Genomic DNA, 72,089 nt, shown 5'->3' with positions numbered 1-72,089 from the left:
GGAAAAGAAATAATTATCTACTACTTTGCAAACCATACTTTAGAGAGAGCGGGTTACAAAGAAAAAAGAGAAAAAGAAAGACCAAACTAATTCAATCAATCATCTAACTTCCGATATAATACAATGGTATCCAAAATGAAGAATCCTACAAAAACAAGTACAACAAACAACATATTTATCTAACAGCACCCCCCCCCCCCCACAACAAAAAAAAAAAGGGGGAAAAAAAACACATCTGGGTCAAACTTGTGTTGAAAAAAGCAATCACTAAAATTTTGTAGATCAGAACGATTTCCTCTAAACTAAACCTAAAAATAAATAAGAAAAATAATAAAGATGATAGTTTTCATCATCATTGTGGATGATGATGAACTATCTGACCCGGTTCCTTTTTCTTTAATTTACATTTTTGGCCCCTAATTTATACAAAATGTGAAATTAACCAAGATTCATTGAGCGTTTTCTGGAGTAAACTGAAAAGCTCAGCTATTTACATATCAAAAACAAGCATTTCAAGTTTCAAACTGGCAAAAAAAAAAAAAAGAAAAAAAAGACGTAGAGAAAGAAAGAGAGACTAACCTTTGAACCACAAATGTGCTGAAAAATCCGTTGTCTCTTCACTGATCAGGAAAATGAAAACAAAGATCAGTCCGTCAAACACATACTCTGCATCAAAACCCAAACTTTAGCCTCAAAAAATGCACCAAAATCTCAAATACTTAAAAACCCACCTAAAAATAAAATTATTCAAACCCCCAAGAAATCAATTTTCATAATCTCACATACTAAAAATGGAACTTTTTCATTTCCTAATAAAACCAAAAAACCGAGGGAAATTTTTCTCCAGAAACAAACGGAGAAACAAGCGAATCTAAAGAAAAAGGAGGAGATCTAAAAGAGAAAAAATCAACAGAAGAGAAGTGTAAGAAGAACAAGAAGCACAGCTCACCATCTTTGTCTCTGACAGATCCTTAGCTTTACCACACGGTTTCTTTCTCTTTCTCTCTCTAGTTTTGGTTTCTCTCTCTAGAAGAGAACTACGCGGACTTGAAACTTGATTAAATCCACTTCACGAACTAGCATAAAAGGAAGTTGCTTTAATTTTTTTAATTAATCAATTAATTAATTAAATTGCTTAGGAGAAGCGTATCATGTCATTTCATCATCTTTAATTTTTTATATTTTTTTCTTTTTTAAGGGTGGACTAAGGCCTAAGGGAGATTTAATGCGTTAGCCAGTTAGCCTGTCCTTTGTAAAATTACTATTTTGGGCATCTAACGGTTGACCTTAATCTTTCCGTTTTGAAATTCCAACTTCCCTTACTTAGCGCTTAACAGCGGCTTCTTGTCATTTTACTTTTCTTTTTCTTTTTTATTAAATAAATTTTGATATAGCGCAGCATGAGGCGCACCTTAGAATGAACGGCGTACTGTATTACCACTTTTTTTTTTTTAATTTAAGAAATATGTTTTTCTTCTTCGATATTTCCATTTGACTTTTGTATATGTCGATCTTACTTCAAAATTTGTCTTAGCATTTCAATTTATTGATAAAACTATATGCAATTTAAGTTGAATTTTCTTTCTTCTAATTCTTGAAAAAAAAATTAATTTAATATAGCATAAGAAAAATATATAAATGTTTAATTAATTTATATTATTCTTATAAAATATTTTCTCTTCACTTATAATTAATTTATTGTTTAACGTATTTTTGTTGATAATAGTTAAAATTACTATCTTTTAAGAGTTTTAACTATTTATTGCTAATTACATTTTTATCCAACCCCACATGGAAATGAAAAACACAAACCTCCATTTTTTCTCATCTTGAAAGCACTTTCTCCTGAATATTGAATTTAATAATACTATATATGTTGTTTGGTGATATCATACTCCACGTATAAAATTAATTATTATTATTAATTTTTAAGGTTAGAATATTTTTTTGAGAGGATTGGTGGCATTGTTGGTGGTTAGCAATGTTATGCTGCAATTGAATTATTTACATATTATTTATTGGAAAAAAAATGTTTATTTAGTTTTTTCTTAAAATAAATATTATTTGTTTATTTATTTATTTTTATTGTTAAGAAAAATATTGAGAGGTAGGTCATGTGACCAAAATTATGACATGAAGCACGCTGCAATGATGGGAGACTTGGGGTCGTTTAACGACGATATCACCCTTCGTTGAATCAACAAATAACAAACATGCCCTTGTGGGTGTACCTTTATGTGCAAGTGGAAATACGTGCGTTTCAGCTTTTGGGACTTGGAGAAGCCGACCTACTATTTTAGACTTTTTCTTTTCTTTTTTTTTTTTTTTTTTTCCCTGTGGTCTTTGTGGTTTTTAAGGTCTATACGTGTTTGCGAAGCTTCCTATTTTTATTATTAAAAAATGAAAAATAAAGAATTAAAAAAAGACGAGAGAATTACTATATATTTCTTAGGATTAGCGGAAATATAATTCGTCCCCTTTTTTTTTTTTTTGGTAAAATCACTAATTCATGTCATTTAGTTTTAAAATTATCTTATTAAAATATGCTAATTAATGTTATATACTCCTTCCATTCCAAAAAAATAATTCATTTTCTATTTTCACACAAATTAAAAAAGTAGTAATTGTTATAGTTAAATTCATAAACTGTTCTAAAAAGTTAGTCCACTTTTTATTTTCACACAGATTAAAAAAGTAGCAATTTTTATAATTAAAGAACATTTTATTCGTATAACTTTCATAGAGAATTATTATATTGAAATAATAAGTAAGTATTGATGAGGGTTATTGAAAATAAAATAAAACTTAATAAGAGTATTATAGATAATTTAAGGACTAACTATATCGCAAAAAATGAAAGTGGACTATATATTAGGCCAAACCAAAAAGGAGAGATAGACTATCCTTTTGGATGGAGGAAATATTATATAATATTTGACTTCGGTCATTCATGTATAATACTCCATCAGTCCTCTATGTATAGATTCACATTTCTTTTTCATTTGTTCCAAAATATAGTCTTATTTCATTTTTTAAAATATCATATTGTCACGACCCGATTCCATGGGCCGGACCGGCACTAGGGCCCAGGTAAGCTTAAGGCCCCCGAGGCCCGTAGTAAGCCTGAAACATTAGAGTCTATGATCTCGGTCTAATTATAAAAAAAAAAAAAAATAAACTTCAATATTTGATTATTTCTCGGCCTAAGTTTATCTTCTACATTTCACAGTTCGAGCCCCATTTACAATATAACACATTTTTAATATGGGCTAACAGAATTACTTCATCTATATTACTACACGACTAGACGTATGTAAATTCTACAACTGCGGAGTCACTATCTGTTTGTTATACATAGCTTTTTATACATATAATTACATAGCAAAACAATTATGGAACTGGGAAAACTTCTTAATAATCCTGCGGCGAAGAAAACATAGCTTAACCCAAATTAAAGAGAAACTACTTCCTGAAAAATTTAAGCAAGACATGTGAGTTTTCTAAGGAGTAATAATTATTACACAACACACGCAGTCACACAAATGTGTACACATATTAATCTAGTCATCCGACTAGTAATATGCTCACGCAGCCAGTCACACAAATGGCATATCATCAGCATTCACAATCATAAACATCTTCATATAATCACATCACGTGGAAATTAGTCAGTGGCGCCACCTGAAACCCCAACGAGCCGTCCTCACACATGGCTCGCCCTCTCATACATGTGCACCAGGGAGCCGATCCCCCATACGGCCAACTGGTCTAATCCTCACTGACCAGTCCTCTCATTATTTTTCCATTCTCTCGTTTCTTTTCCATACCAACAGGAGGCAACCCGGTGGTCTCCATCCAATCTAGATCATCAAGTGCTCACAACAGGAGGCCACCCTGCGGGCTACAATCAAATCTAGATTATCAGGTGCGCAACAACAAGAAGCCATCCTGTGAATTTCCATATAATCTATATCATCAGGTGCACAAGGGGGCGCCGATCTCCCATTTTCCCGGCCGACGGTCAAATATCAAATCATAATCGGATCCATATCACAGACCGTCCTCACAAACCCATGGTGGTCCACTTCATCCCAATTCCACACAAACAAGGCACAACATATTCACAGCACAGGTAATCAAACAATGCAATCAAATGCAGACATTTTGATCAGTTGAGCATCATAATGCAATGCACAATTAGGCATTCATTCTTAAATACAATTAAATAATTAAATAAATAATATTAACAACAACAAAGATAAAATAAATAATAATAATAATAATAATCATAATAATAATAATAATAATAATAATAATAATAATAAACAATGATAATCAAAATGAATAAATAATTGAATAATTAAATAAATAATAATGATAATGATAAAATAATTAGAGCACTATATTTATTATGTACTAAGTTATAGAATTAATCTAAATAAATTTATTAATTATGTTATTACTTAAAATTAGTCTAATTCTTATTGAAATTTCGGCAGCACCTCCCCGAAAAATTGGACTATCCACCTGTTTAGATAACACAGTATTATTATATATTTATCAATCAATGCACACAGCCCATCCGTCGGGCAATCAATCAACTTAATTCCCATCCTCCTTCAATAGCAACGTCATAGCTAACAAACCATTTAAATCGTCTATCCATTATACATTACTTATTTATATATATATATATATATATATATATATATACGCCCTTCTAATACAACACAAAAACTCAAATGATTGATGCCAACTTGCAGAAATAAAAGTTTTCTATGTCCAAATCATGGATTAAACATTAACTAACTATTCCTATCGAAATCAAATTTATAACTTCAATGTACTATACTAGTTTACAATTTTCCAAAAATAAATAAATTGAAATAATTGCTGCCAAATTAAAAGTTTAGGCTTCATGGTTAAATTTTCACATTTTACTCACTAGCTAACTCACTACCCTACAAGAACTTAATTTACAATTTCAAATACCCATCCCAAACATTATAATTCAAAGAACCAACTAATTAATTGCTGCTAGCTCAAGGAATTCAAAATTCTCTATTTAATACCCAAAATATATCCACCATTCCTTAATCATTACTAAAGTTCTAGATTAGGCATTACGAACCAATGTTTCCAGTAAATTGCAATTTAGTAATCTCATCTCTCAAGTAATCCAATACACAGCTTAAACATATATACCAACCCCAACAAGTATAAGAACATCAAGGAAAATATATATCCATTTCATGTTAACCTATCAAAAGAACACAACATATTCAAGATGGTTGCTGCCCGCCAAAAGAATATATGTTCCTTAACTCCTAAACTTATGTGTATATATATATATATATATATATATATATATGCATAAGTTCAACTCATTCCCATCATAAATTAAAATCCCAATCACATAATCCATATAAAAAAAGAGTTCAAGGCAAAGAGACTAGAATGGCTACTGCCATTCCAAATTCCTCAACTTCTTCCACCTAAACCTGCAGTAAATTTATTAGTTGATTTATAGGCATGTTGAATTGCGATTCACAATCAAATTTTTAAGAGTAACGCTTAAAGTTCCTTTCAATGCTAACAGTAGCTAACCAAGGGTTAATTCCTAACATTCCAATAATACTACAAATCATAATCTTAAATGAAAAATTCAAGAAACAAACCCAAAAGGATTGAATTATGGCTCACCTAGTCCAGAAATATGACAGAAAAATTGAATATGCTTATTAAAAGTGATCGAAAACGAACCTTAAAATCAAAACCCACTGCTGTCGGCGATAGCTTGATCGAAAATGTGTGGGAAGGTGGCCGGAGGCATGCTGGAAGCGAGAAGAGAGCGTGGTCCGGCCGGTCCTTGGCTGGGCGCACCAAAAAAAATCGAGGAGGAGCGCAGGTAACGCGACTGTACCTATTGCGAGTTGCGATCACAGCTCTTGGGTTTGCTGTGCCAACCGGAACGGAGGGAGTGAGGGAAAGAGATGTCGCCGTTGAGACAGCCTGGCGTCGCTGGAGAGCTGAAGAGGAGATTGTGACGCAGTCCCGATCGAGGCAAGATCGCAGCTCTTCCTGCGACTGTTGCTCTCACTGGAATGGAACGGAGAGAGGGAAGGAGACGCCGGAATCCGCTGCGGCGTGGAGGCGCGGCGAAGAGGCGCTGGTGGTGGCGACGAGCGCTCTGGCCCTCCCGGAAAAAAAATGGGGAAGGAAAAAAAAACGTGCTGCCGCTGGAAAAAGAGGAGAAGAAAAGAAAAAAAAGGAAAGAAAAATCTGGAGTTTCTAGACCATTCCGGTTCGATTCGAACCGGTTTGGTCTAATTCTATGACTTGGCTCAATTTGCTTGGTTTTCGAAAAATCGAGTTGGTTTACGGGTCCAGTTTAGAAATAGCAAAATCCTAGCTGGTATAATCTCATTGGTTGAAATAAAAAAATTTAGTTTTTAAATGAAAATTCTACGAAATTAAATTTTCGGGTCGTTTCAATCTCCCCCCCCTTATAAAAATTCGTCCTCGAATTTTAGAAATGAGCAAGAAATAGGAATGCAACTAGAAAAGAAAGCATGTAAGGATATTTAACAAACAAATTATCATTTGATTGACATCCAAGAATAATTGAATGAAAGGTTTTATTATAACTCAAACCCCTTAAACTAGCAAACAAGGTTCCATCACACTCAAAATGTATTCGTTCAACCATCTATTACATCTATTGTCACTTGATTAAAACTCACAGGAAACTTAAATCTATTGCTATAACCTCCAATTTCTATTATCAGTCAGCTACTGAAATCTTTAGAAAGTCGTTCAATAAAACTGAGTTTAGCAGTAACATCATAATAATAATAATAATACATATTTTTCTCGAGATTATTTAATTTTATTTGAAAATTTAAATTTTATTACATATTTGTCCATGAAAACCATGTTCCAATAAAGTTGAAAATACACAATGGTAATGTTAAAAGGCTTTTCCATCAATCTAACCAAAACACATATTCTATGAAAGCAAAATATATTGGTAAGGATTAAATACATAACTTACGAAAACTAAAAATATTTGAAATTTGATTGACTTATAAGAAGGATTAACTCATTTAGTTTACATATGTTATTACTACATCTTTTGCTTAATCAAAGTTTGAAAACTATTTCTTTAATTCAAAACTTTAAGAAAAATCGTCTTGTAAATTTCATTGTCTATTAGTATCACAGGGCGACTTGGGCTCACTCTCTTGGTCCTACCTATATATATCTTATTTTCCCCATAATATTCTTATTATAGATGGGTGCAATTATTAGATAGCTCCTGATCTAATGACCTCACTGTACCACCAGTTATCATGCCTCTACAAAGATTTTTAATGCTTTTAACTTAACTATCAATTTCGCTTTAACTTAATCTCTCAAGTTACCCTAAAACTTATCAATAAAAATTGATTTTCATAATAACACCTTTGCTAATTTACATTCCAGCTCTCTTAACTCTTTTCAATAACCTTTCATTCCACCTATGTCGCTTATCAGTCCACTATGAAGATGTTAGAGTACTCTTATTAATTATTTCGTCTACTCATTCCCCTTCATACTACTTATCACTGTAAATCATAAGTTATTTACTATCAGCATTTCAACCTAACATTATTGTTTATCCTAAATTCCTAAATTAGCTTACATCAATATTATACCGACTGATTCTTAATAAAATTATATTTGATTGATTATTCATTCAAATTCAATTTAATTAACTAATAATTATTAAGTTTATAATTTATGCCGAAAATAAGGAAATTGGTCATAATAAAATTTTCTTAAATCCCGACCAAATACTACCTCACCATCCAAATATCACATCAAATCAATCTCATCAACTCCTTAGAGTCTGATTTATATATACTATTAACTACTTTTACTCTTTTGTCCATACCCTCCTGGATTACAATTTCAAACCATAATGCTAACATTTTAATTAGTCTCATTTAACTAAGTATTAGGTACCATATGTGGAACCATTAACTTAAAATTAGCATATATCAATTGCTCACTTATATCAAATTTTGATTCAATTTACTTGTCTCCCCTATCTAAAACTAATCAACCTTTTTCAAGTCTCACAATATTTTTTTTTTTTTTTTTAAAATTTTACTATCCTTGTATTCATTTCATTTTATGATCTAACCCAATTGGCCCCGTGATATAAATAGACAATTTTCAAAAATAATTTTTTTCTATATAAATAATCAATTTCAAATTATTTATCATAACACAATTTGAATTCAAAATTAAAATGAGGTTTTAAATTTAAATATCAAATATCAAGTGAATAAAATAATTAAAAAGATTATCTTTTGAATAAATTCTAAAGAAATTCAGTAGCCGGGCTGAATACTAAAATACCGATTCCTAATCACCCAAAGTTCATCAATCCGCTATACAAATGAAAAACCTATTTATTCTCTACACTATCCTATTCACTGCAGGAATAGAGCTCACTTGAAAAGTAATGCATTGGGTGATCAGGCCAATCCATTACCATCCAAGTCTTATTCTATTCCCCAGCCTAAGGGTTGATACCTGCTTTAGCCCCTACAGGTATTGCGATAGATTGAGCTTATTGTCTACTACTTTCACTTCAAACCTTGAATTACTTCTTCTATAATCTTTGATCTACGCCATAGGTGTGGATTTTCCCACCTCATAGGGTCTAGTGCGTCCACCATCCCTAGGGAGGAAAATCACAAAGGTTCTTTCCTTATGTTGGTTACGGCCGATCCCAACATAAAGAAATCTCCTATACTCCACAGTTGTGTTCTAGAACCCTAACCTAAGCTCTGATACCAACTTTGTCACGACCCGATTCCATGGGCCGGACCGGCACTAGGGCCCAGGTAAGCTTAAGGCCCCCGAGGCCCGTAGTAAGCCTGAAACATTAGAGTCTATGATCTCGGTCTAATTATAAAAAAAAAAAAAAAAATAAACTTCAATATTTGATTATTTCTCGGCCTAAGTTTATCTTCTACATTTCACAGTTCGAGCCCCATTTACAATATAACACATTTTTAATATGGGCTAACAGAATTACTTCATCTATATTACTACACGACTAGACGTATGTAAATTCTACAACTGCGGAGTCACTATCTGTTTGTTATACATAGCTTTTTATACATATAATTACATAGCAAAACAATTATGGAACTGGGAAAACTTCTTAATAATCCTGCGGCGAAGAAAACATAGCTTAACCCAAATTAAAGAGAAACTACTTCCTGAAAAATTTAAGCAAGACATGTGAGTTTTCTAAGGAGTAATAATTATTACACAACACACGCAGTCACACAAATGTGTACACATATTAATCTAGTCATCCGACTAGTAATATGCTCACGCAGCCAGTCACACAAATGGCATATCATCAGCATTCACAATCATAAACATCTTCATATAATCACATCACGTGGAAATTAGTCAGTGGCGCCACCTGAAACCCCAACGAGCCGTCCTCACACATGGCTCGCCCTCTCATACATGTGCACCAGGGAGCCGATCCCCCATACGGCCAACTGGTCTAATCCTCACTGACCAGTCCTCTCATTATTTTTCCATTCTCTCGTTTCTTTTCCATACCAACAGGAGGCAACCCGGTGGTCTCCATCCAATCTAGATCATCAAGTGCTCACAACAGGAGGCCACCCTGCGGGCTACAATCAAATCTAGATTATCAGGTGCGCAACAACAAGAAGCCATCCTGTGAATTTCCATATAATCTATATCATCAGGTGCACAAGGGGGCGCCGATCTCCCATTTTCCCGGCCGACGGTCAAATATCAAATCATAATCGGATCCATATCACAGACCGTCCTCACAAACCCATGGTGGTCCACTTCATCCCAATTCCACACAAACAAGGCACAACATATTCACAGCACAGGTAATCAAACAATGCAATCAAATGCAGACATTTTGATCAGTTGAGCATCATAATGCAATGCACAATTAGGCATTCATTCTTAAATACAATTAAATAATTAAATAAATAATATTAACAACAACAAAGATAAAATAAATAATAATAATAATAATAATCATAATAATAATAATAATAATAATAATAATAATAATAAACAATGATAATCAAAATGAATAAATAATTGAATAATTAAATAAATAATAATGATAATGATAAAATAATTAGAGCACTATATTTATTATGTACTAAGTTATAGAATTAATCTAAATAAATTTATTAATTATGTTATTACTTAAAATTAGTCTAATTCTTATTGAAATTTCGGCAGCACCTCCCCGAAAAATTGGACTATCCACCTGTTTAGATAACACAGTATTATTATATATTTATCAATCAATGCACACAGCCCATCCGTCGGGCAATCAATCAACTTAATTCCCATCCTCCTTCAATAGCAACGTCATAGCTAACAAACCATTTAAATCGTCTATCCATTATACATTACTTATTTATATATATATATATATATATATATATATATATATATACGCCCTTCTAATACAACACAAAAACTCAAATGATTGATGCCAACTTGCAGAAATAAAAGTTTTCTATGTCCAAATCATGGATTAAACATTAACTAACTATTCCTATCGAAATCAAATTTATAACTTCAATGTACTATACTAGTTTACAATTTTCCAAAAATAAATAAATTGAAATAATTGCTGCCAAATTAAAAGTTTAGGCTTCATGGTTAAATTTTCACATTTTACTCACTAGCTAACTCACTACCCTACAAGAACTTAATTTACAATTTCAAATACCCATCCCAAACATTATAATTCAAAGAACCAACTAATTAATTGCTGCTAGCTCAAGGAATTCAAAATTCTCTATTTAATACCCAAAATATATCCACCATTCCTTAATCATTACTAAAGTTCTAGATTAGGCATTACGAACCAATGTTTCCAGTAAATTGCAATTTAGTAATCTCATCTCTCAAGTAATCCAATACACAGCTTAAACATATATACCAACCCCAACAAGTATAAGAACATCAAGGAAAATATATATCCATTTCATGTTAACCTATCAAAAGAACACAACATATTCAAGATGGTTGCTGCCCGCCAAAAGAATATATGTTCCTTAACTCCTAAACTTATGTGTATATATATATATATATATATATATATATATGCATAAGTTCAACTCATTCCCATCATAAATTAAAATCCCAATCACATAATCCATATAAAAAAAGAGTTCAAGGCAAAGAGACTAGAATGGCTACTGCCATTCCAAATTCCTCAACTTCTTCCACCTAAACCTGCAGTAAATTTATTAGTTGATTTATAGGCATGTTGAATTGCGATTCACAATCAAATTTTTAAGAGTAACGCTTAAAGTTCCTTTCAATGCTAACAGTAGCTAACCAAGGGTTAATTCCTAACATTCCAATAATACTACAAATCATAATCTTAAATGAAAAATTCAAGAAACAAACCCAAAAGGATTGAATTATGGCTCACCTAGTCCAGAAATATGACAGAAAAATTGAATATGCTTATTAAAAGTGATCGAAAACGAACCTTAAAATCAAAACCCACTGCTGTCGGCGATAGCTTGATCGAAAATGTGTGGGAAGGTGGCCGGAGGCATGCTGGAAGCGAGAAGAGAGCGTGGTCCGGCCGGTCCTTGGCTGGGCGCACCAAAAAAAATCGAGGAGGAGCGCAGGTAACGCGACTGTACCTATTGCGAGTTGCGATCACAGCTCTTGGGTTTGCTGCGCCAACCGGAACGGAGGGAGTGAGGGAAAGAGATGTCGCCGTTGAGACAGCCTGGCGTCGCTGGAGAGCTGAAGAGGAGATTGTGACGCAGTCCCGATCGAGGCAAGATCGCAGCTCTTCCTGCGACTGTTGCTCTCACTGGAATGGAACGGAGAGAGGGAAGGAGACGCCGGAATCCGCTGCGGCGTGGAGGCGCGGCGAAGAGGCGCTGGTGGTGGCGACGAGCGCTCTGGCCCTCCCGGAAAAAAAATGGGGAAGGAAAAAAAAACGTGCTGCCGCTGGAAAAAGAGGAGAAGAAAAGAAAAAAAAGGAAAGAAAAATCTGGAGTTTCTAGACCATTCCGGTTCGATTCGAACCGGTTTGGTCTAATTCTATGACTTGGCTCAATTTGCTTGGTTTTCGAAAAATCGAGTTGGTTTACGGGTCCAGTTTAGAAATAGCAAAATCCTAGCTGGTATAATCTCATTGGTTGAAATAAAAAAATTTAGTTTTTAAATGAAAATTCTACGAAATTAAATTTTCGGGTCGTTTCACATATACTATCTAATTTCTTAATATATCCTTATTTAATGTACATTTACATTCTCAATTGATGTCCATTATTTAATATTATAACATAATATTTTTGGAAAAAAAAAGATATAATTCAACCTTATTAATTAGTTTTTTTTAATCAATGTGAAAGTCAAACTAGGCCTATGTATATGGGACGGAGGGAGTACAATATTATCATTTATTTTTGAACATTTATTATTGTAATTAGCACTTAGTGGTTAAAATGAGTGTTTATATATATATATATATATATATATATATATATATATATATTAAGAGAGCTCTGATAGCTATTTTTTTACATCAATGGTTATTTGGTTTCTATGTATATTATATTTGAAATTTATTAATATTTTAAAAAAATAATTACTAATGCAATTATATTTTTTAAATTAATATTTTACTCATTTTATTTATAGTTTATTAAAAATAATAATTTTTTATATTTATGGAACACTTAAATAAAAATAATATATTCGTTTTAAAATTTTTCTTAAAAATATACATTATACTTAATATATAAAAATAATTATATTTTTAATAATTGTTTTATATTTTAATAATAATTGCGATTAAAATTTTACTAAATAGTAATATTTAACGGTAGTTGGCATGAACTAATTTTCTTGAAAATACACTAATATATTCATCTGGTCAAGTCGCAACCTGCTGTTATTTCAGCAGAAGTATTTTAATCCTTCATAGGTTGTTGATTACCCGTCGCATGGATTAAATGAATGGTTGGCATCTCAGGAATCAACCCTGGTGACAGGAGTGCAGGCAAGATAAGGTGACAGAACCATTCTATGAACTAAACCAGCTACGGGAAGACTAAAATGTAATGTTGATGCTTCTAGGTTTCAGGATATTAGGCGCATGGGGCACGGAGCTGTCCTTCGGGATGAAAATGGAGTTTTCATAGCAGGTATATTAGGTTTGTTTCAGGGGTATAGTAATCTAGCTATGCAGAGGTATGGCAATTAGAGAGGCTCCTTCTTGGCTTCGCAGGGATGGCTACGCTAGTGTTGAGGTGGAAACAGACTCGCAGCTTGTTTGGCATTGAATTTGATCTTCTGATGAATGCTTTTATGAGTTTGAGTTAATTATTAAAGACTGTAAGTCGTTACTTTTACAGGGTTCTTAGATTAGATACCACGCTAATATAGTTGATCATTTGCTCGTAAGAGTAGTTATTACAATGGCTGGTTCTAAGACTTGGAGGGTTCCTTCAGATATTTTATTACATTATTTATTATTTGATGTTTGCAATCAAGTTTTTTCACCTAGCATAATAGAGCTTAGTTCGGGTGTAAGAGGAAAGTCTGATTGCGGAGTTTAGATGGCTTATTATGCTAAGTTTTTTTTGGTACTTTATTAATAATGTTTGGATTTAAAAAAAAAAAGAATTTAATGGTTAAATGAATTTATAATTTTGGTCACATCATGCAAGGAAAAATAATAATTCCCTCAAAAACTCATAGATAGGAACTCGGTTCAGTGTACATTAATTTTGTCCCAAGACGAGGAAAGCAGAGAGAAGCTTCGAGAAGAAAAATATCAGCCTATGATTATTATTATTTTCTTTTACCAATTGCATTTTTTTTTTTTTTTAGGGATTACCAATTGTAATTTATTTATATTGAATTGAAGAAATAAAATCTCACTTATATAGGAATTTTTTTTATATATTTTGTCCAAATATACGATTTTATTTTTATACTTTAACAATATATAATAGTTGTTCACTTTTAGAAAACTGAAATTATTTTTTTTAAAAATGTTACAAGAAAATTGGAAAATAACATTTTATATTCAAATTTATCATTTTTCTATTTGGAAAATTATAAAACAATTTTCTAGTTTTCCAAAGCTTAACTAACATCTAGAAAACATGTACTTAGTTTTTTTTATAACAAAGGTCATATTTTCCATTTAAAAAAAATATTTTTCATTATCAAAATTAACATATATATATATATATATATATATATTAAAAAAATTATTTCAAAACATAAAAAAGATATTTAAGTAACTAAATTAAATTTTTTAATTTTTAATTTTAAATTATACCTTTTTTTATAACCATGAGGTGTAATCTTTTTAGTTCGTAGAGTGTAACAGTTTTACCTTCCAGTTAAGAGCATTTTACGGAGATCGAACTTGTGTTCTCATTTATGGAGAATAAAGTCGTTTATCACAACAACTTACATTGTATTGATAAAAGAAAAATTTTATGTTATACTTTAAAATGTAATAATTTACTATTTCACAAAAATATATTTGTAATGGTAACATCTATTTTTTAAAAGCTATACAAAATGATGAAAATTGATATTATTACTATTAATAAATTATTAATACATATTTAACAAATTTTAACTAAAAACTTCTAATGGAAATTATGAATAATTTTTAATAATTTTTTAATGAAAATAAATTTTTACTGATAGTTGGTATTTTTATAGTATTTTTAATATAGTTTTATTAGGATTTTTAGTATTTTTTAATTACTTTAATTAGTTTTTATTTATGTTTTTGTGTAAAGCATCCTTAAATCATATTTCACTGGATCTTGAGGAATTTTGTAGGATTTTTATAGGAAACCAACTTATTTCCTATCTCGGCACTGGGAGAGTCCTAATTGGGAAGAAATAAAAAGTCTAAACAGTTTCCGATCTGTAAAAGATTTCTTACTCAATAAAGATTCACTTTCCTAAACGAACACGAAGATATCTCAGAAAGTATAAATAAATAGAGAGACTAGTCATAGTTAAGGGAACCATTCATTGTATATTCCATCTTTTGTTCTATTGTTTTCTCTCTCTCTCCAAGACTTCAAGTATTCAAGATTTGTGTCAAAGTTCAAGGAAGCCGCCCAAGCCAATCATTAACTAGTTTTTATTTCTAAACTTTTTTCTTTTTTTATTTTCAATATTCATGTTGATTATGAGAATATTTACAAGTTTAATTGAGTTTTATTTAATTACCATGTTGAACTAAAACTCTCATACTAGGGATTTGATGTAGTTTAATTTTGATTTCAATTTATAATATTAGATTTGCTTTTCCTTGTTCATGATATAATTTATTATTGAACTAATGCTTCCAGGCAGAGTTTCTCCCCTGGATTAATTTATTTCATTTATCACTATCGGGAGAAGGGTTTTTGATATGAATAGGGTAATAAATTACATGAGAATAATAACTTGATGCGGAAGTTATATGGTTTAACTCATGGGGGTTTGCATAAGTTAATGACCTTAGGTTATGAATTCATAAACAAACCATAAAACTTAATAATTTAATTCATGTTTGATTGTGCTATTGGAAGATAGGTAATTAGACCGGGTTAAAATATCTAACAATACATCGGGAGAGCTTGTTACTGATTTTAGGATTGTTTTCCCTACTTGAATAATTAAAATTGATTATCAAACTAATAAAATAAATTGGATAGAGTTAAGTGAAGTCAAAATCTCTAGTAGCTTTAAATCCTTGATTTCTTTTCGTCAAATATTGTTACTTGATTTCTTTTTGCTTTTTTTTATTTGTTTAATTTAATTTTTTAAAATAATTCCCCTTATTGCCATTTAAATAATAATAGGTTAACATAATTTTGGTACTTGGTATACAATCCTGTGGAAACAATACTTTACTCATTCTATATTACTTGTTGCGATTTTCGTACACTTGCAAAAAAATCACTATCATTTACCCTTGACAAGTGAATATATTTTTCATTGTTTATGAAAATTATTTCTTTAAAAAACTGAAAATAGAAAATAAAAAATGAAAAATTATTTTCTATAAATGAATACACATATTTTTGTCCATATTTGTTGCCTTCGTCACAATGTATATTTTTCTATTAATTTATTATACTTTTTTCGTTAAATACAGAAACATATGAGTTAATTTTAGCAAAATATATAGATAAAATAATGCTAAATATAATGACAGATTAGTTAATTCTAACAAAATATAAAAATAAAATAATAAATTATTAACGGAAAATTATAAAAATTAACAGAAAATTATAATAGTGTAATGGGAATAAAGATAGAGATAAAACTGTGTAATTCTGAAAATATATGGAGAATTTATATATTACTAAACTTTGATGTTAAATATAAGGACAATATTATAAGTAATTATTTAGTCGCAGTCACTAAGGTTTTAATTATAACTTTCTTCTTCACGTTTGATGTTATGGTCTCGGCTAACGGATTTAGTTATGGGTCGATGGGTAGTAGGAGGGGTTGGTGTTTGGGTGTTTGGGTTAGGGTGTTTCCTTGAGCGACCTATGGTGGAAGACAAGAAAAGTCAGACTCGTTAAAGGGAGCCTGAAACCTCAGTCAAGAAGACTTAAATTGGGTTTTAACAGTCTGCCTTATTCCATCAGATTTGCTGAATATATACAAGTGCAGAAATAACTACTCCCTACATACAAGGAGCACTACTTCTATATGGAGGAATAACCTCCCACTAACAACAAGAAAATAGGGAAATGGAGGAATACCCTCCTACAATGCAGGAATGTTGAAACAGAATCAAAACAGAAAGAGAACAACTACTGCTGACTAATTCAGCAACTCAATTACTGGTGACTTGGACTTAGGACAATGGGTATAACGGGAATATACTTGCAGGGGTTTGGTAACATTACTTCCCGCCCCCAATGGAAGCTTGTCTGCAAGCATGAAGTCTGGAAACTTGTCTGTTATATGCTGGACCCTTTCCCATGAAGCATCTGTTGGTGAAGAATGACTCCAATGAATTAAAACCTCTGGAATTCCTCCTTTGATACGATGATCCAGAACAGCTAAAGGATGGATAGGATCCTCCAAAAGAATGGTAGGTGGTAATGTTGGAGTGACAGGCTGACCGGCATGATAGGGTTTGAGATAGGAAACATGGAAAACAAGGTGGCTCTTGGACTCTGCTGGAAGGTCTAGTTTATAGGCCATGGTGCCAAGGCATTCCAGAACCCGAAAGGGTCCGTAAAACCTGGCGGACAACTTGTGATTAGTTCTTTTTGCAACTAACTGTTGTCTATACACCTTTAAACGCAGCAGAACCATGTCACCAACTTTAAATTCCAGTGAACGGTGGGACTGATCATAAGTGGCTTTCATCTTATTTTGGGCTTGTAACAAATTTTGGCGAAGTAGGTGCAGCATGTCATCCCGTTGGTGCAGAACAGTATCAACCGCTTCAATTGAAGAACTACCATACAAGTAAGATAATAGTCGAGGAGGTGGTCGACCATAAACAGTCTCAAAAGGTGTGGATTTAAGTGAGGTATGGTAGCTGGTATTGTAGCAGTATTCGGCCCAAGACAACCAATCAATCCACTTTGATGGCGATGAACTAGTGAAACAGCGGAGATACATTTCAACAGTACGGTTCACAACCTCTGTCTGTCCGTTAGATTATGGATGGTAAGAGGAACTGAAACACAGCTTGGTCCCACATAAATGGAATAGTTCTTTCCAAAAAGAACTTATGAAAGTCACATCTGTAACGTCCCATTTTTCTATTGAATCGGGTCGTTGCTTAGAGTCGAGTCGGGCTGATCCAAAACCCGGTTCGATCCATTAGATTCTAGAGTGGGCTAGAATGGGATGTAATTGAAATAAGGAAAAGAAGTGGACCTACTTGAAGGAAACAAAAAGATCAAAGTATAAGGATTAGGACTTGATTTTACTAAAGTGTAAAGTTGAGGTATTGAGTTGTATCATTTTGACACTTGAGGTACCATTTGGTAATTTTCATATAAAAATCAATGACATTCTAGAGACTACCCGTGGATTCCATTTCATTTTCATTTCTTCATCCTTATCTTCATCTTCTTCCTCTACTTTCCTCTTATACTTTCTTTTCTCCATCACGTTTAATGGTGGGGGAGATTTTAATGGGAGCTAAGCATTAATTCAACTTCTATTCTATCCAAGTAAGTAAACCTTCTTGAATTTCATACTTGACTCATTTGGTGATCCTGTTAGATAATTTATAAGAACTTTATTGTATAGGAGAGGTGAGCCAAAGGTAGAAGGAAGCTAAAAGAAGAGCTTAAGCTTATTGGCGTAAAGGTGTGCTATCTCTTTTAGTTTAATCAATATCTTTGCATGAGAAATTGTGTGGTGTGTTGTTAATGAGATAATATTGCTTCATGTTGAGTGGGAGGACTGGTAATGGTGAGAAAACAGGGGATGGAATGAGTTTATGCTGAACCAGAGTTTGCTGGAAATTTTACCAGCAACTTCATCTTGATTTTGACCCCATTTAATGATGGAACTAGGAATTGTCATAGAAGAGTTATTTGTTCCTCTATGTGTTATCTTTACGTGGGCTTTTGAATCACTCAATTTGAAGTTGTATATTGAGAGTTATGGCCAAAAGAACACAGACTGCACAATCTGGAAACACGTCGCGCGCCCGCGCGGTCTGGAAAGCAAGTTGCGCTCGCGACTTTCACATGCGCAGTCGCGACTTCGGCCAGAAGCTCTCTGACTCTCAGTTTGCGCATTTCACGCTCGCGAACTCCACAAGCGCGCTCGCGACTTCATCTCGCGCTCGCGACTTGTGCTGCGCGGTCGCGACTTGAGCCAGAAACCTCTCTGACTCTCGATTGCACTTCTCGCGCTCGCGAGGTTTGAAGACGCGCTCGCGACTTCTCCCTGGGAAGCATCTCGCGCTCGCGACTTTTCCCTGCGCGCTCGCGACTTGTGTTTTCATGCATTTTGGACTTCATTTTCTATACAATTACATTCCTTTGCTCAACATGCATGCATCCAATCATTGTAAAGCAAAAATACAACATAAGAACATGGATTAAAACATCATGTAAGCATTTATATGGTGTGAAATCAAATCAATATGATGAACTATGACGTTGTGAAACCATTTATGTGCTATTGTGTTACATTGTTGACATGCTAATCTTAAGCTCCATTGAGGTTAGGTAGAAACCATGTAGATAAGGCTATGTCGCGACATAGAATAGCAGATCTGCGCCCCATACAGTTTGGAACCGTGCGGTGCAAATCCGGTTAGGGGCACCAAAACGGACAATATTGGCATAGGCGAATCCGGTTCGGGGCCTATAGCATACAATTTCATCCAGTTTCATACAGTTTATCTTATCACTTAGGTTTCACTATAACCTTATGGAGCTATACAGTTATATCGACTACAAATTGCATAATCATACAGTATACTAAACAGCAAGAAAGATCATTAAGGGAAAATGCAAGTATCATGATATGTGTGCTTACATTCCATATGTGAGTAAATGTTTAGTTCTACATATGTATGTGGTTATATGTTTCTTCATTCATTGTGATATTCACTGAGTTTAATCAAAGTTGCAGAGTTCATACAACATAAAGAACATCAGGTAAGATTATGAAAGTATCATGTTATATATGCTTACAAGTTTATTTATTTAATTCTTAATGAGCCATACAGTTATGAAATGTTGTTAATCATACCTTATATGCTGTGACTAAAGTGCATCAGTCATACAACATAATGAACAGCAAGTAAGACAATGGAAATATAATGTTATGTATTCATACATGTTTATTGGTTTCATTCACACAGCATAATGAATAGCAGGTAACAGCAGGTAAGATCATGATAGCATCATAATGCGTGATTTAAGTTCATGTAAATGCTTTATGAGAAATTAGAACTCAATTATTGATGTTTATGAATTAGAAATTTATTTGTTGCTATAAAGAGACATTTATGTTGAAATTTACTGATTCTATGAGTATCAATGCTTTATGAAATTGGTATATTAAGTTAGTTGCCATCGCACTTTGTTTAGTATGTGAATTATGAGCACCACTGAGTTTTATACTCAGCGCGTCGATTTTCATCACGCGCAGGTTGAAGATCGTGGTTGCTACTTGAAGACTTGAGGAGTCCTATCAAAGCAGAAGTGCTTAATTTGGTCATAATAGATTGAGAGATGTATAATTAAGAATTATGGCATGTATTAAGATTTATGGCATGTATAATTCTTTTATTGTTAGAGCTTATGTGATTGTAAATATAAGTGAACCATGTAATTATTTTGGTGTAAGTTATTAGAGATAAGAATAATATTTATGAAATGATTGAAGATGAAATAGTTTACTATAGTTGGTATGATTAGGTCATGAAAACTTGATATAGATTCTGAATGAAATTAATTGCTAGATATTAAATACTTTTGAGGATTTATACAATTATGTAAAGATATATATATAAAGGGTTATTGTGTTATGATGATTCTTGGAGATGTTGGAAGTTTAGAGTGTAACTGGGAGTGTTTATATTCTTATTTTGCATACAGTATAATATCAGCATGACAGGATATAAGTTCAACCAGATTCTAGCGTCTCGGCTCGGTTCATTCGGGTTAACGGGTGGACCGGGAAGGGGTGTTACAATTTTTGGTATCAGAGCCTAGGTTTAGGCGGTTCTCGGACTATATGTGCATATATGTAGGAAGTTATTTGTTTTACATGAGAGTATGAGTAATTTAAGTTAAAGACATGCCATATTGGTTTGATTGGAAACAACCAGCCATTGGAGAATAGTGTCGTGGTAAGCGGAGTATAAATTGAGGTTCCTATTGATGATTACTGGTTATATCCTTTAGATCATTGTTCATGGAGGATATGCTTAGAGAATAGTGGATAGGGAAGTCGATGTAATGGTTATTGGAGATGAAAGATTATTGAGGTATTAAGGATTTGTGTACTTTCGTGAGTTGATATGAGTTCTACATGTTATCAGTATTATGAGATGTATTTTGAAACGGATTTTTATCCATGATTGTGATGGCGTGAATGACTTGTAAAAATGTTTGTTCATGTTGCCTCCAGAAGAAGCATAGTTTATGCTGCTTATGAACAAATGATTTTGCTATAAAAATTCTTCTTCTCAGAACACTTTGAAAAAAATATATATATATATATATATATATATATATATATATATATATATATATATATATATATATATATATATATATATTTTTTCAAGTGTGGTTTTCTAACGTTTTGATAAATGAAGGATTGTTTTATACATGACAATGAAGTCACTTGTATAAATTCATGAGCTATGAACGTATAATGGTTTATGACTTGAACATGGAAGTAACATATATGTATATATTTAAGTATGTCAGATGAAGTGTACACTTGTATGGTGGTGTATGCATAAAGATATGTTACGTTATGCATGATTAAGATTATACAGGTTAAGTTGAAGATAAAAGATGTGAGTGTGAAATGCTTGCATAAAATGCATGAATGTGTGTACATGTGCCTATGGAAGGAGTATGTTGAGGATGAGTTGCTAGTATTAAATTGATTCGGATTTAAGGACATGAAAATCTATTTACGAAGAGTATTGATGTTTACATGATTGTGGTTAATGGAACTTATTATGATTATTGAGATAAGTATTTTGCTGGATAGAATACATATAGACATATAGTCATTGGTGTATTTACATAAATGATCTTAATGATGACTGATTTGATGTGAATCATTCTAAGAATGGGTGATGAGTATTTTTCATAGGAACTACTGTCATTATTTCAAGTCATTTATGAGAAGTGATTTATATTTATGAGAACTACTTATGATTTGGTGGAATTAAGTATATTGTGGTGTTCATCAGCTATTTTGCAAATGTATGACTATCAGGAATCATATAACGTACTATGGTGATAAGAAAAGTATGGTGATTTCTAGGATGAAATTAATTATTTAACTCTTGATGAGCCTAGTAGTGAAATTATATGAATTGTAGCACCTTGAGGGTTAATATGGTATAAGTGTGAATTATATTGAACAAGATTTAAATTTTGAGGTTTAAAATATTTGTTGAATGCTAGATGTTATGTAAGTTATACATAAGGATTTGTGTTTATTGAGAGAGTCTATGATCCGAGGAAAAAGGTAAACGACTCCTAAACACCAAATGAAGATAATGATGTTATATAAATATTGGACCATGATGATTAAGTGAAATGATGAATGACATTGGCCATGGAGAGATAGTTGGCCAACCATTGAATTGATGTTATACCAAGAAATTAGGTAAGTAAGAATGGATCTAGTCATGTGAGTGACTTAAGATTAAGAAAAGTCTCAATTAAAGAGGTGAAGGAATATAAATTAGGATGATTTAAATGAGATGATAATCATTCAGAGTTTTTGTGACAAGTTAGGAATCATGGTTATTAAGATTTGATGGAAATAGAAGTAAAGATGCATCAGAGTATATACAATATCGGACTTACTATCCTTTGAGAGTTCATGAATATGTACAAATTGTGGTTCGTGTTGATCTCACTATGTGCACATAAGAATAAATTCTGAGCCAAATGCTCAAGATTTTATAAGTGATCATTCTTCAGACAGAAATGATTGGTTAATCATTAATAGAAGTATTTGTAAGTCACAGATGATTTATGGATTTATGTGAGCTATCTATGAGTCAAAAAAAAAAGAAAAAAAAGAGAGAAAGGTGGAATTGCTAATTGGATGCAACTACCAAATCATTATGGATAAACGGTCAAGTTGAGATAATCTATATGGCACATTGCATGATTTGCATAACTTTGTGATTGTGTACAATTACTCTCATGTATTGACATTTGGAACTTTGGTTTCATTTTGTTTTGTTCTTGAGTGGGAATTAGCAAGGATGCATGTATGACTATATGTATATATGCATGACAGTGGATGAGAAGAAGTACCATGATGAAATTAAGTACCATGACGACATGAAGTTATTCATACAGTTATGAACATAAATTATCTGATATCAGGATATGTTTCTATAATCTCATCATGCTTCTGAGAATGTACTTCATGCAAATCTTTGAATAGGCTATTGCAATGAAATGCCTTGATATGTATATGAGATGATGATATGATATGTCTATGCTATGCTGATATGTTTAGACTGGGCAGTATATCGGTCTTTGGATTGAGTGTTGATGTAGACTGGATATATTAGCTAGTATGGATGTTCATTTGAGAGAATCATGTGGAGAACATAAGGCTAGTGAGTGCTAGCCGATGAATGAAGAATCAAATTGAGTTGGAAACTATTAGGAGAGTTGTAAGTGTTTAATGTAAGTGAACTTCGAGGACGAAATTCTTTAAGGGGGGTAGAACTGTAATGTCCCATTTTTCTATTGAATCGGGTCGTTGCTTAGAGTCGAGTCGGGCTGATCCAAAACCCGGTTCGATCCATTAGATTCTAGAGTGGGCTAGAATGGGATGTAATTGAAATAAGGAAAAGAAGTGGACCTACTTGAAGGAAACAAAAAGATCAAAGTATAAGGATTAGGACTTGATTTCACTAAAGTGTAAAGTTGAGGTATTGAGTTGTATCATTTTGACACTTGAGGTACCATTTGGTAATTTTCATATAAAAATCAATGACATTCTAGAGACTACCCGTGGATTCCATTTCATTTTAATTTCTTCATCCTTATCTTCATCTTCTTCCTTTACTTTCCTCTTATACTTTCTTTTCTCCATCACGTTTAATGGTGGGGAAGATTTTAATGGGAGCTAAGCATTAATTCAACTTCTATTCTATCCAAGTAAGTAAACCTTCTTGAATTTCATACTTGACTCATTTGGTGATCCTGTTAGATAATTTATAAGAACTTTATTGTATAGGAGAGGTGAGCCAAAGGTAGAAGGAAGCTAAAAGAAGAGCTTAAGCTTATTGGCGTAAAGGTGTGCTATCTCTTTTAGTTTAATCAATATCTTTGCATGAGAAATTGTGTGGTGTGTTGTTAATGAGATAATATTGCTTCATGTTGAGTGGGAGGACTGGTAATGGTGAGAAAACAGGGGATGGAATGAGTTTATGCTGAACCAGAGTTTGCTGGAAATTTTACCAGCAACTTCATCTTGATTTTGACCCCATTTAATGATGGAACTAGGAATTGTCATAGAAGAGTTATTTGTTCCTCTATGTGTTATCTTTACGTGGGCTTTTGAATCACTCAATTTGAAGTTGTATATTGAGAGTTATGGCCAAAACAACACAGACTGCACAATCTGGAAACACGTCGCGCGCCCGCGCGGTCTGGAAAGCAAGTCGCGCTCGTGACTTTCACATGCGCGGTCGCGACTTCGGCCAGAAGCTCTCTGACTCTCAATTTGCGCATTTCGCGCTCGCGAACTCCACAAGCGCGCTCGCGACTTCATCTCGCGCTCGCGACTTGTGCTGCGCGGTCGCGACTTGAGCCAGAAACCTCTCTGACTCTCGATTGCACTTCTCGCGCTCGCGAGGTTTGAAGACGCGCTCGCGACTTCTCCCTGGGAAGCATCTCGCGCTCGCGACTTTTCCCTGCGCGCTCACGACTTGTGTTTTCATGCATTTTGGACTTCATTTTCTATACAATTACATTCCTTTGCTCAACATGCATGCATCCAATCATTGTAAAGCAAAAATGCAACATAAGAACATGGATTAAAACAACATGTAAGCATTTATATGGTGTGAAATCAAATCAATATGATGAACTATGACGTTGTGAAACCATTTATGTGCTATTGTGTTACATTGTTGACATGCTAATCTTAAGCTCCATTGAGGTTAGGTAGAAACCATGTAGATAAGGCTATGTCGCGACATAGAATAGCAGATCTGCGCCCCATACAGTTTGGAACCGTGCGGTGCAAATCCGGTTAGGGGCACCAAAACGGACAATATTGGCATAGGCGAATCCGGTTCGGGGCCTATAGCATACAATTTCATCCAGTTTCATACAGTTTATCTTATCACTTAGGTTTCACTATAACCTTATGGAGCTATACAGTTATATCGACTACAAATTGCATAATCATACAGTATACTAAACAGCAAGAAAGATCATTAAGGGAAAATGCAAGTATCATGATATGTGTGCTTACATTCCATATGTGAGTAAATGTTTAGTTCTACATATGTATGTGGTTATATGTTTCTTCATTCATTGTGATATTCACTGAGTTTAATCAAAGTTGCAGAGTTCATACAACATAAAGAACATCAGGTAAGATTATGAAAGTATCATGTTATATATGCTTACAAGTTTATTTATTTAATTCTTAATGAGCCATACAGTTATGAAATGTTGTTAATCATACCTTATATGCTGTGACTAAAGTGCATCAGTCATACAACATAATGAACAGCAAGTAAGACAATGGAAATATAATGTTATGTATTCATACATGTTTATTGGTTTCATTCACACAGCATAATGAATAGCAGGTAACAGCAGGTAAGATCATGATAGCATCATAATGCGTGATTTAAGTTCATGTAAATGCTTTATGAGAAATTAGAACTCAATTATTGATGTTTATGAATTAGAAATTTATTTGTTGCTATAAAGAGACATTTATGTTGAAATTTACTGATTCTATGAGTATCAATGCTTTATGAAATTGGTATATTAAGTTAGTTGCCATCGCACTTTGTTTAGTATGTGAATTATGAGCACCACTGAGTTTTATACTCAGCGCGTCGATTTTCATCACGCGCAGGTTGAAGATCGTGGTTGCTACTTGAAGACTTGAGGAGTCCTATCAAAGCAGAAGTGCTTAATTTGGTCATAATAGATTGAGAGATGTATAATTAAGAATTATGGCATGTATTAAGATTTATGGCATGTATAATTCTTTTATTGTTAGAGCTTATGTGATTGTAAATATAAGTGAACCATGTAATTATTTTGGTGTAAGTTATTGGAGATAAGAATAATATTTATGAAATGATTGAAGATGAAATAGTTTACTATAGTTGGTATGATTAGGTCATGAAAACTTGATATAGATTCTGAATGAAATTAATTGCTAGATATTAAATACTTTTGAGGATTTATACAATTATGTAAAGATATATATATAAAGGGTTATTGTGTTATGATGATTCTTGGAGATGTTGGAAGTTTAGAGTGTAACTGGGAGTGTTTATATTCTTATTTTGCATACAGTATAATATCAGCATGACAGGATATAAGTTCAACCAGATTGTAGCGTCTCGGCTCGGTTCATTCGGGTTAACGGGTGGACCGGGAAGGGGTGTTACAACATCCCTGTCACTGACCATAGTTTCTAGCAACCCATGTAATTTAAAAATGTTATCAAAGAAGGTGCGAGCAACACTTACAGCGGTGTACGATGAGTGAGAGCCAGAAAATGTCCATACTTTGAGAACCGATCAACGACAACCATTAAAACATTCTTTCCGCGTGAAGTGGGAATGCCCTCTATGAAGTCAATGGAGATATCAGCCCAAATTTGAGTGGGAACGGGCAAAGGTTGAAGGAGTCCCGCCGGTTGTAGTGTGTCAGTTTTATGCTGCTGACATACATTACAAGAACGCACAAAATCCCTTATGAATTGTTTCATCCCCTGCCAATAGAAATCTATAGTGATTCTGTATAATGTCTTCTAGTAACCTTCATGACTTTGGTTGTGAAGAGCACTAACAACCAGCTGAATTGATGGGGAATCAGGAGGCAGGTAAACTCTGTTATTGTAGAAGAGTAACCCATCCTGAAAAAACCATTTTGAAGCGACTGCTCCATTGGTAATTGCAGAGATTTGTTGCTGAATTGCTGGTGAATCACTATGTTCCTTCCGAATTTCATCAAACAAACTGAGTTGAGGCATGGAAACAGCCATAAGGATTGAATCATCGGCATTCCGTCGAGAAAGAGCGTCCGCCACCACATTAGATTTGCCAGTCCTGTATTCAACAGTAAAAGAAAAACCCAGGAGCTTGCTAATCCAATGTTGTTGAGTTGCTGAGAGATGGCGCTGCTCAAGTAGATATTTCAATGTGTAATGATCAGTCCGAACAATAAATTCACGTCCCCACAGATAGGAATGCCAATGCTTTATTGCCTTCACTAAGCCAATCAATTCTCGCTCATAAGCCGGAAGATTTTGACAATGAGCTGCCAAGGAATGGCTGAAATATGCGACTGGCTGGTTGTGTTGTAACAAGACTGCTCCAATCCCTGTACCAGAAGCGTCACATTCTATAACAAAAGTTAGATCAAAATTCGGTAGAATCAGGATTGGAGTAAATGTCAAGGCCACCTTTAACTTCTGGAATGCATCGATAGCGTGATCAGTCCAGTGGAAGTTGTTTTTACGCAGCATAGTAGTGAGGGGGGGCGACAATGATGCCATAATTCTGCACAAACTTGTGATAATAACCTGTGAGCCCTAGGAATCCACGCAACCCACGAATGGTGTTGGGCTTTGGCCATTCCAATACAGCAGCAATTTTGGACTGATCCACCTGCACTCCTTGGGAAGAAATAATATGACCCAAATAAGAAATCTGAGATTGACCGAAGACACACTTCGACCGTTTGAGGACCAATTGGTTCTATAACAGCAATTGGAAAACTAGCCGCAAATGGTGGATGTTTTCTGCCCAGGATTGACTGAAAACCAAAATATCGTCAAAAAAGACGAGTACAAATTTCCGTAAGTAAAGTTGGAATACCTCGTTCATTACGGCCTGAAAAGTTGAGGGAGCGTTGGATAATGCAAACGACATCACCAGGAATTCAAAGTGTCCGTGGTGAGTGCGGAATGTTGTTTTCTCAATATCAGCAAGATGCATCCCCACCTGAAAGTAACCCGAAAGCAGATCTAACTTTGAGAAGAACTTAGCTCCACCCAATTCCTCCAATAATTCGTCGATAACTGGAATAGGGAATTTGTCTTTGATGGTTTTGGCATTTAATTCTCTGTAATCAACACAAAGGCACCAGGAACCATCAGCTTTGGGAACCAGAGTCACCGGCGACGAGAATGGGGAACGGCTGGGACGAATGATTCCCTGCTGTAATGTAGCACATTACTTTTCAATCTCGTCCTTCTGACCATGAGGGTAACGGTATAGTCGAACTACCACAGGACCAACTCCGGGGATTAGGGGAATACGATGATCACAAGATCTACTAGGGGGCAGCCCAGTAGGAGCATTGAATAAGGAAGCAAATTTTGCCAATAATTTCTGGAGTTGGATGTCTGGGACAGATGAAATATGTATGTTGTTCAGATCTGAACCGTGGAAAGAGCTTGAAGAAGTAATACCCTGCAATGTCACTAAGTGGCCCTGTTGATAAAAGCTCATGCGCATAACGGTGAAATCCCATAGAATGGGTCCCAAGGTTCAAAGCCAATTAACCCCCAAAACCATATCGAAATTGGTTAAGGGTAAAACAAACAAATCAACCATGAAAGAATTAGACTTCAGAAGAACCGGAATTCCCTTACAAATACCTGGGCTAGTAAGTTGCTCGCCATTGGCAACTTGTACCTTTAAACCATTCTGTTTGTTTACCACAGCATTCAGTTCCTCAACGTTTGCGGCAGAAACAAAACTGTGAGTGCTGCCGGAGTCGATGAGGATCAAGACTTGCCCAAGCATCCAGCTGCCTATGAACCTCATGGACTGAGGATTTCGAATTCCAGTAATGGCATTCAAAGAAATTTCTGGATCAATTGTGAAATCCTCTACATCTTCCGTCTCTTCCAAATCAATCCAAAACAATTTCTTACATTGATGGCCTCGAACAAACTGCTCATCACAATTAAAACAAAGTCCTTTCTTCCGCCTCTCCTCCATTTCATCATGGGACAACCTCCTCACTATCCGATTGGCGAGGTTGTCAGGTGGAATTGCAACGCAACGAGTATCTCTCGCGGCTGAAGAACGTGGAAACAGTTTGCATTCATACAGCCGAGAAATGCTCATAGCATTAACCAAATCGGTGGGATGGTGAAGCTCCACTTCAACCGCAATGGAGTCTTGTAAACCACTGAGGTATAATTGGACCTTCTGGTGTTGAGTGAGAGTTCCAGCCCAGGACACAAGAGCCTGAAACTGATTCTGGTAGTCCGCGACAGACCCCGTTTGCGTTAGTTTAGCTAATTCACCAAGTTTGTTGTTGCGGATTGGAGGCCCAAAACGGAGGTTACATTGGTGAGAAAACTCAGCCCAAGAGGGATTCGGAATGTCATCTAGCAACTGCATGTACCAAAGTTGGGCAATTCCTTCGAGATGGTATGAAGCTAAACTGACCATCTCTTCTTCCAGAGTTTGTTGGTGCCGAAAGAAGTGTTTGCAACGGTTTAGCCATCCCAAAGGGTCATCTTTCCCATCATAGCGAGGAAAATCCAGTTTTGTGAATTTCGGTACAAACGAGCTTCCTCCAGATTTTTCAGAATTCGCAGTACCCGAAATTCCCTTATCTCTCCGTAAGCTTGCTGGACTTCCAGTGCTACTGGTTTGGAAATCCTTTTTAGTGGATTCCCATTCCTGAGTTAGACCATCGAATTTGGCGTGCAGTTCCTTGTTGGATTGTTGCTCAGCTAATAACAAGTTAAAGAGCTTAGCTAGCTGGTCTTGAACAGAATCTCCCATAACTGTTGGCTCTGATACCAAACTGTTATGGTTCCGGCTAACGGATCTAGTTATGGGTCGATGGGTAGTAGGAGGGGTTGGTGTTTGGGTTAGGGTGTTTCCTTGAGCGACCTATGGTGGAAGACAAGAAAGGTCAGACTCGTTAAAGGGAGCCTGAAACCTCAGTCAAGAAGACTTAAATTGGGTTTTAACAGTCTGCCTTATTCCATCATATTTGCTGAATATATACAAGTGCAGAAATAACTACTCCCTACATACAAGGAGCACTACTTCTATATGGAGGAATAACCTCCCACTAACAACAAGAAAATAGGGAAATGGAGGAATACCCTCCTACAATGCAGGAATGTTGAAACAGAATCAAAACAAAAAGAGAACAACTACTGCTGACTAATTCAGCAACTCAATTACTGGTGACTTGGACTTAGGACCATGGGTATAACGGGAATATACTTGCAGGGGTTTGGTAACATTTGATAAATATACTGATGAATCCATAAGATTTTAAATCTATTAAACTATCTAGTCATTCTATTGAAAAATTTAAGTTAAGGTCAAAACATTACATTCATTATTTATAGCGTTCCATGGTGTAATGTTTATATTTATATTAGTATTTGAAGTTTGATCTAGCGAATTATGAAATGTTATCCTCTTTAACGTTTGATGAAATTCTAGATACTTAATTTTGTGAAGCTTGGGTACTTTTTAAGTATTTGATGATTTCGTCCTCTCCATTTACTATAATACTCCCTCCATCCTATTTTATTTATATGGTTGGCAAAACTCGCATATTAAGAATTTAGTCAACAAAATTTATTTTTTCCTTTTTTTACCTTTAACTCATTAATATATTAATAAAAGTCCTTCATTAGATGAACAATCATAAAGGTTATTATGGGAAATATAATTGTTTAAATATTTAAATTTAGAAACTTACAAATATTTTGGGACATTTACAAAAGAAATAATAAACAAACAAAATGAGATGGATGAAGTATTACTATTTACTACCTCATAATTGTTATTTGATCCCTCAGTTAACGGCAAAATTTATTTTTTTATTTTTTATGGAGGACCAAAGTAGTTTAATGTAGGGGTGGCCATGGTTCTGATTCCAAAAAATTTAGAATCAGAATCGAATCGAAAACTGACGATTCCAGTTACGGTTTTGATTCCGGCTACTTAACGGTTCCAAAATCGATGGTTCTGGCCAATTCCTCGATTAAGTTTTCGACGAATCGCATAATTATAAAATCAAAAACATTGGAACATTTTTTTTTTTGAAAATTTAAAATTTAAATATTTATGAAATAATTTTTAGAAAAAACTTAAAAGAAAAAATAAAAAAGGCCTAACTTAATTTATTTGTTTTAAAAAGGCTTGAACTTATTTTTTTTTTCAAAAAGGGTTTGAACTTTTTTTTTTTTTAGAAAAAGGTTTGAACTTAATTTATTTTTTTTAAAATGAAAATGGATATTTATAGTAAATTCAAAAAATCGATTTTTCACAAATACCTTTAAAATTAGTCGTTATATAGTTTTTAGGAGGGTTAATTTGGGATTTCATAAAAATATTTGAAAAAATAAAAAAGTTATTAAAACCGGGTCAAACCGTCAATTTTAACCAATTGGAAAAACCGCCGATTTCGGCTAGTTCTTGGAACCGCCGGTCGTTCCTCAAAAGTTGAAACTGAAACTGGGCTGCAGACAGATTTCGATTCCGGTTCAGACCGATTTTTGTTCCTCATGGTGTTGGTTTCTCACAGTTTCGATTTCTATTCCCACCGATTCCAAACCGTCGATTTGGAACTGACAGTTCCAATTCGAAGAACCGTGAAATGACCACCCCTAGTTTAATAGAGCTAAATTTCAAAGATTAATAATATATTTATCAAATAAGAGGAACTTATTCTAATTTTTTTTTTTTTTGAGAGAAACAAATGAATGCGTTAAGAGCTACCAGAAAGAGGTAAATCAACTACAATCAAAGGAATTATGGTAGGAGGTACATTCACCATCCAAACCAAATTAGAGTCCTGGATATTAAGAGCAAGATGAGCTAAACTATGAGCAACATAAGTGCCTTGTCTAAGAATATGCAATATAGAAACCTCCTGAAGAAGCTGTTGCAATTGCTCCTGAAGAATTAAAACACGAGTACCCAAGTCCGAAAGAGGAATAGGTTGACCATTTTGAAAATATGTAGTAACCACCTGCAAGTCGAGCTCAAACACAACATTAAGAAAATTCTGCTGCACTACACATCGAATAGCCATAGTTGCAGCCTCAACCTCCGCCTCATCAACAGATAAAGGAGAATTGAGAACTTATTGTGCTACTCCTAGAACCTGACCTACAAAATCGCGAATAACCATTCCCAAACCTATTCGCCTAAAATCACCAACATCAATAACAACCACATTAGAATTTATTTTGATAAAATTCGGAGGAGGCAGACTCTAAGTAAGTGCCGGACGTGGTGACTTAGAACTGCTGGAATTAGAGGAAACAGTATATGTATGTTCCAACCAAAGACTAGTTGCAAAGCTACAAGTTGATGTTGCAAAAACTTGAAGCTGTTAGAATATCCAAAGATTTCTAGATCGCCAAATGGCACAAAAAAACCATACAAAGTAGCTCCATTTGCTCTTTTTGTCTAGCACAAAGTTGAGCAAAAAATCAATCCTAAAAAGAAAGAACTGGATCCATAAGAGAGGCACGAAGTGGACAAATAGCCCAAACTACCTTAGCAACTGGACATAGAAGAAGAGCATGCAATATCGACTCTATAGCCTCACCATAGGATTGACAGATGGGATCACATTCTATTCCTCTACGATTCAAATTTTCTTTAGAAGGCAAAAAGGCATTTGCAGCTTTGAAGATAAAATGCTTCACCTTTGAGGGAATGCATTACTTCCAAATTCTACCAAACACCTTATCCTTGCAGTTACCAGAGGAGCTACCTGCAGAAATAGAGCGCATATAGTCAGAGCAAAATGATAAGCTGACTTTACCGTAAAACTACTAGTGCGAGTATGGGGCCAAGAAAGAGAGTCAGCAGTTCTGCATGTAGAAAGCGAAATCCGAAGGAAGAGATCAACTTAAAAAGGTAAAAATTTATTACGAATGGCAGTTTCATTCCATCGCAAACTACTAGGAAGCATTAGTTCATGAACAGTAGCACCCCACTCAATATGAGCCGGAGGAGACTAAGGCCTCAAACCATGTTGACCCACTAGCCAATTATCCTGCCAGATTTGAACACGAGAGCCATTACCAATAACCGAGTGAGATCCTTTCTTTATAATCCAATGGGCTTTCATGAGAGATTACCAAGTGAAGCTCGAGCGGCAGCCAGTATGAGCATCCAAAAAAGAACTATTCGGATAATATCGAGCTTTGAAGAAAGAGGATAACAAAGAACCATCGTCCTGTGCCAGTCTCCAACATTGACGGGTCAACATAGCCAAATTGAAAATATGCAAATCTCGAAAGCTATACCTCCAAAAATCCTTGGCTCGACATAAAGATTTCCATGGCGAAAACAACTCATCAAGTAAGAAGGAATAGATTGCATAACCGATTTCAAAAGGACCTCCTTGCCTGCAATAGAGAGAAATTGTTCTTTCCACCTTTTAGTTTTTTTGCAACATGGTCAACAATGTTGCTAAACAAATCGTTGGTATTCCGCCTAACTACTGCCAAAATCCCTAAATACTTGGAGTTTACAATGTATCCTTCTCACTCCGAAAATGCTTTCCACCATCTCCTAGAACTCCCCTCTCACATTCGCACTAAAGGATATCTCTGATTTATCCAAATTAACTTTTTGGATAGAAACAACTTCATACTCCAAAAGGAGTTGCTTAACACTATTAAGCTCCTCTAAATTCACTCTCCCAAAAATTAAACTATCATCTGCAAAAAAAAGATGAGAAATAGAAGGAGCTCCCCCTCATATTTGAACACCATGGAGTTAACGATTAGACTTCGCTCGCCGTAATAAGCATGATAAAGCTTCTGCACAGAAAAGAAATAAATATGGCGACAACAGATCATCTTGCCTTAACCCTCTTTGGGGAGAAAAGGATTTATGCGGGCAACCATTAATGAGCAAAGAATAAAAGACAGTGTTCACACAAGGCATGATAAGAGAAACAAATTTAGTATGGAAACCCATCTTGGACATAACTGCAGAGAGAAAATTCCATTCAACTCGGTCATAAGCTTTTGCCATATCCAATTTTAAAGCAAAGAAACCTTCTGACCCTTATTCTTATTTTTCATAAAATGAAAAATCTCAAAAGCCATTAGAGCATTATCAGTAATCAACCCCCCAGGAACAAAAGCAGACTAGTTTTGACTAATAACGAAAGGTAAAATAACTTTCAACGTATTAGCTATGACCTTAGTAATAATTTTAAATAAGACGTTACAAAAACTAATAGGTCGAAAATCTTTGGTATGGGTGGGATTATTGGTTTTTGGGATAAGAGTGATTAAAGTCTGATTTATTGACAAAGGGGACTCATTACCATTAAGGATGGAAGAATTTTTTGGGTCACTTCAGGTCCAACAATACTCCAATAAGTCTCATAAAAAAGTGCAAGCATTCCATACAGGCTAGGGGCCTTGGATGGATGCATTTGATTTAAAGCAAAGCGTACCTCAGCGGAAGTAAAAGGCTGAAGAAGACTACTATTCATTTCATTTGTAACAACTGGCTCCACAATATCCAAGACTTTAGAAAAGTCAGATGGTCCATTAGACGTGAACAGCTTGTAGAAGTAAGTCGATATAACTTCAGCAATAGTTACCTCCTCGAAATACCAACACCCCTCATCATCTTTAATTTTATAGATCCCATTCTTCTTCTATCTTATGGTTGCCTTTCGGTGAAAATAGCCTATGTTTTTATCCCCCTCCTACAACCACCATATTCTAGACCTTTGTTTCCACATAAGTTCCTCTCTTACCATGGGCTCATTAATCTGGCACTCCACTTCTTTGTGTTGAGAAACCACCTCAACTGAATGACCATAGTATTGAAGAGAATGAAGCAATTCCCTACAAGTGGCAATCTGTCACGTTATGGACCCAAAAAGGGATCATTCCCATCGCTTAAGAGCTAGACCGCAATGGCAAATTTTGTTTGAAACATCATATTTCGGCATCAGAAGTGAATTAGAGTCCCAAGATTTTCAGACCTCCTTAATGCAAGTTGGGAACGCAACCACATACTCTCAAAACAAAAAGGTTTCGGCCTACCCATTCTGCGACTGCGAGATTTACAGAGAGAAAGAACCAACGGACAGTGATCAGAGTCTGTTCAGACCAAATGTTCGACAAATGCCTCTGGAAAAATAGAAGACCACGCTTGAGAAGTAACAAATCTGTCTAAGCGTTCTTCAATATTGGCATTCCTGCCCTGGCCATTACTCCAAGTATAATGATATCCACCCTGAACTTAATTCTAATTATTCCTGCCCTGGCCATTACTCCAAGTATAATGATATCCACCCTGAACTTAATTCTAATTATTATTAAATTTATGAGACTAAAATAATTATTTAGCCAAACTTTTTTATAATTTAACAAAAAAAATAGTATATAGCATGTTTACAAATAAGTAACAGAATTTCATTTGACCCAGATAGACAAAACACCTGTGGTCGAGAAAACTCGAACTCGAGACCTCTCGCTCTTCACATAAGTGAGAAGACCAACCAAACCACCACCTAATTAGCATATATATATATCTGTGTGTGTGTGTGTAATTTTAATATATAGAAAACTATTATCATATTTATGAATTTATATAAGGAAAACTTAATTTTATGTTATAAAAATTTTTTGTCCCTGCAGACACTTGCACATGCGCATCTATTAAATTATAGAATTTTAAAAAATGAGTATCAATAGAGAGTCGCAGAGAGAGAAAATTTAACTCTCTCTTTTCTCTCTAGTTTTTTCTAACCCTAATTTTAGTTTAGGGCTGCTGCTATTTATCAGTAGTAGCCCTGCCTCCTACTCTTTCGCTTTGGTTTCCTTTTACTTTTTACTACCTCTTTCACTTCATATTTTTTTGCTTTTAATCTTCTTTTTAGATCTATGTTTTTTGTTTTGTTATTGTTGGTTGTCTCCATATTTGGATTTTTTGTCCTTTCTTTGTGAGGGTAGTCCTTTTTTTGAGAGGGTCTATTATTAAATAAAACTATGATATTTTATTTATTTGGTTGGTGAGTTTAGATCTTGATTTGCAAGTGTAGATCTTCGATTGATGGAGTCTGGTAATTTGACGTGTTCCTTCATTGATGCTATTGATACATAGCAACGGAAACTAATCTGTATTCATTATATATTGCAAATTATTGAAAAAATAATCCAGTTATAAAAGATCTAAGTGAGTTATCATTTGATGTCCAAATTAATTAACGAATTAGTTGCTGCTATGAAAATTTATATCTTTTGTTAAGATCAACTCCAAATGGAAAGATATAATATTATATTTTTTAAAATTTTTTTAAATTATATTTTTTTTATTTTAGTTGCATTATTCAGAAGAATATGAATTCATTTATTTCGCTAAAAGATCAGCAAACTCTATTAGCTATTAATAGTAAAGTTTTATATCTGGTCTATATGCGTATTTGTATTTCTTGATATTATTATTATTATTATTATTAATGAATTACATTTAAAAAAATAGAATTTTTAATATAAAAATATTTATTTATTAAAGGATTTAAGAGTATCAACAATTTATTTAAAAAGCTAAAAGGTAACACACTATTCATTTATAATAATTTAATAATTAAAATAGATTATATTAATTTTGAAAAATATAAAATATTCAATTTTTTGTGTTACATGCATATATTTAGGTTCCACTAACCTAAAATCTTAGCTCCACCAAGCACACATATAACTGTCTAAACAAGAAATAATACATGATATGCATGTCCAACGTGTAACACATCATACCAATGTTGAAAAAAAAAAAATATTCAACTCAAATATTATACATCTGAAATCTTGAATGTCAGTGCTCTATCCCTGTTATGTACTTAATCTTTAGACCCCATTATAAATTATTGCATGAAAGGCATTAATTTTAAGAAAAATATAAATTCTTGAAAAGTACCAACCTTAATGGATAAAGAAGAAGATCATAATATTGCAAGAATGAAATATAAATAAGAAAATATCAAAATAAAATAATGGAATGTAATGGAAATATATCTATATATATATAGATAAGTAAAGCAGTTTGCATTCTATGGAAGTGTAAGCCTCTGAAATTGCTAAGTATGAGGAGGACAATAATTATTTAGCACGGTTGTAAGAATATCTAAGGTGTAATGATAATAATTGTAAGAAGATAAGTTGTTTTATATTTTTAAATAATGTCTTTATCACGGTAATATCTAGTAGTTAGATCCCATCAAGATAATGCATTAAATTAAATTAAAATACAAATAGTCTAAGCCATAAAATAAGAAATACTTAATTTATACATGAGCTAGGTTGCACGAACACAGGATACGAGATACAAAATGTACGGGATATATAATAATAAATAAAGAATCATTTATAATAATTAAAAAATATAAAATAAAAAACTTAATTTTTTATTTTAATATAATTAGTTTAAATTAAAATTAAATTAAAATACATATAACCCAAACTATAAAATAAAAAAATATTTAATTTCTTATTTTAATGAATTACCTTGACGTATGAAATAGTTTTATATACCAAAAATTAGGTTACACAGACATGTGACATAAAATACAAAAATATACGGAATATGATAATAAATAAACAATCATTTATAGTAAATAATAAATATAAAATAAAATATATTTAATTTCTTATTTTAATATAATTAATTAAATTTTCAAAATTATTATCACTATTCTTCAAGGTAGAGAGAAGAAAAGATACAGGCGAAAATGAGGTGCGTGTGTGGGAAAAGAGAAATACAGGAGTGCTGCTTCTGAGTATATGGAAATTGCTTTTTATCTTATGAGGTGGCAGAATATTATTGGTTTACAATGCCAATTGCCAAATTTGAAGATGGATAAGGAAATGTAATATAGTTGAATACCCTTATTAATTTAGATGAGCATGTATAACACAAGCGCATCCCAATTGTTGAAGAATTGACTGATGAGTGCATAAAGTTTTCAATTTTTTGAAATTTGAGAAACTTGAAAAATATAATAAAATATTCTCAAATTACTTGCAAATTACGCGTCGGGTCAATCCATTAAATCACTTCCAATGAAAATTTATTTCATTTATAAAATCGAATCTCGAACTCACTTAAAACAATGAAGTCTGAATCAAATTGTATATAAAATCGAACCTCAACCTCACAATAAAAACTTACTTCATCGTAACACTCATTAAAAGTTAAACTTTAAAGGATGTGTTAGTATATAAATAATTAATTTTATCCCTCATATGTCTTTTCATTAATTTTTTTAAATAAAAATTTCTAGCATAATATTTTATTATACTATATATTGCAACAAAAACTATAAAAATATTGAACTAAGAAGTGAAATATTTATTAATAAATACAAATTTTATTCGAATTTTTGTGATCTCAAAAATCTCCAATTTGAAAATATCTACCAATCCAATCAATTACAATCAAGTTTAGTCAAAATTTGTTGAACGTGAACCCAATGTAAGGTAATGGGTCCTAATTAATATAATTTGACAAAAAAAAAAAAAAAAGTCTAAGCCTTTTTAAGGCAAATATTGATAATGGCAGTTTGGTAGTTGCCCTTTTTGATGTTGGTAGGTTTCTTGAACAATGGATCCAATGAGAAATGGTTCAAAAATTTCAAAATATCAACACATTTTATCTGTAGTTGGTTAATTATGCTCACGTGATGATGTATGCCATGACAAGAACATCTCATACACATACACTTATTCAACTTATCATACCATGATTTATTTTATTTTATTTTATTTTTTATTTTTGGAGATATCATATTTTTATCTTGACTTTCTCTATGATCATCAAAGGATTTTTTTTTCTTTTATTTTAGACAATTTGATAAGTATTTTTAAAAGTATTTACAATCAATTATATCTTTTAATTGAAAAATGTGAATACTAAAATATATTATTTTTTAAATTTTACTTGGAATAATTTGATGTCGACTAATGTTTAAATTCGTAATTTCAGGACTACTCAAGTATTATTAAATTAAAGTCATTGATATTGATGTTTAGTTTAGATTTAAATTTTATGTTAATCTTCGGTTTGTAAAAAAAAAAAAAATTATTCAAATCATGAAATAGTAATATTGTTAATTATATATGAAATAAAGACATGCTATTTTCTTTCATGGTAAAGAGAGGAGAGGCATAGAGCAACATAGATATATAAATTAAGATTGTGTTCGGCAGCAGTTTTTTAAGTATTAAATTTTATTTTTTATAATGTTCGGTAATATAGCATTTGAAGTAGCTTTTAAAAGTTAAAATTTTACAAAAAGTTAACATATGAAACGTTTAGCTTTTAGTATTTTATAAAAAACTATTAAAACAGCTAAATGCTACTAAAACAGTTAATCACTACTAAAACATCTAATTTTGCCGAACAGACCTTAAAAGGAGAAACAACAGGGTATTTATACTACAATTTCAAGAAACATCAAAGGAATTGATTAGTGGTCAAAAGAATATTTACATTTGTTATTTAGTTTTTGGTCACGTATGTTAATATTTTTTTCTTGCCTATGGATGGATTAGATCTTAAGAAGCAAAGTTAATGAAAAAAAAAAAAAAAGAGTATCTAACCTTTCTTTCTCTTTTTTTTTTTAATTTATTTATTTCAATGATCAACCCTATTATTGCCTTCTCAATTTTATTAATTATAATAGTGTCCTTTGGCCAAACTGAGAAGAAATAGCTATAAATTGAAGCTTTGATGATCATTAATCAAAGTGATTATCCATCTTACTTAAGATGGTGGTGAAGTGGGGACAATTGTGATGATAATAATTATATGATATATAAATAAAAGCAACTGGGATATATGACATCACACAAGTAATTCAAAATTTTTAAGGATTAAGTGACATTTACAAAGTCAATGATGAGATGATTCTTGTTCCATGTGGAGTTATATATGTAGCTATGAAAAGTTTTAGAAATTTCCAAGAAATCACCTATATTAATGCACAACATAGATTGTTAATATATCCTGTCCAGAAAAAGGAAAAAAAAAAAAAAGCAATACAAAGTGGACAACTTGATCAATACATAATAATCTAAGAGGATAATTACTATTTTATTCTTATACTTTCATAATTAATTACTTTCTCCTTTATTTTTGAAAATAGATGATTTTTTTTATCCAAATATTTTATCATTTCATCTATTTTTTATTTGTTTCTAGTTAAAAATTCATCAAAAATAATTATTATTTTGTTCATATATATATATATATATATATATATATATATATATATATATATATATATATATATATATATATATATATATTAAATGTAATTCATTAATAATAATATAAAAGATTACAAATAAGCATATAGACTAGACAAAGAAGTTTACTATTAGTATCTAATAAAGTTCGTTGATCTTTTAACAAAATAAAAAAATTCATATTCTAAACTAAAACTAAAAGATATAATATTAGATCTTTTCATTTGGAGTTGATCTTGACAAAAAATATAAATATTCATATCAGCAACTATAGTCCATTAATTGATTTGGACGTCAAATTCATATGAATCTTCTATAATTGGATTACTTCTCCAATAACTTGTAACAATATGACTAATACAGATAAGTTTCCACCGTTATGCGTCAAAAGATCAATGGAGGAACAAACCGTACCAGACTCCTAATTACACCTACTTTTTAAAATTAAGATTCAAGATATTAGTGCGCGAAAAATGGCTTGTGATATTATTTTCTCTAAAAAAAAATCTAAGGTATTTTCATGCAACAGAATTTCGAGTCATTTACCTTTTTCTAGAGTCAAATATTTAATTATTCTTAGATGAGGCTGTATGGTGGGAAAATCTTTCATTGTGCAATTTTTGGGAAAGGAAATTAAAAATTTATTTTCTTGGCATATTAATTTGTAGGTTTAAACCTTTTCGTTTAGCATACAAGAACTGTATACACGTATATGCCACTAATTATACAAATTAAAAAAGTCTATATGTAGGCTAAGATAATTTGATCTATCGTTGAAACGCACCAGACCCTAATCTGTTAATTCAAGATCGAATCATAGAATCAGCATTTTATGAAGGTTTTTTAACGTAATTGCTTCTTGGTCCAAAATAGATTAGTTTTTTTGCGTAACCATCATTAAACTGAGAGGTGGGAGGACATTATTGGCAGAAAAAAAAAAAAAAACAGTCCATATGTATATGCCTAACTAAAACATCACTGACTTATTTGGCATATGTAACCTAATTCATGAAAGACACATTTGCTTATATGCAAGCAAAAAACAAAAAATAAATAAAAAAATAAATCTTCCAAGAAAGCAACCAAAACTCCATCCCAGGTTGGATATGCAACTAAAAATTCCCCTGCAAAACATATTTTATTACCAATAATATTAGTAACAAAAAGCAGTTAGCACCGCTATTAAATTAACAAAATATGTTTATTTAATCAGGGCATTTTATCAAACATCTACTGTGCATTAAAAAATCTTCAATGTTTCTGGAAATTATAGATCATTAGAAGGTTTCCCTTCTAAACCAACGCCTCTCTCTCTCGTTAGAGGTTGCAAGAGATGGAGAAAGATAGTCTTCTGGAAGCAATTCTAAGAAATTTGGCCATTTTGTGTGGATTAATAATGGCTTCAGTTTTGCTGATTCTGGGGTTTGTAGACCACAGGAAATTATTGGAAGATGCTAAAACCCCACAAAACCATGTAACTGCTACTAATTTTGTGAATTTATTTTGGCACTTTCATTGTTTTTGCAATTATGCACTGCATCGATGGGTTCAAAACGATGAGCCGCCACCTCCCCTACCCCTTACCCAACCATGATTACTGTGGATTAATTTTGTGGGTATTTCTTCTGTTTTCCAAATTTTACCCTTCTCTCTCAACTATTGTCATTGAATCCATTTTTGCAATTCACGGCTTGTTGATCATGATAATGGATTCATTTCTATTATCTTTCAAGAGAATTTGACAATATCAATATGAATGGAAAGGTTATTTTTAAGTTTCAATTCAAAAATTTTGCGTGCAATTTCATGAGTGAAAAAGAAAGATGCTAGAGGTAAAAATAAAAAGTGTATCATAAAATAAATAAATTAAAAATTTTCAGAATTCATTTTAATTTTCAATTTTAATACATATATTGAAATTAAAAAATGAGAAAATAAAGAGGAATTTAACCTATTTCATTTTCATATTCATATTCTTTTTATGTTCAATAATTGTCCTTCTCAAAAGAATAATTTGATCCCTTGCTGTGGATTTATGCATTTTGCCCTAGTGTTTGTCATGGCTAGGCCAACCAAAGAAACAAATAAAAACACCAAAGGACTTACATGCCATTACTTTTGCATACAAAATTGTCAATAATTAAAGTTGCTCCCATAAATGGCTTTACCTAATCCTTTATAATTGGAGCTGGCTTCATAAAACTAAACAGCAGGTGTAACCTAACTATTGATTGGCAAGATTGGAAGAGAATAGAAGAAAGAGATAATTAAAAATTGGATACTCTAACTATTTTGCTTTTAAAATTTTTCAACGAGTATACGTACACTCCTTTTGGGTTCTAGACTAATGTAATTTCAGGTTTTATAGCTACTCATCCCTATAAATATTTTTCCATAGAGAAATGAATTACTATTTCTATTTTTTATGCCAAGTACAATTCACAATTAGATATTACAAATCAAAATCACAACTTAACTTACAGTTAACACAACTATAGGCCTTCTGCTTTTATTTTATTTTATTTTATTTTTGAGTATTGGAGAGTGGAATTCAAACTAAATTAATTGTCGGGTCGTGTCTTTGTGCTCATGTTTTGAGCTAGCTTTTGCCATTTCAAAAAAGAGCTTATATACACCACATTTGCATTGGTAGAATTCTATTTTCTTTCTTTGCTTTCTCAATAGCTCACACTCATCTTCCTTATGTATAATTTCATATGTTGATATTCTCTGGGGCCTAGATTCCATTTTATTTATGTGTTTAGCTATGTTCGACAAGATTAGTTGTTTGCTAGCTGTTAACTGTTTTAGTAGTGTTTAACTACTAGCTGTTTGAGTAGCTTTTCACTAAACGTTGCATGAATTAACTTTTTATAAAACGCTTACTTAATCTCTAAAAATTAATTTAAACGCTATATTGCTTAACACTATAAAAGGTAGTGTTCAGTAGTGAGTTAAAAAGTTTGTTGCCGAATACAGCTTTTAAAAGGGTTTGAGACTCCAATTTTAGTTTAGGAAATTTTTAAAAACTACTAATAAATTGGAAATAAATAAATTGATCCATGAATTATAATTAAATTAACACATATGAACTTTTATTTTTAAAAACTAATTATGAGGTCCTTGATTTACTATTCCGCTAACACCTTGGTGATTTCATCCAAAATAGCCTCTCTTAACTTTCAATTGATTGAGAAACTGGTCTTTAAATTATGGTGAAACTAATTATGAGGTCTATAATATATGATTGTAGTTAACATTTCGTAATTTAGGGATCTTATAGTTATTTTTGAAAATAAACGTTCTCGTTTATTAATTTGACTATAAATCATGGATTAATTTATTTTTTCTTAATAAATTTATTTTTATTTATACATGTACATATAATAATATAATTTTTAACTTATTGAAATATAATTTTTGTTTTTTCTTTTTCATAGAGTAAGAACTAGAAAATATAAAATTGACAATGAAACTGAAACTTAAATAAAAGAGTATTTGGTTTGACTTATAAGTCGGTTAAACCTACTTTTGAATAGAAAATCAGAAGTAAAATAGTATTTTATTTTGTTTATAAGCGAAAAAGGTATTTAAAATAAGTGAAAAACAGTAAGTAAATTATTCATTTGTCATGATTATATACTTGTTTTGTAACAACCTTTTAATCAGTATTTCCTCCTACTAATTTTAAAACTGTCAAGATTACTTGTATTTTAATGGGCTTATATATATATTTTTACACTCAAAAATATCTTACCTGCTCTGATATGCCATCTGCACTAAAATTCAGCAGCAGGAGTTGCTTTGTTGACTCTTGACAAAGTTCTCGATATTAGTAAAATTGCCAACAGATTTGCTTTGAAAACAAGACAAGGACACTTCGTGAATTCCTATACGAATTTGTGGATTTTCATGCTGTTTTCACTTTTCATATGCCTTGCGTATTGTACTACTATTTCATTTTTGTGCAACTAACTATTTAATCCATGAATCTTAGTATGAAAGTTATTGTTCCCTCCATTTTATTTCAAGCGTTCATTTTCCATTTTACAGATAAATTGAGAAAATAGTTGATTGACCTTAATTTTGTAAAAAGCCCAATGTAATTTTCTAAGATTTTTTTTTTATAAAAAAAAATTAGTAGTTTATTTAATCAAGGTATCTTTCCCCCTGTAACTTTTTTTTTTTTTTTTTTTTTAATATAAGGGAGGAAGAGAAAAAAACAGCTTAGTTAGAGACAATAGCTATTCTTGGCAAAGAAATCCCTTGCAAGTCTTCCCGAAGCAGAGAAAACAACTCACTAGGAGGGGAATAATAGATGCACAGCCCCACTTCTCCGTCCACTAGCATGAAGGCTAGCCTATCAGCAATTCTATTCGCTTCCCTATACCCATGCATAATCTTGACGTGCCAAGCTCGACTTACCAATTCATGAATAAGGAAAAGATACCCAGAGTGCCTAAAATATTGTTGCGTGGAATAAACAAGCTGCAATGTGGCTTGCGAATTAATTTCAACAATCACCTTCTTGTAGCCCAGGTCCTAGACAAGACAGAGCTCGTGGTAAAGAGCACTTGACTCTGCTCCCATAGAATTACAAACATCAAACCGAGTAAAGAACCCTGAGATCCACTGCCCTCTGTGATTACGCACTACATCGCCTCCACGACCACGACAGGGATTCCCCTTTGAAGCGCCGTCAGTATTTAATTTCACCCAAGTCGAGTCAAGAGGCTGCCAAGCAATAGCGACAACAGTTATCCTTTAATTACTCTTTATTTAAAATTGTACAAGAAGAGAATGTTTAAATTATCTAAAATAGAATAGTGATTTAAGAGCAATTCAATAAATAATGGTAGAATAGGACAACGTTATGAGTAAAAGAAAGTGGACACTTGAGGTGGAACAGAAAAAAAGGCCAAAGCTAACACTTAAAATGGAACCACGAGAGTATCATACTCCTACTGTTTGACAAAATCGATAATTTATCTTTAAAATTTAGTTTCATTAAATTATTTAATGATTTTATCCAAAAAGTGCTATTTTTGATATTAAATATATTATAATATTTGGCTATTTAATTATTTACATTTAATGCTTTGTTACTATTTAGTTAGTTATATTTACTAACGAGTCATTCCTTCCGTCCTAAAATGTTTGTCCTATTGATTTTTACACAAAATTTAGAAAATAAAATGATTATGTACCATATCATACAATATATTCCAATTTTTTCAAAATTGCCTTCCTATAAAACAAAATGGTCGTTCCTAGAATTTAAAACTAATTACAACGAGAAACATAAAAGGAAAAGTAAATATTTTTCAAACCAATTGACAAATGTTTTTCTCTTATATCTCTGCTTAATGTAAAAAAATAAGTTGTAATTATATATGGTATCACTTGAGAATAGATGTAGGTTAAAAACGAAAGGGATATCATAGTAAATATCATTTTTTAAAACTTATTTTTAGAGAATGTCTATTTGACTTTAAAATTTAAATTATTGTCATTTGTGATATATTTTTAATATTGTGCCATTTTTTTTATTGATAAGGCATTAATTTATTAATATTTCATTGTTTTAATATATTAGTATTTCCATTTATATTAACTTCCTATTTTAGTATTTTAATATGTTAGCATTTTCTTTTGTATTAATTTTCTATTTTTACCATTGTTTCTTTTTTTTTAGTATGTTAATAATATTTTTCTACTGTCGTTTTTTCAGACTTCATTTTTTTCTGAAGGTTATTTCTCCTTTTGCTATCGTTCTTCTCATTATTGGCGTTGTTTCATGATTTTTTTTTAATTCATAAAGTATGTTGATTTTATTTTTAAATCTGTTGTTTATTGTTGAGAATATCTCTATCAATTTTTTATACAATCAGTAATTGTTGAAGAGATAGAGTAAGACTCTCGATTCTGTTTAGATTGATACGATACAATATCAAACCAAATAAATATAACGCGTATATATATATATATATATATATATATATACACACACACGATATATTTATTTGGTTTGATTCAATATGTTAATTAGTATGTATATACTTATTATGTGTTTAATCGATTTTACAGTTTTTACTATTACAATATATATATATATATCGTAGTCGCCGGTTGTCAATAGTGTTACTGGTCGTCATTGTCGTCGTTAAATTACATAAACTGTATAGGGATTTGCTCTTATAGATTTCTTATTTTATAATGCTTTTTTTTTTTTTTTTCAGTATTTCCTTTTTTTGGTGTTTTATTTTTTTCAATGTTTCCTTTTTTCTAGTGTTTTCTTTGTCGGTGTTTCCAGTATTTCCTTTTTTTTTGCTGTTTTCTATTTCTCTTGCAATGTCAGTTTTAATATTATTGAATTTTTTTGACCGAATCTGTTATTATGTTAATAAATATTTTTTATGATATTTAGTTAAAAGTGAAACTTTGAATCTAACATTTGCTTACAAGCCCCGAAATGAAAATGTTATTGGGCTTAATATAGGTAAGCTTTTGGAATGGGCTCGGTTTGGGCGTTGTCCTGAATGGATTAAAAAATAATTATAATGAGTACAAAGCCCAAACAATAATTACTAAGTAGTTGGACTAAACACGCATTAAAGTTGAAGTTTGTTGCTAGTACTCAGCAAGGATGTAATTTGATTTGTTATATTTTATTCTAAATCAAAATTTTAATTTGGAATCTCTTCTAAAAAAGTTTTTAATTTAGAATGAAATTTTAGAATATGAAAGTTAAAATAGAAAATATTTCTTAAAAAATTAATATAAATGGAATATGGAATGAAATTATAAAATAAATTTCATATTCCATTCCATATTCTGACTTTTTTTTATTTTTTAGTCATATTTGAAATATGATTATGTATAAATTTTTGTAATGGTAAATATGCTTATAATACTCATTGCGTTACATTATGGAGTAAGAAAAAAAAAAAAAAATCATCCAAATACCACAGTCAACTGTTTAATGTGATCTTTGTTCCATTATATATTATGTTGAACAAAATATCACCTTATTGTTTAGTTAGAGAATTCATATATTATTTAATTGAAAATTCATATATTGTAACAATTTACTTTTTACCTTTGAGTCTATTATTGTGTTTGGACTTATGGTATCTTATTTTGTGGTTTATTATATTTAAGACCATGATTTAAATTGTGTTTGTGCATTTTAGAATTATATTATTTTCTTTTATTGAAGGTTGAATTATTATTTCTTAATTTATTTTCTTAAACTGTATTTAAATTACGTTTATATATTTGATTTAGAATTTTCTCTTCTCAATAATTAATTATCATTTTGATATTTTATAATCCATTTAAATAAATAAAAGCAACTCCTTATTTAGTTTAAAAATTTTTAAAGGTTAGAATTTAGAAATATTAAAAATATGTTTGGTTCTTATTCTTATTTGTTTAATAAAAGAGCATAAGGATATTTTTGGATTCATATCTCATTCTCTCTCGAGTGAAAATATATGAACTTCAAATTTTATACTATATATAAATGTGAGAATATGGAAGAATAATAAGATTTCCTATAATTACCTTAGATTAATTTAGAGCTTCTATTATATCAATTTAATTGGAGAAAATATGTGTATGTATTTTTTGTTTTGATATGACATTATTATTGTCTAATAATTTTTAAAATTAATAGAATTTGATGTTTTTAATTATAGGTTCTCATATAATATTGTTTTCTATAAGGTAAATCGGAAACCTTTAAAATATGTAAACACTTTACTGTTAGACTCTATTAGTTCAATACAATAAAATTAAAATAAAAATTTTAAAATATATTATTTCTCTTTGAATTTTTTGGAGATAATGGTGTACACTTATTTGGACTAGTTACACATTATTATATTTGACTAATATCATATAAAAAAGTTTATCTTTTTTTAATCTAATGAAGTCTTATTAAACAATACGCTATAAAAGTTTGAATTAATGAAAAAATGGCTATTTGGACATATTTGCTATTTTTTTATTTTAAGTTTTTATATATTAAAGATGAAATGATGAAAACATTCAAGAGCTCTCTTTTTATTCAATATTTTATTATATTTTTTAGAATTTTATTTAATTTTTCTGTGATTTCATTAAATGTATTTTTTTAAAAGAAATATAAAGATAATTATACCTGTGATATTTTTAAGTTTTTTAAACAAATACATAGAACTTTGAAGTTTTTGAATCTAATCTCATATATATCTATCTATAAACTTGAAGAAGGATCTTCTTTACCAATATTATTGTTTGTGCATTAATTTTTAAATTACATATTAGTATTTATTTATGTTACTTGAAGCTTTTTTTTTAGTAAAGGAAAAATCTTAAAATAATTGGAATAAAAGTAGTTGCATGTTAAATATAAAATTAGATATGCAAAAAATTTTTAGTTATTTTTAAATAAAAGTAGTTGCATGTTAATTTAACGAGTAAAATTGCTCTATTTTTTTCAATGAGTTTGATTTTTTATCATTATTTTTGAAATAGTAGTCCTTTTATTTTATATTTTATAAAGTATATTAAATAAGAAAAATATTTGTATTTTTAATTTTAAATAAGTAAAAATATATTTTAATTTTAATTATTTTTAATCAAAATAAATAGTAATATAATTTAATAACAAAATTTATTTAAACAATATATTTATGCTTCACAGCTCAAATGCGCAGAATTATGAGTAGAATATTAGATATTAGTTATTGTATTTTAAAATAGAAATTTAAAATCAAGTCAAATTTAAAATCAAATTTAGATTAAAGAGATGAAAATCTCTTAAAAAATTATTATTTTTTCAATTAGACGTTAAAGTGCAATACATGTAATAAAAAAAATTCATTATATAAATAAAGTACAATATAAATTAATTATCATATTTATTATAATCTAAATAAGAATTTATACTTTAATATTATATAAATAAAAAATTAAACGAGTTAAAATGAGTATATAAAAAGAAAAGTCAACATGAAATGCACGTCATACAAACTAATGTATTTTAATCGAGTAAAGCTAAAGTAGTATTTCGATATATACAGGAATGTAAAAAAAAATTTTCCTAATATGTTGTCGTATAAATTATGAAAATAGCTCTCTCTTTTAGATAATTATTAAATTTATTACAAATATTGAATATGAATAGTACTCGAATCTTGGGCTTTTGAGTCCAAGTGCCTCAACTTTAGCTATAACAAAGGCCGTCACAGTAAGGAGATAACTTTACCTCCTTCTCAGGTGTCAAGCACCAATATCTATGGTATTCAAATCTTTCTAATGGTTAACTCCTTTTTTTTTTTTTTTTTTTTTTTTTGTAAAGAAATGGTTAAATCTATTTTAAACCTCAGAAATCTCCTAATACTAAAATAAATAAATAAATAAATAAAAAGCCCCATACTCATATCATATTCATTAGAAAACACCTTAACTTAAAAGAAAAGGGGAAAAAAAAAAAAAACTAAATACATAAATTCGCCCTGTAGTTTTACAAAAAAATCTTATGGCAGCTTCAACTTTTATTTTGATCAGTTGAGCACTTTAACTTATAAAATTGTACATGTTAAATACTTTATTTGACCAATTAAACACCTTAACTTATACAATTAGATCGATTAAACACTTACTGAAAAATGAAAAAAAGTAAAATTATTGTTCTAAAAATTATATTAACTACACATCAAATCAATATTTTGCAAATAAAAATAAAAAACCTTAAAATTTATTGGTTTTAGTATAAAAAAGTGTAAAATTATTATAAAAAATGAATTTCAAAATGCCACAAGGTCGATTTTATATTTCAATTTGGCGCAATGTTTTTTTTATCAAAATTCAAGAGCTAAATGATGTATTGAGCCAAAAAAATAGCAACAATCTTTCATCATCATCGTCATGGTCATCGTGGAAAAGCATCCATTATGTTAACTATTACTTTAGGGTATAAAATTGATTTATATTTTAATTTATACATCAATTTATTATTATTTTTTTTAGGATTCAAGAGGAGATTTGAATATAAATTTATTGTCAGATTATACATGCACTTACTATTAGATTATATCTTGGTTTGCATCAATTTTTATTTTTTAAGTCCATCGTTATCATATTAAATTGTGGTTTTTCACATTACAAAATTGATATTCGATTCAACTATGAACATTTGATTTATATGCTCAGAAACTTAATTATTTATATTTAAAAAATCTACCCCAAAACATAATTGATAGCAAATGTATGAACAGATCCATTTTACATTATTTTGATAGATTAAACCTTTTCTTTACATTCGTGTAGGATTCAGGAATTGATTTTATACATACATCTCACTTCATTAAAATGAAAAACACATCTTATTGAAAGGAATGATCATAGTTCGGTTTCAAACCAGAATCAAATTGAAATCAAACCGATTAAAATTGATATTAAACCATGATCAACGATTTTGCTTCTAAAATCGTAATTGAACCGTGAACTTAAGGTTCAGTTCCGATTTTTCATTTTTTGAAATCGAAATCGACGATTTTAGTTTAAAATTGGCGGTTCTAGTTTGAACCCGTGAAAATATGTTCTTAAAAAAAAACTCCCAACTTATTTTTTTATTTTATTATAGTTTTTTAAAGTAATTTTAAGAATTTTAATTAAATTGATTTAGTTTTTTTCAATAGTAATATTTATTATTATTATTATTATTTATTCAAGCTACAAATCTTTTAAAAATATTTTAAAAAGTTTAAAATATATTATTTAATTTCGGTTTAAAACCAAAAAAAAAATAAAACCGATGGTTCCAAAACCATCTTAGAAACCGTCTAAAGTCGGTTCGATTCTGATTCTAACTTTTTTATAATCGGACCCAGTAGTTTTGAAATCCAAACCAATGGTTCAGGAACCACATTCATGCCTACTTATTGAGTGTAAATAATTTCATTTCTAAAACCCAATTTTGGATAAAGATAATATAATTTATACCTTTTTTACCCATAAAAGTTTGACTTTCCCCATGTTCATCTATTAGTTACAAGAAAAGACTAGCTATTCTAGAAAATGAACATATATTTGTTTTAACCACATATACATGTACATACAAAAATACATACAAACATACATTACTTATGTATCTAATGTATCTATATGAATATGTCCATTTATATATGGTTGAAAAAAAAGGGGAGTAGGGAAGAAACAAAGAAATAGAAAACAAAAATTGACTAGACTCATATTCTAAGTTTCCTAGTTAGAAAGGAAAGCTATGAAGTGATTATTATAGGCATGGAGAAGGTCACTTGTTTTTCTATTCCCATCACCTACTGATGTGTAATGCACTCCAATGTGATTTCCTCGTTAGTTTCTGCAACTTGTTCATTTGTTACACTTTTTGCTTCTTCCTTGTTCTTCCCCCATAGTACACCGTAAAGCCCACCCACCAGCAAAATTGCCCCACCAACACTGCCATAGAGATTAACCTTTGTCAATTGAAGAAGAAGAAGACTGGATTATGGTCCATAATTATATGCTTAAAGAAATAAAAGCAATAAGGTCAATTGAAGATACGTGATCATATGGTCACATAGTAGATTATAGTTAGTTAAGTAATTACTAATTAGCTTTTTTTTTTTTTTTTTACTTAATCACAAGTATCCCAGTCCATTGAATTAGAACTAAATTCTAGACCGGGTCGGCCTACTAAAGGGTAAAATGTTCCCAGCGAGTATTTGCTCCATTTATGAGGATCGAATTCTTGATCTCTTTTTAACCTAAGGGAAAATAATGCCGAACCACTCATTTCAATACTTGTTGGTAAATTGTTAGTTAGCTGTAATTAGAGAAATTAGCTTTAAATTATAGAAAAAGGCAAAGATTAGACCTTCCCCAGTGAAGGGTTTCTTTCCACAAAAATGCCGACAAGATGGCAGTAATAACAAGTGCTAATGGAGTGAACATTGATGCAAAAACTGGGCCTTTCTTCTCTATTGTCCATACTTGCAACCAGTAAGAAATTCCATTCACCACTATTCCCTGTCATTAAAATTATAATAATGCCTCAAACATCAGAAAATTTTTTAATTAAATTATTAATTTATGGGAAACAAACAATGGAATCTAAATTTAAGTGCAATTAGTGAAATCAAGTCTAATACAGGTTTTCTAAGGAATCGTCCTATCCCTTGGGAGGAAGTTGCAATCAAATCTGAATGAAAAGGAAAAAGAAAATAATAATAAAAGAAATATTCCACTTTGCATTTTGAAAAAGTGGGTTGCTTAATGAAGTAATCCACTATAGTTGATTTAGGGGCCCATCAATCATGATTTCCAATAGTCTAATGCAACAAAACATCCAAGAAAGTTAAAGACATAAACTTTGGGACATTAAAATTAATGCCAGTCTTAATTGACCAAGAGAGCGGTTACTGTATTTACACATCATATATAAAATAGCCTGAGTGAAGATTTTAAGATATTTTACCTTTCTTAGCAGAATATACAACTGCATTTTTTTTTTCTTTTTCTGGCTTATTCAGAGTGATGAGCCTCAAACATTAACCGGCACTACTAGAAATGAGTCAAGTAACTTGTGGGCTATATACGATGCTCGAGTTGATAACAATTCATTTGAACTCGGTGAATAGCGGGTCCATTACTAATTTACAATTCTACTCTTGCCTTCATTAAAGATTTAATATGCATATATTAAAGAGTGGTATGGTGGAGTATAGGACATACACAGTAGGCCACAGCAAGAAGATGAACATCCCATCCAAGCTTCCATGCTGAAGGATTCCTCTCCACAGCAATGGCCCAAAAAGCTGATTGTATGCAGCAAAAGAAGCATTGGAGAGCTGTGAGACGCAATTTTGCCGGATATTGCTTCACAATGGGACCCTAAAAGAGCACAGATAAGAACTACACTATTTAATAACATAGAAATAAACCAGTCAGCTTTGACTTAGTGGTAATGGAGTCCTATTGAACTATGAATTTTCAATTTTCAATTAAAGAAGTTTAATTAATTAACTAGAAGAAATGAAAGAAAGAGAGAAATTAAAGAAATGAATATATGTATATATAATTACTTACCTGCAAAACAAACCACAGAGACCACAATATATTGGCTGAGATCATAAGGAGAGACCCTTTAATCCACTCTTGTGTTGAGCAACAATTCTTCATGGATGGGTTATGATTAGAAGTGTCTTGATACCACCTCATGAACTTCAATGGAGGTCCTTTGACGAAGGCAAAAACTAAAGCCCCAGAGACTGTTATTGCTGAACCCAATAACTTCGCAATCCCATGCACATGCCATATGGAAATACTTTCTATCCTGAAATTGATATATTTTTCAAGAAATTAGATATATTATCCTTTAAATCTTATATTAAACTAAACTGCAAATTTCCGCTTAGTAATTTTTTGATACAGAAGTAAACACAGCAAGTCTGAATAGTAATTTTAGAATCATTTCGAGGTTTTTAATGTTGATTGCTCAAATTATTCAAAAAAAAAAAAAAAAAAAAAAAAAACACAGAATTCACCTTAATAGGGCAGCCATTATAAAGGTAATGGCAGGAATTATGTTAGTGGTGGCAGCAGCAAATGTCGCAGTTGTGTTGTTGATGGCGACATAGTAGAGGTTCATACTCATAGCAAGTCTGCAAAAATTCGAATTTTCAGATATATAAATCTATCTGTCAATGCAGAATTCTTCTCTTCACCAATTTAAGTTAGTAGAAAACCATACCCAAAAAAGGAAACGAAGAAGATTTTGCAAAGTAACCCATTTGATAGAGGAGGAGCTTTCTTGCTGCAATTAATCCAAATTCACCAATAATTAATTAACAAAGTAACAAGGTAATTAAGCCCAAAAATAATGGAAAAGCAGAGAGAAACCTTTCAAGAAAGAAAGCAAATGGAGCTAATGCAACTGAGGCAAAAGCTTGACGATAAACAACAAAGACAAAAGGGTTCATTCCTTTAGAAATTGCTGCCTTAGAGAACAAAGCCATTCCTGCATATACAAACTGTATAAAGAGCACTGAAATGTAAGGCTTATTGCCTTCTATAACATTGGAATAGTATATCAGACTCTTCATTTCTTGCACTGTCTTTGACCTATTCTTGGAGAAATGCACTACTGATACTCTTTAAGCATCACAAGCTCTTCAATATATAGGCTAGGGTCTCTGTGTGTGTCCCTCTTCTTTTCTGATAGTACTTTTTTATTTTTAGAAAAAAAAGAAAAGAAGTTTTCCTTTTATCTTGGGCCCACTAAAAATATGTTTCAAGTGTATCTTCTTCTACATCCTCCACTATAAAGGACCTATGCATGATTGATGTAATTAAGTTTTTACGGTGTTATGAGTAGAGACCGTACCGGATATTTCTAACGAGAAACAGTGGGGAGTTGGGACAATTATATCGGAGAAGCGAAATAAAATTTTTTAAAGTCTTTAGAGGGCTAAATGTAATGTTTCTATATTTTGAAAGATTAAAATATAATTTTTTTTTTTTTTTTAAATTTTTTGGTCAGCCACAGCCCTTTTGGACCCCAATGGAGCTCCGCCCCTGACTCGAAGGATAATGTTTTATTGCCTATGTAAATATTGTTGGATTTTACAAGAATATGAGCAGAAGTATTAGATAATCTTACCTTTGGGATGCTTACGAAAATTATTAAATGAATATTTTTTTATTAAAAAAAGATTAAGTGGTATTAGAAGAACATAACTTTCTTTTTTTTGGAAGGGAAAATAACTTCCCTTTTAAACGGAAAAAAATTCCAAACATTAATAAATTTATTATAATGTTATAAATACATATTTATTAATTTATCAATCATCGATAGTCATTATTATTACCTCTAATTATCACCGGCAACACAGTTATTACCGGTGACTTCTACCATTTACTATTTTTATGTTCTTTTTTATATTTAATAATAAATTTTTACTTCCCATAAGGAGTAGCTTAAGTGGTATAAGATACATTTCAATAGAGCTTAAAAGAAGAGTAAAAAAAAAGAAAATTTAACATATAGAATTTCTATAATTTAAATATATGTTTCGATAGTCTTATAAATTGAAAATTTTAGCTTATTTTAACTAATTTCAATATTCGAAGTAAAAAATAGAAATGGGTTGATTAGAAAATATTTTTCAATGAAAAAGAAAAATATTGAATTATTTTTCAGAAACAAGGACTCAACTTAAACATGATAATATATCAATTTTGGTTCAATTTCAAACTGAAATAAGTAAAAATGAATAAGATGGAAGTAGTTAGTGTCATTCTAAAGCCATTCTGGTAAATGGATAGTGGGATTTTGATCGAATTAAATAAATAAAATTCTATATATGAATTGTGAAAGCTAACTTGTAAAATACAATCAGACCTCAAAACAAAAAAACAAAGAAAAGAAGTAACCCATTTAGGGCTATAGTGTACACTTTCTCAGTGTCCTAACAATAATGCAAAAGTTACGGGTACAGGCGTAGAGACTTAAGGGCCATGGCATCCCAAGAAATTGTTTAAAAAAAATTAATCCCTTAAAATATAAAAAAATTATATTTAGGCCTCTAAAATTTTAAAAATTTTTATTTGGCCCCTAAACAATTTTTTCTAGTCCCCTGATGTAGGTCGTTTCAGCTTTTCAGATAACATATATCTTGCTTAATGATTGAACTAAAGATAATGGGACTATTTGGCAATATTAATTCCCTTAGTAAGTAACTGTAGTAGTTGTTAGCTATTAGTTTTTGACTCTGTATTTGACAACAGCTTTTTAAATAGCTTTTAGCGTTTTGATTGATATTTTTTATAGTGTTTGGTAACACAAGTTTTGAACAAGCTTTTAGAGGTTAAGGTAGTGCTTTATAAAAAGTTAACTCAAGCAATGTTTAGCATTTAGCATTTTATCAAAAGTTATTCAAACAATTAACAGCTAAACGGTACTAAAACAATTAACAACTAAAAAATAATTAAATTTACTGAATAGACCCTTTAGCTAATAGCTATTTATATAACGGTTTAAATGAGAAGTGTTCGGTAAAAATAACTATTCATTTAAAATGATAAAAACGAACATTAATTGTTTAATTAATTGAATTCAAGGAAAAAAATGTGTATGATTTTCCTAGTCGTCTCAGCCGTTTAAACTACATAAATCTTACTTAGTGATTGAACTAAAGATAATATGTATCTCTAAGAAGTTGATGAACTCTTTCAAAAAAAAAAAAAAAAAAAAAAAAAAAAAAAAAGAAGTTGATGAAAATCTTTGTTTAGTGACAGTATAGAAGTCCTGTAGGCATGCGAACTCGTGGAAAGCACCAACAAGCGTGTGACGCTTATTAATTAATGATGATATTCTTATTCAAAATGAGTCGTATCGTAGACTAAGAGCAGCATTGCCACCATTTAAATCAATAATAGGTAATAAACACAAAAACCCCATTATGTCATTCAATTTGTTATTTGTGGATCTTACACCACCCCCCCCCCCCCCCCCAAAAAAAAAAAAAAAAAAAAAATCCAATGTATATCATGTTGGATATTCCCTGTTTTAAGTGGTAGTAAGATATATGAATTTTAATGAGATTTGTCTATGATTATGTCACCAGGCCTTGCCCAGCAATAATTTTTAATATAGTGTTTAATATTTTAATTTAGGTTAAAACACTCTCTATTTTATTATTTCGGGTGTAGCTTTTATATAAGTGTTTAGAATTTGAGAAACGCAGTTTTTATATGAGTGTTTAGAGTTTGAATAAGAATGTTATAAAACGTTACTCCCTTAAACGTTTTGATGAAATATAAATAAAACAGTTCCTACTAAGAAGGTATTTTGTTCAACTGATTCATACACTTAATAGTTGACTTTTAAATCAACAATTGATAGTTGATAGAAGTCTCAAGTAGATATTGATTCTGCCGGTTACATTTTGAGGTTTTTTTTTTTTTTATCACATAGTAATTGATTTGTATTTTTATTATATTTGGACTTTTTTAACCTTATAAAAATAATTAATAATAAAATTATTTTTTATCATTTTATTTATATTATTATAAAAAATTTAGTTAATCTATTCTATTTATATAATAAATTAAAATTAAAATAATATATTTACCTTTAATATATATATATATATATATATATATATATATATATATATATATATATATATATATATATATATATATATATATATATATATATACCCTTAATCATTTTACATTTTAATAGCAAATGCTGTAAAATTTTACTAAACACCAACATTCACCGTATAGAATTAGTGAACGATTATTTTTAGCGATAGAAAAATCGGTTGCTAAAAAGCTTTTTTTTAGTCAAGCATATGATCGATTTTTTTAGAAGAAGATCGTGGCAATTTGATTTGGCATTTCACTACCCTTTTTATGATTTCTGACACAATTATTGATGTCAAGGTTAGGCATGGCCACGGTTCTGATTCCAAAAAATTTGGAACCAGAACCGAATCGAAAATTTTCGGTTTCGGTTCCGGTTTGGAATCGAATGGTTCCGGTTTCGGTTCTGGTTCCTTAACGGTTTCAAAATCGACGGTTCCAGTCGGTTCTCTAACCGATTTTTGGTGAATCACATAATTTCAAATTTTAAATTTTGAAGACCGGTTTTCAAAATTTAAAAATTTGTGAAAATTATTTCTAAAAAAAAATACACTTAAAAAATTAAAAAATTCTTCAATTAAATTTATGTTTTTTGAAAAGACTTGAACTTAATTATTTTTTTAAAAAAAGTCTTCAACTAAAATTATTTTTTGTTTAAAAAAGTTGGAACATAATTTTTTTTTTTAAAAAAGGGCTTGAGCTTAATTTTTTTCCTACATATCCTCTTGGGGTTTAGAGGAATCAAAGCCCACGTAGTTCTTACTTACCTTGTACCAATTTTACCCCTTTTACCTTATTCGCTATTTCCACCACTGGTTGATGTTCCCGTTGAGGACCCATCCTAAAGATCATATAAATCTTCATTTTCCTTTAGATTTTCTTATGCTCTTAGTTCGGCCTTACCCCAACATCCACGCATGATTGTGCTTCTAGTGAATCGGGTGTCCTACGAGATCGTGTTTCATCAAGTATGTTTCCTTCTTGATTAAAAGGTTGTTCAACCACAACAGTGGAGACCGGAGCTGCTAAAACTTGTTTTGCAATTAAAAAAAGTATTGGAAATGTATTGACGTGATGACTTCACCAATCTAAAATTAAAAAATTATTATCTGCATAATCATCACCAAACTTAAAAGAAGTGGTTAGATAATTATCAAATTCAGAAAAAGAACCAGGTTCCGTTGGTCTTTTTTGTCTTTGTAGTAAAACGCGTTCAGCAACACCAACACTACTTAACCTTTGAGTTGGAAATTGTTAAATATTGAATTGAGAAGAATTAGAACTAGATGAACTAGAAAATTGAACAAATTCACTATATAATTCTATATATTTTGTCTAACTTCATGCAATACTACATTTTTATTAACACTATCTTCTATATCAAGATTTAATAATTCATAATAAATAGTCAAATATTCACATAAACTTCAATTTTACATTTAGGATCAAATACAATCGCAACAAGATAAATGGGTGGTATATTTTTAAAATAAGATAACCATTTTTTTTTTCATTGAAAAAACACAATCTTTTAATACAAAATCATTTTCAAATTCTTGGAGTGCACTAATAGTATTAATACACATAGGTAAAAATAAATGAGCTATGGGATAATAAACCCCACTAAATTTATAGGTAGCATCATTAAAAATTTTTAAAATATCTAAAATTTTTGCACAAATATCCCAATTTTGTGGATATAAATTAATTTCTTCAATATTATTAGTAACAAATGCACAATAATTCTTTGTATGAAAAAGACTCATTTAATAATTTATATGTTGAATTCCAACGAGTTGGAACATCTCTTAGAAAACGTTTTGGTCTTTTATTATTTTCCTTACAAAATTTGGCCCAACTTTTCATCACTTGGTGATGTCCCCATAAATATGAAATAGCTTTTCTAATTGGAGAAATATAAGATTCAAGAATTTTTAAACCATCTTAGAAACATAAATTTAAAATATGTCAAACACATCTTATATGAAAAAATTTTTCACCAATATTTGGTTCACAAATATTTTTAAGTTCAATAATTGATTTAGTGTTAGCAGAAGCATTATCAAATGAAATTGAAAAAATTTTTTTGTCAACGTATATTCATCTAAAATTGAAACAATTATTCTATAAATATTATTTGCAGTATGTTTATTATCAAAAGCATGAAATGCAATAATTATTTTTTGAATTTTCCAATTATTATCAATCCAATGACTTGTAATGCTCATATAAGAATGTATTTGCCAATGATCACTCCAAATATCACAATAAATTGAAACACGAATTTTCATTTTAGAAAACTCTTTTTTTTCCTTTTTTATATAAAGAAATAATAGTTCATTTTACAGTATTTCTTGGCACTCTTTTAGCAGAAGGATTTAAAACTTTTTGACAATATTGATTAAAACCTACTTTTTCACCAAAACTAAAAGATAAATGTTCCATAGAAATCATTTTTGCTAATTCTTTTTTTTTTTCAGAATATTAAAATAAAGAAATGTTAGAAGATGCGTACCTAGAAATTTGTATTTGAGACCGATCAACTCCTATTTTTGTTGGATGTTTTGTCTTCAAATGCTTCCAAAATGATCCATAGCCGCCCGATTGTTTAAATATATAAGATTTTGCACAATAATTGCAAATTACATAGAACATTTTGTCACCTTTGAATTTTTGTGTGAAATGAATGGCGAATATGTCGGAACTTTGTCTTGCTCTTCGAAGAAGTTGTGTACCTTGCTCTTGCTCTTCCTCTTCCTCTCGTTGTAATTGCTCATTATTAAATTCAGATTCTTGAGTTGAAATTTCCATATTTTCATTTAGATATCCCTCAAAATTAAATCGGTTGGGAGTGAAATCAAAAATGTCGTTTGTAGGGATAGATAAATATTGTGTTTCTCCAATCTTTCCCTTGCCCTTAGCAGAATTTGAGTTTCCTCCACTTGCCATTATATGAAAATAATATATAATTTGAAAAATTGAATAAAAAAAATTAGAGAGAATAATTAGAGATTGGAATTTGAAAAAATTAATTCACAATAAATTGTGAATGAAAATTAGAGAGATTGTAGAGTAGAGAAGAATAATATAGAGTAGAGTGTAGTAGAGTGTAGAAAGAATAGAGATTTTTGTGTGAGGAAATTATAAACGGAATGGAATGAGGTATTTATAATAAATCTAAAAAATCATTTTTCCACAAATACCCTTGAAACTAGCCATTATGTAGCCGTTTATAGTTGTTGGGAGGGGTAATTAAGAGATTTCATAACAAATTTTTTTTTAAAAAAAGGCTGCTGACAGTTTGTAACGGCTAGAACCGCCGGTTCGACCGGTTCGAACCGGCAGTTCTAACCGCAGGAAAACCAGTAGTTCTATCCGGTTCCGACCAGTTTTTGGAACTGTCAGTTTGCAGTTCCCAAAATATTAGAATCGAAATTGAACTGTATACCTGCGGTTTCAGTTCCGGTTCGGAACGATTCCCGTTCCCATCGATTTTGGTTCATGTTCGGACCGGTTTCGAACCACTGGTTCGGGTTCTGGGAACTGTAATATGGCCATGCTTTTAGTTGAGGCTCCTTTAAATAACTTGATTGCTATTAGCTCTACTAATTATTTGTTTGGGTGAATTCTATCCATTGCAATTACATATACCATTAATTTACGTTATGTTTGAATTGATGAAAAATATGAAAGGAAAGAAAATTGAGAAAAATTATGCGATCCATATACAATTTTCTCTGCAATTTGAAGAAAAGTTAGAAGAAATAATTAGAACTATAAATTTATCCCTATTTGTTGTATGTTTTGGAGAAAAAAAAGTAAAGGTTAAATTCATAATTTTACTATTAATAAAATCGGTTTTCCACCAACAAGGTGTTGGTTGAGGTGGTTAGTGACCTCAATACCTTTAAGAGAGAAAACACGAGTATAATGTCTGGAAAGGCACTGTTGGGAGTTTGTTATACAAAAAAAAAAAAAAATAATAATAATAATAAATAAATAAAATCATTTCTCCTCCTTACTTTCCTCTCAAAGTTAAATATCTAAATATTACGGTTTATAGATTTTTCAATCCTAACCAAAGCATTTAATCAATGAAATCAAACTAAATCAAACCGCACCACGGTGCGGTTTGATTTAGTTTGATTTCATTGATTAAATGCTTTGGTTAGGATCTGATTTGCAATTTGATGCCATTAAAATAATTTAATAATTATTTTAATTATAATTAAACAACATAATGAATTCGTATATGACTTATCATATATAACATAAGAAAAAAATATAACTAGCAAAAAATAATCAATCGTTCGATAATATAAAGTATAACATATAAAATATCAGTTTTTGCATTTAAATTTACAAAAACAATAAGATTATATATAATTAATATTTGTGATCCACCAAAGTGTAACTTACCAATAAGAACTTATCTATAAAACAAATAAATTTCTTTCAATACTATAGCATTAAGAACATAAGAAATGACATAGAAAAGTTGTCACGTTCACAAGGTGTATTTTCAAAGTTTCAAATTAGACAAAATATATAATAATTAAATTAAAACAATGGTATCATAGAATATTAATGCAGTCTGATTTAGTTTAAACGGTTTACACCAAACCAAATTATTTTGAAAGCGGTTTAATAAATTATTAGCCAAACCAAACCTTTTCAAAAGATAAATCATTCAAAACTGGCGTTTAGTGCAGTTTGATTTAATTTTTCGATTTAAATCATTTAATGCTAACACCTAGATTTTTTTGCATTGGATAAATATACATTAAGTAAATGGCTCTTAGGCAAATGTCATAATCAAGGCTTCATATTTTATTAAATGTCATAAAATATCAAAAATTGAGAAACTAACACATTTGGTAAAAAATAATTTAAAAATATCAAAAGTAATCTCTTCCCATCAACCACCCAACTTGTTAAAGAACACAGTGTTACTATCCCTAACCCATAACTAATGCAACTCACATAATAGAAAAGAAAACCTGACAGCAGCCCACTTCTCCATATCTACAATCGCTCTGGAAAAATCGGCAAGATCCTTGGGAAATCCCTCAATATCATGCGATTTCCAACTGCGATTTACATTATCTTCAACCGCCATTCAGCCAATCTTTAGGAAAAAAAACCCTACCTCAATTCGTTTAAGAGAAGAAAAACGACAAGAAAGGAAATATTTTGCAACTAAACTCCACCAAGTCGCCACCATTCTCTGAGATTCAAAGGTTAGTACCCATGTTTTTACTAATAATGAGAATGCATGTGAAAATATGAGTTCTATTTCATCAAGTATGTACACAGATCTACAACAAAAAAAAAAAAAAAAAAAAAAAGATTTTATGGGTTTATTTGGGCAAATTGATGATTGATATTGTACGGACATCTTTCTTATATAGTTTGTAACAAAAATTGAGGTTAAAAAACCTCACAAATATATTCTCTAGTTCTAATAGAGGGTTGTAAGTGAGCATTTTTTTATAATGTAAAAATAAAGAAAATATTTAGTTAGATTTTGGTAAATGAGTGTCAAAATTGAAGGGTTGTTTGGCTACAGCTAATACAGTATATATATACATATTGGTTAATTGGTACTGTTGAAATCTTTGTAATTAAAGTAAATATTGTGTTTCCTAGTTTAGGTTTATTCCTAATTAGTGTAAAGATTATGTTTCCTAGTTTAGGGTTATTCCTATTTAGATTACTTCCTATATTGGAACAATTTTTGTATATATATAATGGAGTAGAGGTTGAAAAAATATAACACAATTGAAAGAAATATAACATATTCTTTCCTTTAATTTCTACATGGTATTAGAGCCATTGCCGTGAATTTTTCGGCAATGGTTTCAGTTTGAAATAGGGCTGAGATACACACAGTACCGCCGGGAGTGGGAGTTGGCCGTCACCGCCCAGCTCAGAAGGAAGAGGGATCGCCGATCGGCCCTCCATCCAAGCCGCGTCGCCGTTCGACCACGCGCGTGTGCACAAGCGCCTCCAGAAGATTTCGGCCATTCTTCACGCTCCGGCGCATGCGGCTGTTTCCGGCGAGCTTCGTTGACGTTTCTTGTTCCGACGAGCTTGACTTGTCGTGGCGATTTTCCCCTACTGTTCTTCAGCACCAGTTTTGCGTTTGGAATTTTTTCCATTTTTTTCCAGTGTATTTCTGCCACTGCTGTTTGAATTTTTTTTTAATCTGACAGTATGGGTGACGAAAAGAAGGTGGATATAAGTTTTCACTCAGAGAGTCTCTCACTTCAGATTAGTCTAGTGAAGTTAGATGGAACAAACTACCTGGCTTGGTCTTGGTCTTGGTCTTGTTTATTATTTATTGAAGCAAGAGGTTTGCAAGGATATCTTGATGGTGGAGTGACTAAACCATTTTCGACAGATCCGGATTTTAACAAATGAAAATTCGAGAATTCTCTTATTATGTCTTGGTTAATAAATTCTATGCAGCCAACTATTTCCCGAGGATATTTGCTTCTTGATACAGCTAAGAAGATATGGGATGCTGCTTCACAGACGTATTCACAAACTGAAAACTATGCTCAGAGGTATGAATTGCGACAGAAAGTTCATGAAAACAAGCAGGGAGATCTGACCATATTTTGCTGAACTCAGTGGGTTATGGCAGGAACTAGATTATTATCAAGACTTTCAAGCAAGATGTACTGATGATGCGACTCAAGTTCAGAAGTTGATTGAAGTAGAACGTGTGTATGATTTTCTGGCTGGCCTAAATAACGAGTATGATTAGATTCGAGTCTCAATTCTTAGACGAGATCGTTTTCTATCCTTACGACAAGCATACTCATTTGTACAACAAGAGGAGACTAGAAGGAACGCTATGGTTCACAGATCTACCATTGACAAAGTAGGGTTGATTGCTAATTCTGCAAGAGAACATATCCAGGCTGCAAAGAATAGTTCTTCAGATAGAGATCAATTATTTTGTGACTATTGCGGTAAGAACAGGCACACTAAGGAGTTCTGCTAGAAATTACATGGACGCCCAACTAAAGTGCGTGGAGGAAAGCGGGTCGGTTCTTCTAAACCACAGGCACACATATCTGATAGCGGAGCTTTATCTGAGGAACCATCTACTGTTGGAAGCTTTTCTAATAAGGAGATTCAGTCCCTGAAATGATTATTGTCACAGCTTGATTCGTCCTCAACTCAAACTGTGGCCTCCAATTTTGTTAATTCAGGTAATGCTTTCCTTACCTTTCTGCAAAAATTGCAAAACCCTCTTGGGTTATAGATTCAGGAGCAAATAAACATACAACAGGCTCTAGAAAACATTTCCTCACATATTCTAAATATCAAGGCACAGACAAAATTCGCATTGCGGATGGCTCCTTAGTACCAATTGTTGGCACAGGTTCTATTGACTGTACTTCCAATATTAAACTCTCCCATGTTCTTCATGTTCCCAGATTTCCTATTACTCTATTATCTGTCAGCTTAATCACAAAAGCACTTAATTGCAAAGTAACTTTTTACTCGACCCATTGTATATTTCAGGAACTGAACACGGGGAGAATGATTGACAGTGGTAGCTTGCGCGATGGACTGTATCTGTTGGATGACGTTTGTCATTTTTCAAATTCGAGTACCAGTCAAGCTTTGTTAGGAACTTCTAGAAATCCTTCCGATGAAGTTATTCAATGGCATAAGAGATTAGGACATCCTTTTTTTTTTTTTTGTTTTAGGACGTTTATTTCCCACTTTGTCTGCTAAATGTGATTTTAATTCATTAGTATGTGATGCTTGTGAACTTGCCAAACACACCAGTCATTCTTATTCTCCGATTAATAATAAAAATTTGATTCCTTTTGCTACTATTCATTCTGATGTTTGGGGTCCTACTAAAACTGTCTCTCTTTCTGGTTATAGATGGTTTGTGACCTTTATTGATTGTTGTACTAAATTGACTTAGGTTTATTTGATGAAAACAAAAAATGAAGTTTTTTCATGTTTTCAGAATTTCCATAAAATGATTTGTACTCAGTTTGATGCGCATGTTAAAATCCTAAGAACTGATAACGGTACTGAATACATGAATGCAGATTTTCGTACCTATTTAGATTCTAATGGTATTATCCATCAGACTAGTTGTGTCAATACTAGTGCTCAAAATGGAGTAGCGGAAAGGAAAAATAGGCATTTACTGGAAGTTGCTAGGTCCCTTATGTTCACTATGAATCTTCCCAAACCATATTGGGGGATGCTATTTTGACTGCTGCTTACCTTATCAATCGTATGCCTCTTTGTACTTTGAATTTTAAAACTCCATTAGAGGTTCTTTAAGGAAAAAACTCTTATATTGTACCTCCTAAAGTCTTTGGATGTGTTTGCTTTGTTCATCAGAATGGTCTCAGCAAATTAGATCTTAGAGCCTTGAAGTGTGTGTTTGTTGGTTACTCTACTACTCAAAAAGGATACAAGTGTTATCATCCTTCTTCCAGGAAATACTTTATGAGTATGGATGTTACCTTTCGAGAGTTTGAATCTTATTTTTCTTCCCAGTCACCTCTTCAGGGGGAGAAATATCAGATGGAAGAGGTGATGGATGACATTTCTTTCCAAGGGGAGATTTCTGTAGACATAGATAGTAAAAGAGAGCAACCACCCAAATTTTAGGAAGATTGGATAGACCTGATTTGAAAACCTACATACGACAGACTAATACAGATACAACCATGGAGCATGAGACTTCTGATCAACCATCCTCTCCAATTTCAATCCCTGAAGATATAGAAGAGCAAGAATTTGGTGAGTCTTCTTTAATTCCTGTTGATTCTGATCCTAATCTTGATTTTAGCCCTTCTGACAATGACCTTGATATCCCTATTGCTCTTAGAAAAGGAGTTAGAACATGCACTAAACATCCCATCTCCCATTTCATCTCCTACAATGCTCTGTCCCCTTCCTATAGAGCCTTTGTTTTGTCTGTTTCTTCTATTTCTATACCGCAGGATTGGCAAGAGGCATTACAGGATTCAAAATGGAAGGCTGCAATGGTTAAGGAGATGAGAGCTTTGGCAAAAAATGAGACATGGGATCTTGTAACTCCTCCACCAGGAAAGAAGCCAGTTGGATGTAAATGGGTGTTCACAGTTAAACATAGGGCAGATGGTTCAATTGAGAGGTACAAGGCTAGATTGGTAGCCAGAGGATTCAGCGAGACCTATGGTGTTGATTATCAGGAAACATTTGCCCCTGTAGCCAAGATGAACACAATCAGAATTTTGTTGTCTTGTGCAGTCAATCTTAACTGGGAGTTACATCAATTTGATGTTAAAAATGCTTTTCTATATGGTGATTTGAAAGAAGAGGTGTATATGGAGATTCCTCTTGGATTTGATGATGACAAAACTAGAGGAAAAGTTTGCAAGCTGAAGAAGTCATTATATGGGCTAAAACAATCACCAAGAGCATGGTTTGAAAGATTTAGTAAAGCTATTCTTTCCTTTGGGTATATTTAGAGCGATGCTGATCATACTTTATTCATTAAACATCATGAAGGTAAGATCACGTTGCTTATTGTGTATGTTGATGATATAGTGATGACTGGAAATAATGAAGAAGAAATGACTCACTTGAGAAATTTGTTAGCTAGGGAGTTTGAGATTAAGGATTTGGGAAAGTTGAGATATTTCCCTGGGATAGAAGTTGCCAGGTTAGAAAAAGGGATTTTTATTTCTCAGAGAAACTATATCCTTGATCTCCTTAAAGAAACTGGTATGTTAGGATGTAAACCTGCAGAATCACCTATTGAAGCTAATCATAAGCTTCAAGCTGGAGTGAGAAGTTCAGTTCACGTTGGCAGGTATCAGAGATTGGTTGGAAGGTTGATTTACCTTGCCCATACTAGACAAGATATTGCCTATGCTGTAAGTTTAGTGAGTCAGTACATGCATGACCCTCAGGAGTCTCATTTAGAAGCAGTGCATCGGATTCTGAGATATTTAAAATCAGCTCCAGGTAGAGGACTTTTATTTTCTAAACATGGCCATTTAACAATAACAGGCTATACAGATGCGGATTGGGCTGGTTCCCTTAATGACAGGAGATCAACCTCAGGTTATTGTGTTTTTGTTGGAGGAAACCTGGTCACATGGAGAAGCAAGAAGCAGGCTGTTGTTGCAAGGTCCAGTGCAGAAGCTGAGTATAGAGCTATGGCACAGCGAATCTTTGAACTTCTATGGTTGCGCAGATTAATGGAAGAGTTAAAGTTGGTTGAAACAACAAATATATCCTTATTTTGTGATAGTAAAGCAGCCATCAGTATTATGAACAATCCAGTCCAGCATGATCGAACTAAGCACATAGAGATTGGTCGTCACTTTATAAAAGAGAAGATAGTTGAAGGTTTTATAAGCGTCTCCTATATAGCTTCAAAAGAGCAACTAGCTGATGTTTTCACAAAGGGTTTGCATAGCAAGTTGTTTCATACTTTAGTTTGCAAGTTGGACATAAGTAATATCTATGCACCAACTTGAGGGGGAGTGTTGAAATCTTTGTGATTAAAGTAAATATTGTGTTTCCTAGTTTAGGTTTATTCCTAATTAGTGTAAAGATTATGTTTCCTAGTTTAGGGTTATTCCTATTTAGATTACTTCCTATATTGGAACAATTTTTGTATATATATAGTGGAGCAGAGGTTGAAAAAATATAACACAATTGAAAGAAATAAAACATATTCTTTCCTTTAATTTCTACAGGTACTTTAAAATATAGAAATATGTTTGGCTACTGTAAATACGGTATATATAAAAAAACCATTCAACAACAAATGCTCATTGATATGTGAGTGTGAAAATAACTGAACTGTGGTATATATTCATATATACACGATTTAGACTATGATTACATACACATTTATAACCTGATTGAAATATATAGATGCATGTTTGGGTACTGTAAGTACAGTAACTATCGGAATTAGGTAAATCAGTGTTCAAGGATTGGTATCTTCTGCTGATAAAAATACAAAAGATATGACTATCTTAATCGAATGTAAATACAGTAAATATATGTGTATATTGTAAGTCATTGTGCAAATTGATGGAATGGTAGTCAACTGTAAATACCGTAAATATATAAATCTCTATAAACCCATTATGCAATTTGATGCTATTTGGGATAGTAAATACATGAAATACACGGGCGCGCGCGCGTGCACACTCACATATATATATGTGGTATATTGTTGTATGACTTGATGAGAATCAAATTGATATATTTGAATAATTTGTAAAAATTAAACAACGTGTATAAATAACTGTATTGCAGTAGATATGCATATACACTAAATCATGCATGATTTGTAGATTTAACTATTATTAACTAGATATTGATATGTTTGCAGCATGACATAAAAACAATATGGCAAAAACAAAAATGCCATAAAAAGAAACACCTACCAAAACAAAGCAAGCTAGGACTGGTATACCATCAACCAAAGCAAAGAAGAAAGGAAACCAACCACAGGAGGTATAATTTTATCTACCTATATCTACAGCATATATAAAAAAGCAAAATATGAATATATACCATTAACGAATGCAATATATTAAAAAACATGCAGGAAAATTTTGCTAGACTAAAAAATAAATGGGACCATAAAGTGCGGTTGAACAACCAGTGTAGCTTCAAAGTAATTGACGATATAACAGAGAAGTTAACAAAATGTCAGTTGAAACTCTTCAAGCAAGCTCCATTCGGTAAATTTCTAATGATCAACTACCCAGAAGTATTCCCTGCCAAGTTTATACGGCAGTTGATCTACATGCAAGCAAAGAATAAATATCCGAATGAGATCACATTCTTTATTGATGAAAAAGAAATATCTTTTTTTTAAGAACATCTCAACTTTTAATAAATTGCTTGTTTTATTGTTTAAAGTACCTTATTGAAGTATGAAGTGTGAACATTTTAAGATTTGAATTCATCTGCATATTATCTCTTTCTTAGATATAATTCGACTTCTTGAAGTAATAAAAGCAAATATGGTATACATGTATGATATTTTATATTGGTAAACATATTGAGATATATATATATGACAAACCAAGATCTACATAACTTAAAACGATTACACTTTAATAATTCAATCTAAATTGATAATAATAACACTTAAAGGATCCTGGCAGAAAAAGAAGAAACGAAACAAAGAAAAGAAGAGCTGGCTAAAAAAACGGCAGCACAAAAAAAAAAAAAAAATGGCAGCATTAAACTATGAAACTCATACTAAAGGAAATATTAAGCAATTAAAATACTGATAGTAAAAATAGAAAATTAATAAAAAAGGAAACACAAAGCGATTAAAATTCTGATTTACTAACAAACTAATGCTTAACAAAATAAAAAAAAAGGCATAAAAGTAAAAACAAATCCAAACTGACAATGTGAAAAGTCAAACTGACATTCTCTAAATGTAAGTTTCAAAATGTGACATCTACTAAAATTACCCTTAAGTAAATGACATATAACGAGGAGAGTAAACCAACTAAAATGACTTAAACCATTTTGTGTTAAGTATAAGCTAAATTCAATATAAGCCCAAACATTAAATGAACTAGTAATTGAATTTGATTAATCTGGTCCAGGGCCCAATTCTTAACAAAACCAAAACAGTCCTTGAAACATCTCTCTCGATTTCAAGACTTCCAAGCCGTAGTTCATAACGAAGTAAAATTGAGTTTTCCAATATTTTTTTCTAAATAAAACAAAATTGCGATTGTTTGGTTTTTTTATTATAAAATAAGTGGATGTTAAAAGTCTGAATTCTTAATTATTGCGAACTCTATCTTCCTCATTAGTGCAGGAAGTTCCACTTATGTAATTGTGCACTTATGTAACTATATATATGTAGTTTCTCATCAATAATAAATATACTCCCGTATTCTCTCACATGTTCTGCTCTTTATTCCTTCTCTTGCTTCTCTCTAGTTATATATTATTTTATAACATGTTATCTACCGTTGCAAATTTTTGTTCATTCTATCGCTCTCTTAATCAAATCACTTAAAAAGAGCATAACTTTTGGTTTGCGAAAACTAAAGTTAAGGTTTAAGTATCTTAATTTATTCATGGTGATAGGTAATTCCCTGTGCATTATTATGGTTAATTATTTAATATAATCAATTCAAGAAATAAAATTTTAGATTTCGTTTTGTGTGTATATTAACTTTTAAATTTTAAAGTTAAAAATTTAATATTTTGACTGTGTATTAGATTTCGTTTAGACTTCGTACGTATATCAATAACTTTTAGGGATCATGTATATAATCAATTCGTTATTGTGTGTGTATAATAACGTTAGCTCTTAAGAATATTTCTTTTTTTTTTTTTTTTTTTTAGAATGTGTTTTTGATCTGTAATAGGCTTCACATGCCTATTTTTCTTTTTCTTTTTTTAATCGTCAGTTTGTAGTAATTAATAATTATATCTTTGTCACGGTTTTGGTTAGTTAGTTTTTATAATTTGAGAAGTGTATGTATTGTAGTATACTTCATCTGTCATTTGATTTGTTATTTGGTTAATATAATTATTTTGTTTTGTTTTAATACTTATTACTATGTCAAATTACAGCCTTTATACTACGGAAAAAAATTATATGTCATGAATTATTTATATGTTATCAATTTTCAGAACTGATTGATTTATTTTTAAATATAATTAATAATTGTCGTTAGTGTATTTAGAACGATATCAACCATTGATCTAAAATTATCAATGATATTTATACCTCGAATATGCTCTTGAAGTAATAATATTGAGAGAAGTTTTAAGAGAAACTTTGAATTTATTTCATGTCCTTTTATCATTAAGCAAAATAAAGAGCTCTTAATAAATATCCGAAACTCGCTTAATTGTATTTGCTTAATTCCATGAAGTGAATGGAATAATAATATATAATAATGGACATGGAAATAATGAGATCCATCCAATTAGATTTGATGCTTTTTCTGAAGTGAATACAATAAGTGATACAAATAAATGTGTCTTATATGGATATTGGTTACGTACTTGTACACTAAAATATTGAAATGCAAATTTGGTTTTAGTAGTAAAAAACTATTTAAAGACTCTAGAAGAGCAAGTATTACTACTTAAATGAATGAAGTTTATGCATTTTTCCAAATATATTCATTAAAATCTGTATAGATAATAATTTAAATAAATATGGTTGTAAACTAGAAGTTTGCAAATCCGAGTACTTTATTATTTGGTATGATCGATTGGACTATCCCGATCAATAATAATGTGAAAAAAGAAATCTTATCCTTATGTAGATATTTATTGAAGAACCAGAAGTTTCTTCAAACCTATTGAATTTTTCATGTTTAGTTTATTCTCAAAGATTATTGAGCAATCACCAAAAGTTCAAATTGAACTGCTTGCATTTTTTTAGAATATATAAAGTGGAATTATTGATTAATTCATCTGTGGATTGTTTGGATATTGTATGGATGCATCCAAAAGATAGTTACTGTTGCGGAATTTAGCGTGGTAATGGATAAATATTTAGTTTCGATAATTGATGATAAAATGAGAAGTAAAATAATAAATGGAAGAGACACAAGATTTACGTGGAAACCCTCCAATGTAGAGGGAAAAAA

General features: G+C 31.4%; 2 protein-coding genes, 1 long non-coding RNA gene and 1 pseudogene across 11 annotated transcripts in view; 1 reads left to right on the top strand and 3 right to left on the bottom strand.

Moving 5' to 3' along the window:
- LOC105640941 (tubby-like F-box protein 8) overlaps window positions 1–1,107 on the bottom strand; it is a 4,547-nt gene extending 3,440 nt beyond the window's left edge. For 4 of the 8 annotated variants that reach the window (XM_012225364.4, XM_012225366.4, XM_020682021.3 and 1 more), the window contains exons 1-2: window positions 950–1,107; window positions 580–666 (exon numbers count right to left, since the gene is read on the bottom strand). The gene's annotated coding sequence lies outside the window, so the exon portion shown is untranslated. The remainder of the gene's footprint in view (window positions 1–579; window positions 667–949) is intronic. The other 4 variants (XM_012225367.4, XM_020682022.3, XM_012225369.4 and 1 more) reach the window with 2 other exon arrangements.
- Window positions 1,108–16,632: 15,525 nt separating this feature from the next.
- Window positions 16,633–35,304, bottom strand: LOC149493572 (uncharacterized; annotated as a pseudogene).
- Window positions 35,305–51,355: 16,051 nt separating this feature from the next.
- Window positions 51,356–54,458, bottom strand: UMAMIT22 (nodulin MtN21 /EamA-like transporter family protein). Of its 2 annotated transcripts, XM_012210621.4 has the most exons (7): window positions 54,193–54,458; window positions 54,044–54,106; window positions 53,838–53,954; window positions 53,380–53,626; window positions 53,026–53,184; window positions 52,169–52,320; window positions 51,356–51,750 (listed from the first exon to the last, which is right to left on the bottom strand). In XM_012210621.4, exons 1-7 carry the CDS (start codon window positions 54,393–54,395, stop codon window positions 51,609–51,611), a joined length of 1,083 nt encoding a protein of 360 aa, XP_012066011.2. In that variant the 5' UTR covers window positions 54,396–54,458; the 3' UTR covers window positions 51,356–51,608. The 2 variants fall into 2 exon arrangements, with proteins under 2 accessions (XP_012066011.2, XP_037497634.1); XM_037641706.2 differs by lacking the exon at window positions 52,169–52,320.
- A 7,943-nt stretch (window positions 54,459–62,401) lies between these two features.
- Window positions 62,402–69,389, top strand: LOC149493571 (uncharacterized). The gene is made up of 3 exons (XR_016322698.1): window positions 62,402–62,684; window positions 68,834–68,958; window positions 69,053–69,389. It is a non-coding gene; the product is annotated as an uncharacterized LOC149493571 (long non-coding RNA).
- The last annotated feature ends 2,700 nt before the right edge of the window (window positions 69,390–72,089 follow it).

The sequence above is a fragment of the Jatropha curcas genome, chromosome 9 (assembly GCF_041381405.1).
Source record: "Jatropha curcas cultivar XTBG-Jc1 chromosome 9, XTBG_Jcur_1.0, whole genome shotgun sequence".
Taxonomy (NCBI): domain Eukaryota; kingdom Viridiplantae; phylum Streptophyta; class Magnoliopsida; order Malpighiales; family Euphorbiaceae; genus Jatropha; species Jatropha curcas.
Note: the sequence above shows the minus strand (reverse complement) of the source record. Positions and strands in the feature narration are given on the sequence as shown.

Excerpts from the sequence above, each read along its gene's own strand:
- UMAMIT22 (XM_012210621.4), bottom strand. The coding sequence starts at position 54,395 with ATGAAGAGTCTGATATACTATTCCAATGTTATAGAAGGCAATAAGCCT. Across the intron at positions 54,107-54,192 it reads TTTGCTTTCTTTCTTGAAAG|CAAGAAAGCTCCTCCTCTAT; the intron begins GTTTCTCTCTGC and ends GATTAATTGCAG. Across the intron at positions 51,751-52,168 it reads GAAACCCTTCACTGGGGAAG|TGTTGGTGGGGCAATTTTGC; the intron begins GTCTAATCTTTG and ends TCTCTATGGCAG.